This window comes from Cryptomeria japonica, unplaced genomic scaffold, assembly GCF_030272615.1.
Source record: "Cryptomeria japonica unplaced genomic scaffold, Sugi_1.0 HiC_scaffold_102, whole genome shotgun sequence".
NCBI lineage: Eukaryota > Viridiplantae > Streptophyta > Pinopsida > Cupressales > Cupressaceae > Cryptomeria > Cryptomeria japonica.
This window is the reverse complement of record NW_026728924.1, coordinates 232,071-304,159: the sequence shown is the minus strand read 5'-3', so window position 1 is coordinate 304,159 and position 72,089 is coordinate 232,071. Positions and strand designations below refer to the sequence as shown.

At 36.0% G+C, this 72,089-nt stretch overlaps 1 protein-coding gene across 1 annotated transcript; it reads left to right on the top strand.

The window, feature by feature from the left end:
* Nucleotides 1–16,499: 16,499 nt before the first annotated feature.
* Nucleotides 16,500–64,056, top strand: LOC131865142 (peroxidase 51-like; the record flags this gene model as incomplete). Its single annotated transcript, XM_059215314.1, has 4 exons — nt 16,500–16,697; nt 19,343–19,502; nt 19,661–19,825; nt 63,854–64,056. Coding segments are annotated over 4 exons (726 nt in total), but the record flags the coding sequence as incomplete, so codon positions are not given.
* Between the last annotated feature and the right edge of the window lie 8,033 nt (nt 64,057–72,089).

Sequence of the window (72,089 nt, the reverse complement as noted above, 5' to 3'; positions counted from 1 at the left end):
CAAAGTTGCATTGTCATTCTTTAGGATTTCATCTTGTCATTCCTTAATCCAGTTTGTCAAAAAAATAAAAAACATAAGTTGCATTTGTCATCCTCAATTGCATTTGTCCATTTTCAAAATTCTAAAAGTCCAAAAAAATAGGGTTTTACTTTCATCCCTTAGTTGCATTGCATTTCATCCCTAAACTTAAAAGATCTATAAAAGAAAAGGCATATGGTGCAATGGTTGAAATAGTCTATCACACTTCTAGAAGATAACATTACCCTTATCAAACTTCCAACTTTCGTGGGACCATGTCATTGCAATCAAACAATCAATCATCTCAGTCCAACATATACATGTCCCAAAATGTGCATCAAACTTATCAGGAACAAATAAATGTCATACCTATTTCTCCACCACTTGAAGAGAAACTAGCTCAAGAAATAGAGATCTTGGAACAAAATGATAAAAAAAGTGAAGAGAGTAGATCCTAGATGTTCAAACTATTTCAAAAATTTAGATATACCAATATAAACTTAGATACAATTGAAGTACAAGCTCTTATTATGAAATCAAACATATGAGATATTCTCACACAAATAACCATGAGAAACCAATATGAACAACAAACACATCCAACGATGCAATTCCAACAACCAATACAACAAACAACACAACTCTCAGCACCACAAATTGTGCAAACAAGTCAACCACTACCAAGGTCACACACAATCACACAGTCAATTTTCCCTTCAATCACATCACATGTCTGCGAATATCCTCCTATGTCTTCAAATACACCACCAAGGGTGTCCCAAATGAATGCAAGTGTTTTTACAAACATGCCACCCTTTGGACATCAATCGAACATTGTCAATGTGTCACTATCATGCAACAAAGTCATCTGCCCATGTCTAGCAATGGCTCTTCCGATCAAGACTTTGCACCTCAAGTAGCTTTCATCTCTTCCACCATTTCCTCATACTCTGAAGTCACACAAGAGTCATCCACACCATCTTTATCCAATAATGCAACCTCCCAAGGGCTATCCATAATACAAATCCAATCTAATCCAAGTTATGATGCTAGTCCTTTCCATACTTCAGAAATTCAAGATCCAATGCCATCATATATTCCATTTCCAAGAAAACCCACTTCAAAGTCTCATTAAAAATCCTTTCTCATCAGGACAAAGTGTTGAAACCTTCAAATTATCTCCCATGCATATCGAAACTCCTTCCTCGTGTCAAGAGGGTGATCCAAAATCAGAAGAAATGAGTCCTGAAACAAATAATGATCAAGAACAAACCCTTCCATCCTACCCAATTTTTGATCAAGATCCCACTGACCAAGAATCTTATGATGATCCCCTTGCTCTTTTCTATTCCATTCATAATTATACCCTTTTGTCTCAAGAACAAAGTGTCCTTTCAAGTACCATCCAACATCCACCTCCTAAACAAGAACAGGACATCCCTTCCATCCTTCCTAATAATTCATTTCCGAGTCAAGATCAAAGTATTACTTCACCTTCATGTCCTAAGCAAGATCCCATTATTTCTCCAAATCCTGATCAAGATCCCTCCATCCCTTCATCTCCATGTCATAATCCTCAATGTTCCTCACAAGATTTCCTCTCAAATGAACTTACTATTTCTCCTAGTCCTCCTCATGATCCCAATGCTACAGAGAACAATTTATCAATGATTGTATGTGTGCCATTTTTACATGCCAATGTGGTCATAACTTTGGAACAAAATCTATTTTCCTCATACACCCACACTTGATAGGTTGGGGACAAGAGGATCTACCACAGTTGGATTGCTTTAAAAATGATAAGGCTATAGTTGAATTCATGGGTACAAAAGATGGATTTCCTTCCGATGATCCACAAAATCCAAAAACTAAAGAAATCAACATTGGATATGTTGAACATGTACACTTAGCCGAGTCCTTATATCCTATTGGAAAAGACATCTTTATCCGACTCTTCAAACAAAGACCAATGAACTACCTACACAAAATTCCCTAGCCCTATGAACAACATGCACCTTAAATGATATTATATCTAAGGGCTGGGTTAGTTTAATTTTTTCTTTCCACATTGCATCTCATTTTATTCAAAGTACTGCATCACATATAGTTTCTTTCCAAGCACATCACATTCATAAATTTCATGGCATATAGTTTCTGCATTTACATATAGAAGCATTAATAAAACAAGGCAACGGTCCAAGTTTATCATTTGTTTGCATTCAAGAGAAAAAGGGTCATCTCTTTTCTTATAAATTTGGACATGAAGTCTTTGAGGTTCTAAGGTCACTCATTTTGAACATGACCCTATGACAATGCTTTACTTATGGTTGGGTAGTGATTTCACTATTTGAAAGTTTTTAACCTAAAATCTATCAATTTCTATATCTCAAACACATTAATAAAATCTCTAATTCACTCGAGACACCTAGTTGATCATATGACTAGTGAAAAATCTAAAATTCTACTTCAGGGCCACTGTAATTGTCACACCCAAGTAGGTTTCATTACTTACAAGTCAAGTCAAGAAAATAAAAAAGAAAAAGTGCTATGCCAAATATTCATCTCAAGGCAAAAGAGCAATGATATATAACTGAAATATCATGCACACAAGTGCGACAAAAATCTTGACCATGGGAACATGTGAGTAACTCCATAGGGGCTATGGATGCCTACTCGCAATGAAGCAATATTCTATAAATTACATCTATAACCTCGTTGGAGCTCTAAAAGCTTGTTGGTAGCGAAGCTCTATTCGGGATGCTTTTAAAGTTAGGATAATCCATGTAGATAGTCATATAGGATGCTAAGGATCTTTAGTGAACACAAGAGAGGGAATTAACTCATTTGCACACACATGGGCAAAAGAAGATCAAAGTTTGAAGAACCAATGGGAAAAAATTTCGCGTCTTCATTTGTAAATCCTAGTCACTAAGTGTGTTAATTTGGATATTCCAAGGGACCTTAAGGATCAATTGACCTCTTATCTATGAAATATTTTGTACCTCCAATTCAATTAGTGTATTAAAAAATGCTAAACAAACACAATCATCCTTGTTCGAATAGGAAATGTATCTTCATCATGCATGTTACATTAACATAGGTCATGCCAAATATTCATTGTCTCCACATGCATTTTGCAGATCATCATGTCATATAGGTCTTCATACTAGGGGCATAGTTGAAAAAATAATAAGAATCATATAAAGTCCTAAAAAAATACCAAAAATAGTGAAAATCACAAAATTCAAAAATAGTGAAAAACACAAAAATCATAAAAATCATAAAATGTCCTAAAAAAATCTAGAAACTGTGAAAAACATAAAATCCAAAAACATTCAAAATCAATCCTGAAAAAAATCCAAAAACATTCATATATCAATCCTGAAAAAATCAACCAAAAAACAATCAAAAATCAATCAAAAAACTTGCAATAAAATGTTTCCAAAGAATCAAACACCCTAGGGGATATCTAGCAAACGCTCGGCACAAAGTTAACAAAGGATACAACTATCTAGTCAAATATCTGCAATCAACAGATCAAACTGTCTTATCAATCGTATCAATATCCATATCAAGTGATCATTATCTTGTCTTAAATAGAGATGGATACACTCAAAATTAGATAGATCAGTCTTAAATAAGGTCTGCAACTTCCTGAGATCACACATTATCAACCATCATATCAAACAACTAAGAACGAAGGCACATATCGGTATAGTTGCTAAATTTTTTTTGGGTCAGTCTTTATTTTTTATCATTTGGTGACAGATTATGTTCCTATGCTACTCAAGGATGTCCACATGTGACTAGAGGAGCCATGATGGGCATTGAATTTTTCTTTGTTTGATGTTTGTGGTGTGAACCAATGAAGTTCTAGGACAATGGTGCCTAGGGTGTCTATGTTGGTACGTTCATTCGACAAATATCTCATGCAAAATATCATGGATAGTTATGCTTGTGACTATTGCACATACCTTGAGCCCTGACATTTTTCCCAGAATGAAGGGTTCACTCCTTGTTTGCTATGTGTTTGTTTCTTCAATGAGATATCTTTACATCTTGGTTCCTTATACCCTGATGTGCAAATCTCCATTTTTACATAATAAGGCTCAGTGATGAATATATATTGCGCTATGAATAAAGGCACAAAAGGTCATGTAACCATCATTATCAATTGTTTCCATTTTTCATTTTAGTTTTTCTAATTCATTCTCCTAATCATTCACTCATCAAGCATTTTTTCCTCTTATTAATCTTATCAATCCAATCAATCTTATCAATCAATTCAATCAGTCTACAAATCACTCTAATCATTGCTTCTACTCAATCAAACCCATTCATATCATCAACTAACTATTATTCTATCTCACATTCTTCTTCTTTTGAGAGATCATTCATACCTTTAATGAATAAACAATCTCTCAACGGGGCATTACACCCCAAGCATCATTGAGGCATACCGGGGCATAATTTTTGCATTTTCTTTGAAACAACATCGTTCCAACATTGTCTCGAAGAGAGGCAAATGTAGAGACCTAAAAATGTCTCATTGATCATGTACTAATTATTTGTCTAACTGATTAAATAATTCTTTAATTATTAAATTAAATTAATTAATCCTATTCTTCTAAATTCACATTTCCTCATAATCTTACTAATTATTCTATTTCAATTCTATCATCGTTTAATCATTTAAACCGATTTCTATTATTTTTTATAATAAAGCAGCCAAAACAAGGGGGATGACCTGAAATACATAGTAAGCCTCGAAGAGAGCATAACCAACACAAACACAACTTCCAAACAACAGTCAGCCAATCCCTATCTTAATCATCAAAAACCAAAACCACCTACAACTATAGAATAACCCAAGATTGATAACAATCTTGTCCATATAGTAGTTTAAACAACACGTAATCAAAACGATACTAACCTTAAACCAACTATCTTTAGAGATAAGCATATTGTTCAAATTATAAAAACTAAAAAAAGTAGCAAGAGTCTTGGAAAGCCTCATATGGTTGATAAATAAATTAAACTTAACAGTGATCCAGTCGATCCTAAAATTAAAACTATAACAAAAAAGAAAAGCATCCATCATTAATCATATTTTCCAAATCCCATGTGTTGGGAGAGCAAACACCCAGTCCAATCTTCAGCTAGTAACTCAAATAGTTTCTTCATGGTGTCACCTTCCAGTCCACCCTGTTTCACTTTTTCCTGGTGCATCAACCACATTGAATTGGCTAAGGAGTGAATGACTTTAATGCAAAATTTTGTAAATTTGCTGACATGGGAATCCAGATAGTCCACCTTCTTCTTCAATCCATTTAGGCCCTCTAAGATAGCATTACAACCCACACAATGCACCACCTCCTCCTTCTCTCTACCTTTAGCAGCAGTCTGCCTACCCTCAGAGTTTCTCCTGTCCTCCTCAAAGATATGCGAGGGGGAAGTGGCAGAATAAGGGGAGGTGTTCCTATTTTCATCCTTAATAGTCTCATAGTCAGAGGCATTCGTATCTAGCATGGAGGACTCTGAGCCCTCTGTGGCCTCCATATCATCCTCAACCTTGTCACTTTCTGCCTTCTCGGAATCTTCCTCACCCTCATTGATATAGTTCTTCATCTCAAAAATTTGTTTCATGTGGGGTTTTACAGCAAATTTGTTGGACCTCCGTGGGGTCACACTGTCCTCCACGTTAGAATCAACTAACAGGATCTTAGGTTCTTTCCTGGCTTTCTTGGAGGTAGGTTTAGCAGCAGAAGGGTTGAGAGGGCATGGTCTGGGGATTGACAAGGCGTAATAGGATTTTTTGAGGTCTTTTTGTTGCATTTTTTAGTACCAATAGGGGGGCCATGGAGGGAGGGAGCAGGTTGAACAGAGATGGGTTTAGGGGCACAGAGCCCTGTGGAAATTGTAGAGCTGAAACATCAACCCTGGTGGAGGATGGTGAAATTTTTGTCTTGACTCATGCAATGGCCAACTTCTTTAACAATAGACTCTAAGGCGTGCAATAAAAAGAATGGAAAAGAAATAGTATCATGGTTGCGAAAATGATTGAGCAATGGGAAATGGTAATAATAGAAAACACCATACCTTCCCTCAAGTGTAAAATATTTCATAATAATTTTGCACACCTGGTCCCACGGGTAAGGTAGGAATTCTTTGTTGAAACCCCCACACATTTTAACTAGTTCCTCACCCTTTTTGTAGAAGTAGTTCATAGTGGTCTCATCCATGACCCTCCTGGTTTTCTTCCACTTCCTTCCCTCAGTTGAAGACTCATAGCCTAGGAGATGACATCCCCATTGATTCCAAATGAAATATCCCCCATAACAACTCTCCTGTCATTCCAGTTGATGATAAACTTCATGGAGAGGTTATTGTCAAACCTAGTCGTGGCTTTCATGAACAGAAAAATGCCCCCTTCCTTGGCATACATCCAAACGCATGGGCCATTGTGGAAGTAGTCGTCAATAATGTCCAGCTCAACTTGGACTAAATCCCCCCCATAACAGCTTGCAAGTGCGTAGGGGGCATATGCTTGGGAAATGGATGTCTCTGAGTGGCCCTACAATTGAGGTGGTCGCGTGCACGATGCATTTTGCACAGATCTATCATTCGTGAGTTGGTTCGGCTCTAAGATCGAGGGTAAAGGGATCCATACAGGATGTTCTTCCCAGGTGCCTGTGAACTCTAATTCTAATTGACCAAATGAAAAGAAAGCATGCATTCCTCCAGAGTGAAGTTGGTAAGTAGTGCGGAAATGAAAATGGTTATGTAGAGGAAAAACCAAAGCAAAAGATAAGAAAAATTGACAGAGAATTATCTAAAGTGTGGTGAGAGCTACAATAATTATCTTTTATGGTATTTCCCAAGGCATGCATCCACCAGCTCCGGTAAGAATCCGAAGGGACACCTCTTAATTCATCTGCCAACTTGCAAAGATCTTTATTATGGAGAATCTTAAGTTACATTTATAGAAATAAGTGATGTACTTCCTATGGTCTATCAAGTTAATGATTAAAAGTTGACGCTTCAATCCTTCGATAACACAATTATCGATGGTCAGACACGTCATCATCGGACCAATGCAATGGAGAAAATGGGGACCATCGGAACCCACCTTGGCATAGTCCACCCAATTTAAATTTGAATTTCCCTCCTACAGCTTAACATCGCAGACGGGCCAAAATATCCACCCGTAAAAAAGGACATAGCAAATCATTGGCGAGTAGAGAAATTTTGGTCTCTCCCAATTAGGGACTTCTGTCTGTCAGAAAGTGAATCTAGGTGTCTCCAGCACCTCATACCTTTTATCTTAAGGCCTACCGCAGCTAGAGAGTCCGCCACCGAATTTCCTTCACTATAAATGTGTTGAATTTGAAATTCCTCAAGTGAGACTATCATAGACCATATATCCTTGATTATGTTGCTAATCATCTAGCTAATCCCTGAAACTCCTTTAGTCACTTCAATAATCATCTTAGAGTCCCCTTCAATGATTAGTCTTTTAGCATTGATATCGAGAGCCAACTTAAGCCCCTAGAAGAGAGCAAGGGCTTCAGCCATGTTGCTCGAGATAGAGCCAAAATTCCCTGCATAGGCTAGAATCAGGTTGCCTAAGTTATCACTAATAATTCCACCTCTCGCCGCAACTCCACTGCGAGCAGCACCATCAAAGTTAAGTTTGAGCCATGAGGGGGGCGAGGCTAACCATCTAGTGTTCAGCCTCTCCAATTTTTTTGAGTTGTTATATTGGAGGAAGTTGTCAGGCAGATTCCATGTCCTAATCCAATTGCAACTCATCACTAGAGGGGTAGATTTGCGGTTATTTCCATTTGTAGACCAAAGCATTCTCCCTGAGGAGCTTTTTTGTTATGCCAACCACCGTGTCAACAGAGTTATTAGTCTCACGAAAGATTTGGTTGTTCCTTTCCTTCCAGATATGCCAACAGATATGGGGACGGATGAGTTTCCAAAGCTGTATAATCAGAGGGTGGGCAAAGGGGTACTTTCAATTGATGATAAACTATTGCAAGTCTTCCAAGAAGGTCCACGCAATATTAAATTTCTATAAAACTTTGTGCCAGACCATAGAGGTGAAGGGGCAACGGATAAAAAGATGATTTATGCTTTCCTTAGCACAATTACACATAACACACTGATTGGCTAATAGGAAGCCTCTCCTTTTAAGGTTATCAATAGTAAGGACCTTCCCATGTAGAGTCATCCACCAGAAGAAGTTTATTTTAAGGATAAATTGAGAATTCCAAACTTCTCTCCAGCTGTAGCAATCATTGATAGGGGCAAATAGGAGATTGTAGGCTGACTTAACACTAAAAGACCTTGAGCGATTCATAGTCGAAACAAACTTATTAGCATGAGGGAATCAGGGGATCCTAACCTCCTCAAGAAGAGATTGTGACTCTCCCACCAAATGGCCCGAATAAGTATTATCTCCCAGACCATCAACAAGCCTCAACTAGTAGCAAGAGGGAGAAATGTAATTCATCACAAGAGGACCCAGCGAGTCCTTGAGAGTTCCCATGATGCAACTAAAGTGGAAAGAGGCCAGGGGTCTATTTCCAATCTAGTTGTCCTCCCAGAATCTAATTATCTCACCATTGCCCACCTGCCATTTTAGGCCCTGTTTAAGCAACTTCCTGTTTTTGACAATGTTGTTCCATATCTTAGAACTAGGTGGAAGCTCATTAGAAGAAAGAAGGGAAGAGAAGGGGGTGTGATTAAAATACTTTTCCCGCATAATCTTGCTCAAATAAACTTTGTCCTTAATAATATTCCAACAACTTTTCGTCAGCAAAGCCTTGTTTAGGTCTGAAATTTTTCTAATCCCTAGGCCTCCCATGTACTTAGGTTTGCACACCACCTCCCAATTGACTAAGTTGAGTCTGGACTTTTCCTCCATCCCCGTCCACAGAAATCTTCTTTGGATTTTCTCAAGTTTCTCAACCTTAGCAATGGATATCTTGAATAGAAAAAGAAAATAGACTGACACACCTTGAAGAGAGGCCGACAGATTTTGGGGTTTACCAGCACTACTCAGAGTTTTTCCAATCCAGCTAGCAAGTTTCTTCTGCATTCTTTCTAATATAGACTCCCAGAATTGGGGGGTGACCTCCTTAATCATGAGGGGAAGACCCAAGTAGGAATAGATAAGATCAGCAACACAACATCCAAGGATTTGCATAAGTTTACCTTGGAGATTTCTATTAGTGTTGAAAAAATAAATTTTTCTCTTGTTATAGTTGATAAGTTGTCCTGAGGCAAGGATGTAATCCTCCAACAAGTGTTTCCATTCTTTTGCTTCTATAACAGATGACTGGCCAAACAGGAAGGTGTCGTCAACAAATTGTTGCATAACCATTGGAGGAAGGGTAGAAGCAACTTTCACCCTTGAGATTTTTCTAGTCCTGATTAATTGGGAGAAGTTCCTACTCAAATTTTCTGCCACCATAATAAACAAATAAGGTGAGAGAGGGTCCCCTTGCCTTAGTCCCTTTCGAGCCTTAAAGAACCCCCAAGGGGTGTCGTTGACAATCACCGAATAGTGAACACTTTCCACTGCCACCTTGATAATATTGAAGAATATTCTCTGGAATCCCATCTTGGAAAGAACAACATACAGGAACTTCTAGTTCTTTATCATAAGCCTTAGAGATGTCAAGTTTAAGAGCCATACCTGGGTTGCAACTTTTCTCCACGGAGTGGATGACCTCATGGGTAGTTATGACCACATTGAAAATATTCCTGCCCAGAATAAAACCCCTCTGAGTGGGGCTGATGCATCTTTCAAGAAGGGGTTTAATTTTGTTGACAAAAACTTTAGAGAAGATCTTATAGACCGAATTAGACAGGCTAATAGGGCAATAATCAGTCATAAACTTCGGGTTAGGAATTTTGGGAGCCAAAATAATGAAAGTGTTATTCAATTTCTTTAGAAGGTTCCTAGTGTGAATGAAGTCCCTGGTAGCTTTGATTAGGTCATACTTCATAGTTTCCCAGAATACCTAAAAGAAAGTTGGACAGAAGTCGTCAGGTCTAGGGGCCTTGAAGGCAGCCATTGAAAAAATTTCCTCTTTAACTTCATCTTGAAACACACGGCTCATCAGCAGCTCATTGTCATCATCATTTAGAACTTGGGGGATAAGATTGAGAAGCTTATCACTAACCTTAGTAGGTTCACTGGCCTTGTCATTCATGTAAGCATTAGCAAAGTATAGAGAAGCCCATTGACCAATCTCTCTATTCCCCATAAATTCCTCATTTTTATTATTGAATATGGATCAGATAGTGTTCCTCCTTTTGTGCTTTGAAGCAGATCTATGAAAGAAGGAGGTGTTCCTATCCCCCTCAGTTAACCACTAGATTCTGGATCTTTGCTTCCAGTATATTTCTTCAAGGCTCATGATTTCTTTCCATTTTTCTCTCCAACATTCCTCCTCTTTGTGGATATCCATTGAGGTGATCCCCTCTGTAATGGTTCTCTGGAGGCGGTCCAAATTGGTTTCAGCCTACTTTTTTCTCTTGAAGATATCACCAAAGGAAGATTTACTCTAGGCTCTGACCTCCCTTTTGATTATCTCTAGATTTTTAGTGATTCTAAACATAGCAAAACCTTGAACATGGGAGTTCCACCAATTTTGGATACACTGTTTGAAGTTTGGGTGAGAGTGCCACATTATCTCATACCTAAAGGGTATGGGGCCTGAGGCCGGCTTGTCAACCCAAGAAAGGAGGATCAGGGAATGGTCAAATATAGTGTGCGATAGAGACGAGAGCGAGGAATTGTTACCAAGGTCCCACTTGGCAGAGATCAGAAACCTATCCAGCCTAACCTGAATCAGATTAGAGCCTTTTATGTTATTAGACCAGGTGAAAGGATTCCCTTGAAGGTCAACATCAAGTAACTCATTATTTCTAATGAAGTCTGCAAAGTCAAGCATGTTATCACTGTAATCCGTTAAACCTCCTAGCTTATTTGCGGGAAAAAGGGGGTGTTAAAGTCACCGGCTAACATGAACATTGCCTCCCTATTATTAGTCCAGAAGGTAGTGATTTCCTCCCAGACCAGAGCCCGACTATATCTAGTATTAGGTGCATAAATGTTGAAGAAGTACCATGATAATTTGTTCATAGTGAACCTGGTAGTAAGAAAGTTTTGAGAAAGGTCAACAACGTGCCCATCCAACTTGCTCATATTCCAAAGAGTAGAAATTACCCCTAAAGCGCCTTTCACCTCACTATAATACAAGGCAACACCTGGCCATATACTATCCACAAGAGTAGCAAAATTTTGATAGGTCATTTTCACCTCCTGGATTAGAATAATATCAACCTTATTGGTCACTATGAATTGCTTAAGAGCATACTACTTCTGGGGGTTGTTTAAACCCCTTAAGTTCCATGAAAGGAACTTCATTTCTTGCCTTTCTGAGATGTCTCCAGAGTTAATTGTCATCCACTGGCAATTTATCTGGCCATTACCTTAGTTATGAGGGTCCTCTCAGAGGGTCTACCTTTTTAGAGTCATTTTCAACATCCGCCTTCTTATTTCCTCTAGTTTTTCTTTTAGGTTATTGCCATTCCTCTTTCTCTCTATCCACAGGCGATGATAGGCCAGAATGACTTCCATGAGAGAGAACAATGATCTCCTCAGTAGATCTAGTAGAAGGAGAAGAGGAGGTTGGATCCAGGATATTCCCTTTGGAAGGCACGGGCCCAACCCCCATGCACCATATGCTTCTCTCATTGTCTCCCATAGTGTTGGGATTCAGTTCCTTGAGCACAGACGGAGTGGTCTCATTTTTCCCTTTCTTCTCTCTGAAGCACTCTTATGCTTTTAGTCCTTCTTGTTCTACCTTCGTCTGGGATATCTCTCCCTCTTCTAAGTCTAGGCCCAAGCATCTCCTTGAAGAGGGAGGTATCGCCTTGGGGTCAGGGGTTTTCATCATATTAAGTATGCCTTCCAAGAAGGGGTAGCCCTCAATAGGATCTTGAGGACCCTCCCTTTCCTTCAAGTCCTTGATCTGATCCTCAATATTGTCAGTAACTAGGGGATTGGGGGGTGGGTAACATTTTGAGTTGCCTCCACATTGACAATGCCTGATGACGATAACTTCTCCTTCAATTTTTCCTCTGGAGGCGGAGGGACTGGGCAGTCAGCTATTACATGGCCATGTTTTCCACACCTTTGACAATAAAGGGAGGTGTTCTCCTAGACAATAGCATGTGTGCATTTACCCCATTTGGATTTAAGATCTATGAAGTTAGGGAGGGGGTTGTTAACATCCACATTCACACATAGGCGAGCATAAACTAGTCTAGACTTCTGCATCATCACATTGTTAGAAGCAACGAACTAACCAAAAGAGTTACCAATCCATCTGAAAATGGTGTCATCCCAAAACTCTAAAGGGAGGCTAGGGAGTCTGATCCAAACTGGTTCCAGTTTGAGGTCTGCACTAGGGTCAAACCCCGACTTCCATTTAGAGAGAGTTAAGCAGTGTTTGTTGTAAGTCCATGAACCAGACATGATGTAAATGAAGTATTCTTCAGTAGTGAATCAGAATAAAAAGAGCCCCTCAAGCATAGCAGAGATAAAGACACTACCTTTAAGTTTCCATCTGGAACTAGCCCATCTTCTGACCATATCTATTGTGGGTCTAAAGGCTAAGAATCTCCCCACCAAGTAGAGGTGTAGGGAGGAAGCGATATTATCCATAATACTGTTAGTGAGACAAATCTCGGGAACATCCTCACCAGCAGTAACCTTTGGTAGCAGAGTCTACGATCCTAACTTTGTATTTCCAACAAGGAAACGTTTCCAAGTACTTGCTTGACCTTCCCCTAGCAAAGGCCCCACAACATCAGTCCTGGGAACCTTATTAGGAGAATCCAAGCTGGAGGTCTAATGCAGAATCTTCACCTACGAGGGAGGCTTGTGCAACTCCGTATTACAACTGTCAACGACACCAACCAAGGGAGCCCTCCTCGCACTCTGGGAGCGCAACATAAGACCCAGATCTGGACACAGCTGCAGGTTAGCAAGGGGGGTCAGGTTCCATGGAGGATGGGCCCTCCTCTGCAAAAATGACAATCATTGTAGAAATTCAAAAATCAGGAGAGTAGGAAAGTTGCAGAGCCCAATTGTGTTTCAATTCATTGTTAATTAAATATTTATTATTTAATTAATTATGGTTATTAATCCTTCAATTTAAATAATCTTTATTATTTAAATAAATTCATTTTTCAAGTTATATATATCAATTAATCATTAGCCCTCTTCTAAATATTAATTATTTAATTAATTGTGATTTAATTCCTTTAATTTAAATAATCCTTATTATTTAATTGAATTCAATTTCTAAATAATTAAATAATTTCTTTAAATTATTTAATTAACTAATTTATTCTTCTAATTCAAATTCCAAATCCCCAAATTCTAATTTTATTTAATTTCATTTATTCTTCTAATTTCATTTAACTCTCCAAATTCTTCTATTTTTTTCTAGTTCAAATACATGTGCATGATTTTTAAAAATCAAAATGAAATTCAAAGTCAAGTTCTAAATATATTGAAATAACAAATTGAATTTAAAATAAATTCAATATTTGAAGTAAATCTCATGCAAAGATTAAATTGAAAATCAAAGTCAAAGTGCAAGCACATACTAAATTAATTCATTCAATCAATTAATTAATTAAATTCATTATCGTTTCAATCTCTATTTCTATCTTCCAATTTGCTTTTTCCATAAAGCATTCAATCAGTCATCTCAGTTAACTATTCAATCTATTTTAATTGATTAATTACATCATTCTTTAATTCTCCTGCAATCATTTTTTTTCTATTTTCCAATCAACTTTTTTCTCAATTAGTTAACTCAATTAACTATTCAATCTATTTTGTTCCACCTCCAAATCAGTAATTCAACTATCGATCAACATGTGAGCTCACCTAAGTTCCACCTCTTGATCATTATGTTCCACCTCTCATTCAATCCTCTCCAATAATCTATAAATTGAGCATTCAATCTCCATTTTCAATAATCACGAACTTCGAATCTTTGTGTCACTTGTAGGTTACTAGCGTGATATTTGAGAGCCATCATACCACAGAGAATAGAAGAACAATGGAAGTCATATGCGATCATGGAATAGGGAGTTTTAATTGAATATTTATATTCCTATTACTTTGTTTTGCATTATTTTATTGGTTTATTTAGGATTCCTTGGGTAGATAGGGATTCATTATTTCCCTTTATTTATAATTGAATAATGATGAATTTTACATACAGCAGTTTTCCTATTCGTTACCAAGTGCGAATTGGGTTTTCTTTAAGGAATTTCATATGATAGAGATGGAGTAAGATAAATTCAAGGCATTCCATATGCACTAGAAAGGTTATGAAAGAGCGGTATGGTATTTCAAGCACAATTAACTAGGGCATTTGATCCCTTTTTTGGCCACTGCAAGCATTAAATGATGTGCTACACATGGATTTATTTATGAAATAGGCTTAACAAAGTGATAAAATTCATAGATCATACAATGATATCAGCTCAATAATTATTTTATTTTGCTAGGTTTTGCTCATTTTTGGTAGAGTCACGTTTTTCATATTTTTCTTTTGAGAGATTTTAAATAAAATTTTATATTAAGTGGATAGTTACCAAGTCCAAAGCTATGATGACTCATTTTTATCTCAACATGTTGGTACTTAGTTACAAATCCGCATAATTGCACTTGTAATATCTTTAAACCTTAGATCCATGTCCCACATGCACTTTCACTATTATTTCTATGAGGGTAATATCTTGGACCTCTATCGATACATGATCACTCTAGAGGGTCAACCATTTTTTTTATGTTTCTCAACTTCAAGATTCTTAGCATCACCACTACAAATAGAACACTAGTTCTCACACAACTAGGGGATCATGAATCAAAACCTAACTTCACTAGCACATAATAGGAAATAGGTTGTACATTTCTACAGTTACTCTCAAGTAATTAAGTAAATCGAGGAGGGGAAAAATGTTATAAAAATCACATTGACATTATCAAGGCTCTTACAAACATTATGAGAAATTTTTGGTTATTGAGGAGAATACTCAAGCCTAGTTTATTTCTCTACACTAATACCCTATATTAGTTCGTTGTTAGGTCTTGAATTCCTAGATTGCTGTTTATAAATAACTTCGCACCAAAGATGGTTTTTGGGAGGTTATTTTCTCTATGTTTGGTATGTAATTCTTTTGGTACTAAATATTCCTTTGTCAAATTTATAAATGTTTTTGGGACACTATAGATGGTGGCTCTCATAAGTTTTATCTTCACCCTTCCAAGTCTCTAGGATATTTAACTAAGAAGAGAAGCATTAAATTCAGATAGAAAAAGTTGGAGATTAATAAGATATCTACAATTGGAGGCATATTACCCATTGTCTCTTATAAAATTACAGGAAAAATACCAACTTTTAAACACCAACCTATGCTTCCATAGTTAACTTGTCTTGGAATAAATAGCTTCATCAAATCAAAATATTTTTTCAATAATATTGTTGTTCCTTGGTAATTATGGGATAGGCCCAACTTTCACAACTTTACATATTGAATAAGATTGATCTTGCCAAATCCTACAAGTTTGTGTTGGGTTGAACATTCCTCAAACTAAGTTGGCTCATTTTATATTGTGTATTCTCTATTAAGGTGTCCCTAACAGTTCCCTTTTGGCCCTATTTGGGGTTCCCAGTGCTTTGGTCCATTTTGTGGGGAGTTCGAGAATCTTAAGCACCTTTTCTAGCTCTTTTATAGAGCTCATGTTGATTAATATTGGATTCATGATTTTTTAGACCTTTTCAGTTTCCTACATTTTTTTGGAATATAGTTTTACTAGGATACTAGCATCGTCTCCTATTTAAGTGTAAAGATATCTGTAATTCTTTTGAGATTAAAATTCTCTTCAATAATTGGAATGATAGAAATGCAACTATTTTATAGTTTGTTGTACAATTTGATATTTTTATATGTACACTAAGGCTATGTAATGGTGAAATATTATGGTTTCTCCATAAAATATAATAAACCACTAATTTTACTCAATGACCATCACATTAGGGAAAGACATGATTTTGATAGATCCTAGCCTAATAGACCAAGATTCTAATCAAATTCTAGGCCCCCTAAATGGGGCTCTTCTTTCCCTTTGAATTGAATTGTAATTATTAAAATATTAGGGTACAAAAGTGAATTATTCAAGTAATTATGCATAAAAAGTGAGATACAGTCGTCGTATGAAGCCACAAACCTAGATCCAAGCAAAATAATGAACAACATTATCGATCATTGAAACTTGATATCTCTAAATGATCTCACCATGTCTAACATCTTGTGCCACGGTATGCATCTCAGGAATTTAGTAATGCGAAATTATCTGTTACTTTTTTGTGTGACAGGGATGTGATGCCTCTGTGATGATCCAATCTACTACAAATAATTCGGTGGAGAAAGACTTTCAGGACAACTTGTCCCTGGTTGGTGACGGATTTGATACTATAGTCAAAGCAAAGCAAGTTGTAGAGAATATGTGTCCCAAAACCATGTCTAGTGTTGATATACTAGCAATCGCTACAAGAGATGTTATACAATTGGTGGGTAATCCTCGAAAATTTATAAAATAGAATCCTAAAGAGTTTTGAGGGCTAGGGCCATAACTTGATTACTAATACAACCATGTTTATTTTGTGTTTATAGAGTTATGGAAATGGAACGTGACAATTGATGCATGGTTATTCACATAAGATGGATTTGAATGAACATCAATATACAAACCATCACTATATTATATAGTGTTTAACTGATCTTCCTAGCCAAAGACTACCTAGAAATGGTTTATGTGTCTGGATGAAAATTGGGATTGTTGTTTTTTTTTGTAGCTAGGTAGGATCCCTTCTGGGGGCCGACCTAGTACACAAATGTCAAAGTGGCCTGTCGGCCTTGATATTTAGAAATCTCAGCTCGATATCCGATTAAGGGCAGGCCCTAAATAGAGCGAATTGGTTAATACATAACTTGTAATTATGAATAGGTCAAGACCTATTTATACATAACTTGTACAAATAAAAGATTTGATTTAATTGTAATTTGGCGCCAAAATCTAAGGTGGTCGACCAAGGTTTAGTATAGGATGAATGCTAGATAGTTTAGATAACTGGAAGACAACTGAGAAGGGGGGGGGGGGTGTGAACTAGTTGTCACAGATTACAAGAACCATTAGCAATTTAAACTTTAATACCGAAACCCAAAACATTAATACCAGAATAACAGATAAACCAATTAAGCATAAACTGTAATCACAGAATAAAGGCCATCCACATAACACCAAGATTTGTACATGGAAAACCTGGTAAAGGGAAAAGCCATGGTGGGAAGCCTACCCACAGTCAGATAATACTTCTACAGTAAGTATGTGAATTACAATGAAGGGGCTTGCACTTGCAAAAAGGCCAACAACCTAGCACGCACTACTCATCACAAAAGGAGCCTCACTGACTACATACAAATCCATACTACAATCCGGAGAAGTGTTGAACTGCAAAAGATAGCATCTCCTATGCCTGAGTACAGATCTAGTTAAGCTCAATACCGGAGGATTAAATCCTCTTACATAAACCCAATTCGATCTCCAATGATTGACCAACTCCTCTACCTGAATGATTTTACATTATTCGCACATTACATTCCTTGACCATGACCTCTTACATTAACCATGATGATCTACAATGAGATCTTACATCAATTTATACAAACCCTCAACCATAGACAATCAGGTCGGCCACCAGATAATAAACCGATTACATAATTACAAACCATGTTGGCCTTAGACAAAACAAATAATATCAACACATAAAACATCCCAGAAATACATCCATAGGTCCTATCCACATGTTACATTAAAGCCGATCCATAACTTAGATCAACAAGGACCAAGTATAGGTCCATACACTTCAGAAATGATCTCCAACCAGCAAGTCTTGAACATGATCACCAACAACATCCTAAAAATCCATCAGAAGCTGTGCCAATACCACTTATGCAATTCACCAAAAGATCTCCATCAAAAGCTCTATCGGTGAAACCCTCGTCGGAACCAGAAACCAATCTTCTAAGCAAGCACGGTAGCATCCAATCATGAGCCCAAAACCAACTAACCAAATATGAGTATAAGCATCATGAACAAGTCAATTTCATCACTAGACGATACCGGAGCCTACCGGATCATGTCGGATCCAAGTTAACTAGAAACCACTCAACCTACCGAGACAAGAAGGGTGCCAATAAAGCATCCAAACAATTAGTGTTGACATCAATGCAACACATAATCAATTCCACTAAATGGCCAACAATGAATTCATATATATGTAAGATGACTTGTGAATCACAAGTCATCAAAAATCAATCAATGAGCGAATCCTATCTCTGCTATGTGCGAACTTCTGCAATCATCATCCTCAAGTTGATCTATGACAGCGAATTAGTCAATGAATTATCTTCTAGTTGGGCGAACATATTCCTAGGCGTGTCGAACCTGCTCCTAGGTCTGGTGAGCCTGCTCCAAGGGTGTCGAACCTAATCCAAGGTTGTCGAATCTACTTCAGGCTGAGCGACATCCATTCTAGGGAAAGCGAACTTCAGTATATGATCTGTAATCTATATTCTGGGCAATTGTTCAAGTCTGATTTGAACTATGAATCAGATAAGTTATTTGTATGCCCTAGAAGGGCAATGTTGTAGTTTATCCGATTTGAGATTTCTTGCTGGGTTTTTTCACCTCCAAGAGGGAGGTTTTCCCAGGGTATCTTTGTGTTTTGTGTTTGTGTTTTCTTTTTATCATTGTCAATTTGATTGCTAAAATTAACACCCTGGTTTTCATGTAACTACATATATCTGCTTAAGGCCTCACACACTTTGCCTTAATTTATCCCTTGCTTCACCCACATTACCTTCTGGATTTAAGCATCCTTTCTTGCCTAGGCACTTGACTTAAAATTGATGCTACCAAAAGCAATTGTTGTGGCATTATGCTTAACATTATGGATCAACGAACTTTTATTGTCTTCAATTGCTGCTACCATAGAAATTTTAAGAAAAACATGACTGAAGTTGTAAATGCATGTATACTTAAAGAATCAAACCTATTTCTCTTAAAACATTTAATTATCTGTTTTGGATTTTCAAGAATGCTTTCAATTGCTGATTACTTAAGGAGTTATATTTTTTTCCTTGTTATATCCAGGTTGGAGGTCCAAGGAATAGTGTGGAGTTAGGGAGAAGAAATGGACTCATATCTCAAGCATCCAGAGTCAATGGAAACCTGCCAAAGGGTTCATTCAATCTCGTTCAGTTGGTCTCTCTCTTCAGAAGCAAGGGATTATCTCCGACAGATATGATTGCTCTATCTACTAACAAATTATTCTACCTAATAATTGTAATCACCTAAATTAGTTAGTATACTTTATATCTTAAAACGTAATAAGTGGGTTTATGTTTTAGATATAGAATTCTATAAATACATTTTTTTAAAAATCTTTTACTATTCCGTGTTTTCTTCTATTTTCAGGGGTGCACACAGTGGGGTTTTCTCACTGCAGCCAATTTTCAAACAGAATTTACGGCAACCCAGTAGACCCCACTCTGAATCCTACATATGTCAGCCAACTACAGAGCATGTGTCCCAGAATTGTGGATCCCACCATTGCTATTAGATACTTATTAGAAGGTTAATGACAATGACCAAGTCTTAAAACATAATTATTACGAGAAGCCACATTTAAAGAAGATTGATTATCAACCAAAGTTGCCAGCGATCACTAAGGGTGTTATTGGTATAATGAACTAATGCGAATGAGGAAGATGTGACTTATCAAAGAGGTGTGACCTTTAAGAGATGATGAATAAATGAAGAATCAAATACCTTCAATGGGGGATAGGAGGTAGGATTGAAAAGAAAAGAAGGAAAAATATATATTATCTGCAGCACCGATCAGAGCAGATCAGAACTGTTATTAAGTACAAGCAGCAACATCCCTGTTGTGGGTGGTATGGTATGCATAAGGGATGTGTTATAATAAAGACAGCTTAATATATGTAGCCCGATAATGTTTGTATGCCAAATTTGATAATAATAATATTAACATAGACTACAGTATGTATAATAATACTAATATAAAGGAATTCCTACCTAATTTCACATACTATGGCAGACCAGAAAAAAAAGATAATATAGCTATTGGTTTTATAGGATCACACTCCCAAGAAAACACTTTTACAAATGGCATAATGACTACATTCCATATGTATAGAAATTTTATAAGATATTTTATATAAATGTTAGAAACTACTCAGAATGAACAGAATCAATCAAGCAGAATGTAGCTATAATACTATAATGGATGAGTTAAAACGTGAAGACCAAGAGACTAAAGCAAATGCCTTAACATATAAAAGTGATGGAGTGTCTATGTTAACTTCATCTTACAAAATATTGGAGGAGATGCAACAACACAAACAAGCATCTTACAGTGAGGGGCAGATTGAATACCAAGTTGGCTAGAGTCATAAGAGAAGTTTTGATCTACCTCATCACAAATCTGAATGTGATTCTGAAAATAACATTAAAGAAAAAGAAGCTAAAGAATATGATCAAGTGATGGAGGACAACTATAAATGCATAAAAAATGAGTGTTTAGGAATCCACACAGGAAAACAAAGTTAAGTCTTCCTGATTTCGGGAGAGATAGTCTGTTTCAATCATTTGCAACAGATTCAAGTATGGCCGATGAGTGAAGAAAGGAAATTATCTAAGCTCTTGAAGATTCTACAGAACATGATTTTTCTCACAGTGAAAGCACTGCTCAGAACCCTCTCTTGTGTGACTCCGAGATCAAACCTAGAGCCAATGCAGAAGTATTAGAAGCTAATAATCAACATACCATGAAAACAAGGAAAGGGGAACATGAAAAACAAAAATAAAAAATAAATGTTCCATCAAGCATAACCTCCACAAATCGGTGACTAGTTATAACTGTCCCACTAACAAATAGATTACTTAATCTCAGCAAATAAAGAAGTTATAACTGCTTCAGTTGTAACTAACCATAAGACTTATTTTAATATGATGCAGATATCTGATTATTCATTTATTTGATACACAGGCTTAGCTCAACTTTAGACATCAATAGGTTGATTACAAACAAGTGTATATATGCATATTCAAGATTTGCTTGTGGGAAGAGAAGTTCGAACCCAACACAGAGAACAAATACATAAAAATTCTTCAATCTCATTAATCTCATACAGATCTTATAAGTTAATAAATCTTTGCATTTATTTCAATTTTCTGCATTCCAATATTTAATTGTCTATCTTGAGGTTGATGAATAATATTTTGTGTCCTATCAGGAATCATTTGTAATTGTCTACTTAGATGATATCCTCTTTTTTAAATGCACCTGTGAGAGCGGTTGCATCATTTAAATTATCCAAGGCTTTGTAAAAAAATGAACACTTGTTAATTTGAAAGTTTTTTTTTCCAACAATTACTCATATATCTAGATTTTGTGGTAGGAGGTGCATCGAGAATTCCAACCAAGATAGAGGCCATATTGAAGTGGACAATGCTGGCCATTGTTATGGAAATAAGGCATTTTATATGTGTTGTTGTATCTATGAAATGGCAACATTTCTTTATGCCTTGCAACCAAGCATTAGGCCGTTTGTTTGGGGTTAAGCGTAAAAATGTTTTAGAAGAACTGATGAGGAAGATATGCAACGCACCACTGTTAGCAACACCTAATTTGCCGTTTACATTTCAGATTGAAACAAAGTTATCATGGTCATAGGAGCCATGTTGATGCAAGGAGGAAGATCCATACCTTACGGCTTTGGTCAAGAACAACACTGAGCTATTACCCCTATGATAAAATGAGGTATTTCCAGATTGTAGTGGAAACTGCATGCAAACATGGAGCAAGTTGCAATAGGTATGGACTATGAGTGGATAGTTTTCCTACTGTAGTTATATGTTGATTAAATACAAATAAAGGACAGACCAATGTTTTTTGTGTTGGAGCAAATCACCATTGATGAAGGGCAACAAACACTGCTGTGAAATTGGAGCCCTATAGGCATAGGAGGATATAAGAAACAAAATGCAAAAGGTCTAGAGATTAAGGAGGTGTATCCTACATTTGAATGGTTGGCAGATTATTTCCTTAAAGAGTGGTTATAGATGATGAAGATGCAATGCATACAATGCCACAAGGACATGGTGGGGGTTTGTCTCCTTATGGTATGGAGTCCCACAAAACAAAGAAAACCAAATACCCTACAGTAGTAGAACTCTTGCTAATATGGAGAGAAATATGTACTGGCTGAAGGTGCATTTATTATATCAAGAGGTGGAAATACAATGGCAGCAAAGGCATGGAATATAATAACATGAATGTGTTAACAAAAACTTTCAAAGAGCTGATATATATTTATGAAAAAACACTATAAAGTAAATAAAATAAAAATAACTATAAAGTAAATAAAATAAAATAAAATATAAAGAAAATAATCCCTAAATAATTCTACAATAGCTTAATATAACTATTAAGTAAATAAAATAATTTGAATATAACTTGTAATTTAAATAGAGGAAAATCGTTTCTCAAATTTGAAGTTGAATGCTTAATCAACGTCCTAACCCTGAAGAAGAGAAAGAAAGTCTATATTTTCTATGACCTTGCCTAGGTAATAATTCCTAGAATGAACATCTCGATTGTGGAGTGTGTCTCGCTGTAGTGTGCCTCCCTAATTTTGAAGAGAATGAAAAATTTAGGGTTTTGCCCAACTGTAATCGCAGCATTCATATACAGTGCATAAATATGTGGTTGCAATCCCACAGTAGTTGTCCTATTTGCAGAAAAAGGGTGTCATCGAGTCGATCGCCCACTGTAATGAGTTCAAACAGAGGGAGAGAAGCCACTTCCATGTCAGAGTGTGAATCCAATTGAAGGAAATGGACAAAGTAATAGAGTGGTAACGTTTTGTAAAAGACAACCATAACTGATGAAGAAGGCAGCGGAGCTCTCCTGTTGTGCGATGTGCAGTGGGTGCCTTTCTTTCTTCGCCCATCTGATGAGAAAGAAGAAAGTGAGGCCCATTGGACATCCCACAACACGCTATTCTCGCCTTTTACAAAACGTTACGCCCTTTTATTTTGTCCGCAAGCATTTTCTCTTAAATCTTTTCTACGCCTGATCCAATTTTTTTTTCAGATCACCAAAAAAAGCCCTAACAAGCTCACTAGAACAATCATCGTAATATAATAGTTGAAGTTTTAATAAGTGGTACAATAGTTGTTCAAGTTTTAATAAGTGGTACAATAGTTATTGTTATTGGTGCGCTTTAACAAGATATTCAACAATTTATTATGAAATAGATATTTATTAATCAACAATTTATTATGAAATAGATATTTATTAATCAATAATTTAAGGTTAAGGTTAAGGGTGTAACTTGAATCATGTACTTTTTCACAATACCATTTCTAGTGAGAAGTGTTCTTAGAATGTTAAGCTAAATTTTATATGGACCACTTAGGACCATCCATTTGTTAGTTGGTGGTAGTTGAAGTTTGAATGAGCATGATAGGACAACAAGCTAACTATATAGCGCACTTTAGCAATTGGCTCCATGATGCAATGCTTTCTAAATGAAGTAGATATTTATAATAAATCATGAAAGATTCTTGTTACGAAATATTTTTATTATTATAGAATATGAATTTTGAACATGAAATAATTATAATATTTTTTTATAATTTAATATGTTTAAAACTAGCAATTGCATCTTGGTGTGTAATGGGTACACCAAAGATGTATGGAAGGTCAAACAACAAAAAAATTGTGCAATCATCTTGCACGCCTTTCCATGAACAAGAGTCATCAATTTGGAAGTCATCTAATACATTTCGAATAAAGAAACAACTTTGGCATAAATATTATTTGTATAAAAAATATGTAGAAATAAAATAAGTTTTTATGAAGTTGAATAATTTGAATGACTTCTATAAGGGTTTAAATTTGATGAGTGTGGGGATGACCCCACAATGTAGCAGTTAGTTGCAAGCCTCCTACATGAGAGGTATTGGGTTCGAGTCTACTCAGCTGGTTTTTAGCTCCAAGGAAAAGATAAAAATATCGCTTCAACCGTGACTCATAAACAAAAAAAAAATGATGTGTGAGATTTTTACCCAAAGGCGTTCCCTTATTTGAAGTGGACAACCTATTGCTTATCATCGACAATGTGTACCAATATTTTCAGGATGATCTAATTTGTTTATTCTCCATCATCTAATTTTTGTAGTTTTCCTATTACCCTCTTTTAAGTGTCGACATTTTCTCTGGTAGCCTTTCTTCCCAGAGAGTAACGAGATATTTTTGCCTCGGTTTCTACATGTGGATATACCAACAATCCTCTCCCCATACCAAATTGCATAGATAGTAGTGCGATCCTCCACCTACACCAATTACATGTGAAGATTTATAATGTATGACTTGTTATTAAATAAAAATATATATTATACGACTTGTTTTTTGTCTAAATAAATTAATGTTACACTTTCGTTTCCACTTATTTTTTCATCATTTAGATCTAAATGTATTAGATTGAAGGGATTATCTTTGTTTTGGCATGATTTTCAATATAGGCATTGCTTTAAAAATCAATACAAAATGTCACATTGATAATGTTGTTTATATTAACCCATGCAAAAGGTATGTGTTTTTCAAATGTAATTTTGGATGGAGACAAATCTATTAGAAACAATGGATACTGAGGATCAAATAAATAATAAAAATTATTATAGACATTTTATTATATAAAATAAATATATAATTTTATAATGTTCTGATTAATATAAAATCAGGATAGGCCCATAACAATACAAATTTTTACATAAACACCAAAGGTGTCACCTAGGGTGCATAAGAGAGGCGCACCTAGCCAAAAAATGGACCTAACAAATCAAAACCAACAAAAAACCACTAACTAAACCAGAGATAGAGTCAGCAACATAGACCATAGAAAAAATAGCAAAAAATAGCCAACCACTAAAGGCACAAAGAGATGGCCTGCTATGCAGAGGCATTGCCTTCCTTCCAATCCTTACATAAACTAAGGATTTTGTCATACGAGAAAAATTTCTTATTTGAATCTTTAACAAAGTTAGGGTTACCAGAATTTGGGGTGTCTATTCCATTGTCGTAGAAGGAGATAGCACATGTCACTTGTGCTGGGCTCTCCTTCAATCAATGTCATCTTGTATGTCTTTGAGGGAGGCAGAGTTTTTCACCACCACTTCTTGACTTTTGTAATGCCCCACTAGGAAACCTCGAAGGGATAAAGCTAAAACACACACAATGGAGTGCAATATATATATTTTTATAAATAAGACACAACATGATGATACAATGAGTTATCAAAAGCTTAGATAACACAACGGAAGACTAAACAAAACCTAAGGAGTTTCCCAACGTGATTACGTAACTTAACATCTAACTCAACTCACGTCATTTGATCCAATTAAGCAGGTTAACTTAATTACATGTTATTACTTAAAACATGGATATAATTTGCTCAATAATTAAAATTTATAAATAATAGGATGCATTCATCCATTATGGTTGAAGATGAGTCTATCATGAGGATATTTACCCATTAAAGTTAAAACATAGATAACATATGAATTCATCCATTAAGGTTAAAATATGGATATATTGATGAGTTCATCCAATTTAGTTAAAACATAGCTAATAAAATAAAGTTCATTTATTAAGGTTAAAATGTAAATAACCAAATGAGTTCATCCATTATAGTTAAAATATAGCTAATAAGATGAAGCTCATTTATTAAGGTTATAATGTAAATAACCAAATGAGTTCATCCATTATAGTTAAAATATAGCTAATAAAATGAAGTTCATTTATTAAGGTTAAAATGTAAACAACCAAATGAGTTCATCCATTATAGTTACAATATAGCTAATAAGATGAAGTTCATTTATGAAGGTTAAAATGTAAATAACCAAATGTGTTCATCCATTATAGTTAAAATATAGCTAATAAGATGAAGTTCATTTATTAAGGTTAAAAATGTAAATAACCAAATGAGTTCATCCATTATAGTTAAATTATAGCTAATAAGATGAAGTTCATTTATTGGGGTTAAAAATACAGATAACAAAATGAAGTTCATCCATTAGAATTACAATTTAGGGAATATGACGAGTTCATCCAATAATTTTTAACCATTCATTATGTTCAAATTTTACATTAAACACATGCCATACATCTTGTTCCAAAATGCACTATAATTTCATCATAATTAATGAGGTATTTTCATGCATACTTATTTTCATTATCATTAACAGAATATATTCCTTCATGACCCAATTTTTTGCATTTAAGAGACGACTGCATACATGCATATACGATAAATCTCATCTAATCCACTTATAAATTCTATCAAAATGCCATCCATATATGCTAACACTAAACATGAAACATAAGAACAAAAGCATCACATAACACCGAAATGGTATCGGAGTTCACCCTTAGTGGGGTACATCTCTGGGTTTGCTCAACTGCAAGACCCCTCTGATTATTAAATAAGTTAAGAATACATAAGGTTCACATCATTTACAATCCTACCATTTAGGTGAACATAACCAATATACAAACGACCACTTCGGTCAATAAAAACATAAATGATCCCTACATAGAAACGGATCCAACTGAACATATAAAAAGCAAATACAATAGTCCACTGCCTGACGGTACTCTAACTAGAGACCTGACCCACTATGGTCAACCACAAATCAATACTCGACACCCACATAAAGAACAAGACTAGTTATAACACTATCACAAACAACAGTCAAACACGAGACCGAGGGAAAAAGCAAGTACCCCAATTCAATCAGATGACAGGGTCCAACCAAACATATCATGGCCTTGCCATTACTTTAAACAAAAGTCAATACAAAAATTAAAACTTGCAAATGCAATAACCAGAAAATACAATCTTTTTCCATATTGATTTAAACATTTAAAGGTTGATCAAGTTTTCTAAATGATCTAAGTTGTTTTTGGTTATCTACCTCATCCAAGTACTGGTCATTCTTGGTTTTCTAACTCACTACACTCATATGCATCAAGACATAACATAAATACATCATTACGAGTTTTTCAACCAAGTTCACATGAATGTAAAGCATTAATCGTCTAAATATGTTATTTAATCTTTAGATAAACATCATTGACATACTGGTTTGGAACAATAATCTAGTCCCCTCTCTAGCAACACAAATTTACCCTTTCCAAAAATGGAAATCTACATTAAAAGGAAATATCAAAATGGGTAAACATTTCCCAATGACATAAAATTCCCTTGCATGTATTTAAAACAAATACACCATCCGAAAATATTAAATAGCATATATATATATATATATATATATATACCTAACTTAATAAAATTAACGACTGAACAATAATTGTTATTCATTGAAAATATACGCTATAAAGGGATCAACAATTAATATATAATTAATAATATATATTAATATAGAAATTATCTAAATTAATATATATTTAAAATATACATTAATCAATAATTAATAATTAATATATATTAATTAAAGTTTACTAATAATAAAATATATTAATTTAAAATTTAATATATTTTTTTTAAACTAAAAAAAAAATTAATTTAAAAAAAAACGAAGGGTGACAAACACAAGGGCGGCCGCGAGCCCACCTCCCATCCACGGGAGTGGGGCGGTTGTGCCCTTGTCTTCGAGCCTACGCCCACCACGGTGGATGCAGACCCTTGGCCTCCACACAGTAGAGTTGGGGTCTCTGCGGCCACCATGGTGGTCGCAGACTTTTCGGCCTCCACCTTGTGGAGCAGGGTCTCTGCGGCCACTTACGTGGACACAGCCCCTCTGCCTCCACACAGCGGACGTAGGGGCTCTGCGGCCACCGCGGTGGGCACAAAGGCTTCCACTGCGGCTCTGCGGGAGGTGGAAAGGGGAGGGGCGAGGGTTGAGCTTCGACTCCCCCCCCCCCCCCCCCCCCCTTCAAAAACCCCAAAATTTTTGTTTTTTAATTAAATTTCAATTTAAATTTTATTTAATAAAATAAAATGAATTTCAAAGACGTAAACCCCCAATTTCTTTCATTCACAGTTTCTAAAATGTTATTTTTATTTTTTTTCCAGAATGACCAAGAATTCCAAAATTGATTTTAAGACTAAATCAACAAACCCATAAAATAAAAATAACTAAAAACCCCCAATCTGTAGTCTCAGACTCATAAATCTCTGAGAAATAAATCTCATTATCAAGCCCTCAGACATATGAATGCATTCCGATAATCTGAAACAAAACCCCCAAAAAATAGACTCAAAAATTTTCTAAGACAAATAGAGAATGGATTCAACCAATCTTAAACAAACATTTTCATTCCCAGGCAACCCATTCTGGCAAAATTTTGCCAGCATAACCCCCTCTCGGGGTAGAATTAGTGAATCTACTTAATCTACAAGCATGAAATCCAACTAATTTAACAATCTTTTCACAATACAAAAGAATGCAAACCAATTTTTTTCCAAAGCTAAAACTCAAATCTGAGAACATTCATGGATTTTTAAACCAGAATTTTATGAAGAACAACCAAACACAATTTTTTTGATTTAACAACGAAATAAAAAGGTAAACAAGATTCCTACCTCTTTTAGCATTCCTGGCAAGATTTTGAAGAAGAACCCAACCTGCAGCTGTAGAAATCCTTCCTTCCCAAAATCCCCAATTTTCTCCATCCAAAAATATTTTCCCCCCCAAAAAAATCAACAACCCTAAAAATATTTTCCAACCTAGGTTAAATGGAATGAAATTTGACCTAATCTCCTATTTTTGAATTTAAACACTTTTTAAATAAAAAAATGAAAAATCATTCTTTTCAACTATTCAAATAATCTAACTTGCTTTTTTAATTAAAATTAAAATGCTTCTCTCTCATTTAATTTTAATTTTCTCAATATTAACAAAGCTAACATTTATATTTCACAATATTAAAGGGTAAAATATTTTAATTAAATTAAATTCTCAAAATCAATCTTTCACACTATATCAAAAATATATATATTAAACTTGCTTTTTTAATAAAAAATGATTTTCTTAAATAATTAAAATTAACCTTTCTATTCCAAAAATCAAAAAGGGATTAAATTATTTCTATTTCGAATAACTTTAAATCTTTACTTTTCAAAATGCATAAACTAAATAAATTCACGATTTTAATTTAACCATTAAATTAAACTTGCTACAAACATAAATAGAGCGATCTTTTTAATTAATGATTAATCACATAAAAGAAACCTATTTATTTTAAATTCCTCAATTACTAATGCGTAAATGAACACATTAAATCAAATTAAACACTTAGGATAAAATACTCAGTTTTTACCACATGCAAGGCACGCAACCTAAGAAAGCCAACCAAATACACAACCCGCAAACCCAAACGAAAAGGGAAATTGAAAGACTAGAGGTGACACTCACTTGAGCATGACTAGGGTAAAATGAGGGTTTTACGACCACCTAACCCAAATTCTAAGGGCGGAAGAGGTATACTCAACCCTACGAATCCAGGTGAAGACGAACCTTGCACCACGACGGTATTGTACCTGCAATCTCCTGCAACCAAGAGTCACACAAGCACACACACACACACACACACACACACACACACACACACACACACACACACACACACACACACACACACATATATATATATATATATATTTAATGAAGGTGTTAGCTCAAGATCAATAACAAGAATTAGGGAAAATATTAAACTTACATAAGAATCGATGCGAAAGCACATTAACAGGTACGCACAATAATCATAATATCTGACAACAACATTACATCACCGTAAATCAACCATTCAAGAATGCCACATAAAAAGTCAACCAAGGTCAAACTGGTTTTACAAGCTGACTAGGGTAGGGGCACTACATTCTCCCCCATAGGCTTCGACTTACTCCTAGAAGTCGTAAGGCTAAGTGGAAATCATGCAACATGTATTAGCCCTGAAACTCAATTAACAATTATCAATTTGCACATATGAATCCTTCCATAAATAAATGAAACATTATTGCTAAAACCTTTACGAATGTCATTATCCATTGGCAAGCTACATCTAAAACCATACACTTCTTAAAATATTCTAGGAATTATCCACAATCATAGCAGAAAAACAAGAATTTTCTTCTTTTCATTACACCAAATTAAAGCATTAAAAGAGGTAAACAACAATTACCATACTCATCTACCAAACAAGACAAGAAAACATGCCATCATGATCAAATTATTTTACCAATTCATCTTTTTTTTCACAAAACTTTATTGCATAGAACTAGCTTCAAATATCAATTTCTACAACCAAGTTAACTTTCAATAAATAAGAGCAATGTAAATAACTCAATTGTTTACACTTTCCAGGCATATAACAACTTCTCCAATGAGGGAGGCAGAGTTTTTCACCACCATTTCTTGACTTTGTTTGTCCATTTCCTTAACCTTGCCCAATAGGAGCTCATGTTTCTCTTTCACCTCTTGAACTATCTTATTCTCTTTTTCTTGTGTCACCTTCTTAGACAACTTGTTCAATCTCCCCTCCATTTTCTCCCAATTCTCTAGCTTCCTGATCATATCACTTGCCACTTCCAATAGCTATTCATCTTTGAAGTCCATGACCCACTTGTCCTCCACTGCCTCTACCTTAGCTAGCACTTCCAATCTGTTTATTTTTTTGATTGCCACATCAAACTGAGAGAGGAGTCATCTAATAATCATTTCTTGTCTCTCTACATTCTCCTCCAATTTAATAATTGTAGACTCAACCTTAAATTAGGGTTTTTGAGGATCTGAGGTCTCTTGATTCTATGGAATTGGGGTTACTTCCTCAAAGGTAGTGGGAGACCATTCAGAATCTAAATCAAAAGAGGAATCAAATTCCTCCCCCTCCTCCTCTTCATTAGGCTCCATCAGCTCCACTTTCTTGGGGGGTGAGGTAGAAGGCCTTTGCTTCACCTCTTTGCTAGGGTTAAAATAGGTAGGGATGAATTTGGGCTTATAGGAGGACCAAATAGATGAGGATGTTTTAGCCATAGGGGTCCCATAGATTTCAATAAACAAATTTGGGTCTGGTAGGGGAACAAAGAGTAATAGAAGGGGACTCACTCGAAGGGGTTAAAGCAAGATTAAAATTATAAAGCTTTAGGATTAAACTTTGATGAAGGGGTAGGCATTTTTTGGCCTTAGCCCTAGCTATAAAATGGGATACAGACGAGCAAACCCAATAAGAAAAGTTCATGTAGGTACCATACCTCGGGTGGCTAAGCATGGGGAAGACCTATGTGTGATTTTTTTTGTAATGGTCATCAGGAGGAAAGGATTCCATTAAAAGAAGGGTCATGTCCTTCCATTTACTAGGGAGCTCTTCTCTATTGTAAGCGCTCTGCAATTTGGACACATCTTCACCATCCTTGAAGAGCTCCTTGAGTTATTTCTTGTATGAACCCTTTGGCTTCTTGGGAAAAGTAATGTCCTACAAGAGCCCAGTAATAGCCACAATCAACTCTAGTGATACTTTTAAGGTGACTTTGTCAATCTGCAACTCACCCTTTTGTTAGGCCTCCACGAAGCATTTTGAAAGCCTTGGGTTTGAAAGCATGTGTACACTCCACATAACTATCTAAATTCCCCTTGATCACATTCTGCCAAAGCCTTGGCTTGCATTTGAATTCCTCACAAATATCAAATTCAACTTGGATTAAGTCCCCCCCATGTTCACCACTGTGAGCTTCGTAATAGAAACTAGGTGGGTGAAATCAAAACCGGCAATTTGGGTATCACAACACGTACGAGAAGTGACCCTTCTTTTCAAAAAGGACGTCCATCGATCTAGCAAAAAGTGACTTGCCAAAAGAGTGGCTAGAATAAAAAAGGTGATTTTTAAATTATATCCCATCATTAAACTTTATTTCTGCATAGATCACCAGTCGAACCAAATCTAAGAGATCACAAGGATTCATCTAAATTTTTAAATTCTCAAACAATGGACCTAAGGACACCACCCTATCCATGGACCTTATTACCTTCTCTCCTTGTGTGGTTTAGGTCGACGTGGCTAAACCACGAAACAGGTATTTGTATTTTTCCACCAAACCTTCATATTTCCAATCTAGGGTTGCTTCATTTTTAAGAAAAAGGATTTTATTTTTGGAGTCACCCTCAACAAATATTTTGTAGTACTCTCTCTCTCATTAATGATAGATAGTCCATAGTAAATGGCGACCACCTTGGCAACTCTTAAGGTTTTATTTGCCTAGTTGGCCATGTAAGCCAGCAAGACATTGCCTCTATGGTCATGAACAACAACACCCACACCCACCCGACTTGGGTTGCCTTTAGATGAGCCATCAAAATTTAGCTTCAACCAACCAAGTTCGTGAGGGGGGGTGGGGGGCATTTGATTGAATTTAATAATCCAATAGGAGGGACTGTGAATCTAGCCAAACATTCAATTAAGCCCTAAAATTTGGCAATTTGTTAATCTAGTTTAGAGGGGGAGGGGCGGGGGGGGGGGGGGGGGGCAATGTGTGCTTTTACCAAAGCTAAACAGGTTTATCTTGACATTGGAGTTAATGGTAACTTGACAAGAACCTCCCAACAACACTTTCTATCCCTAAAAATTTGTTATACCTTTCTTTCCACAAGCACCATCTTGAGTGGAAAAGAGCCTTCCACCAAAGCTCTTTAATAAGGAGGTGATTTGAGTGGGCAAACCATCTTGAACGCAATACACGAGTTCTTCAAGAAAAATCCAATTAGTAAAAAAGAGATTGGAAATCCTTTCTCTAATAGTCCAAGAGAAATCACAGTGGAACATGATGTAATTAATTCTCTCTTCGTCCTTCTCACACAACACACAACTATTAACAAACTGGAAGCCACATTTTCTTAGATTATAAATAGTAAGGATTCTACCATGACATGTAGTCCACCAAAAGAAACACACTTTGGGGATCATACTGGATTTCCATAGGATCATCAGGTTAAATTAGGAAAGGGGGCAAGGAGAAACTATTTCAAAACTGATCGAACCTTGTACTTCCCATCCTTGGAAGGAGTCCAAACTAGTCTATCACCTTACTCCAATCTAGAAAACATAACATTATTGATAGTCTTGAGGAGTTATAAATTTGCATTTCTCAATAGAGGGTCGAAGTCAATCGAATCTAGGCTTCATTGGGGAAGGGAGGAGCTAGGAAACCAATAATCACACACTAGGACACCAAATCTAGTCATCAAAATATCCTCAATAGAATCGTAGATCTTATGAAATTCCAATAGGGAAGAGGAATCCCAAGTGTCTTTCCATGGTCTCACCCTTCTACCATTACCAATTTGCCACAAGACACCTTTCAAATGAATATCTTTAGATTTTAATAAATTGTTCCAAATATGTGATCCCTTTGAAAAATCCAGAGGGGATAGAAAGGAGTATTATCCCTTCTATGAAGGTACTTGGAATTCATGATAGAAGACCAGTCACCATCTTAAAAAATGAGCCTCCAACCAATTTTAGTCGTGAGTGCAGTGTTAAAGGAGGAGGAGTCACAAATATCAAGGCCACCAGATCTCTTATTATGACACACCTTTTCCCAATCAATCAGAGACATTCTATTCTTTTTCTCATCTCCTGACAAGAGGAATCTTCTTTGGATTTGGTCCAATTTCTTAGCCCAAGACACTGAAATGTGGAATAGAGATATAAATAATAGAGCTTTGAAGAGAAGCCTTTAGTAGCTAAAGCTTGCTTGCACTATTGAGAAGAACACCTTTCCATCCTGCCAATTTTCTTTCAATTCTTTCAAGAAGGCTAGTCTAGATGAGTTTTAATTTTGATAGTTATATGAAATCCAAAATTATCAGATATCAGATTGCCACAACAAATTCTAATAACTTATCACCCTCAAGTATGATTTTTTTTGTATTTCTTTGTTTTTTATCATTCATTTGTATTTTTTATTTGTTTTTCCATTTTTTAGTTATAAATTAGGTTTTTTTATTGGAAATACACTTTGTTGTTTAAATTTTGTTAATTATATAAATTTTCAACTTTAATCAGGTAATATGGTTGATAATAATGAAAACCTAGAACTGCCAAAACTACCAAACTCTACACTACCAAATCCCCCCTCAATTCATGATTTAACTGGTCAAAATTTTGATTAGTTGAGGAGCTTTTTTGAGGTGTATAGTATGATCCCTCATTTATCCTTGATGATATCTACATTACATTCAATAACGTCTAATATCATAACCCTTACCACTGAGCACAATGTAGTTCTTTTGTGGTGAGATTCCATGAGGGAACAATATCCATATGGGTTGTCCTATGACGAGGTGAAGAACCTCAAAATATGAAAAGACGAAATAGTCATCCTATTTGTTAATCTATGCACTGGATAGACCATTGATGTTAAGAAACCAAAGCTTTTCATAAAATGGTGTGTGAATGATGATATCCAAAATAACTTCTAGGATCATTGGTGGATGGTTTTTGATAGATCACCCAACAACAATCTTGATGTGCCCTTTTATTTAATTAAAAAATTATATCTTGAGTTTGTTTTAGGTAAGTATGTCAACTACTTCAACGTGAAACATTTCCAAGGCGTGGGTGGAGGTATGCTCCATGATAGACCTATGGCAGTTCGAGTAGTACAACCTCCAAATATTATTACAAAGGCAATGTCACATACTATATCAGCTATTCACTCTTTGAGTGGCCTTTGGTTTCTTAGACCGTGAGACTAGCTAAACCACATGAACTTGATGCTAGTAGAGGATTAGGTGGCACTAACACATCCTCCTCAGTTCCATATTTTTGTGTGCCACATACTTATACTATGTGCAAACACATATGCCTAGGTCCTCTTGGATAGATTGTTGATCATATCATTGACACATGTGATTATGAGGTCCATGATATGACCGATGTCCCACATGAGATGATAGAGACTAGAGCACACCCTAGAAATTCCTTGCATGGTAGAGACGAGGAGGTTCATGGATCATACACTGACAATATATTCGTAAGACTCAACTTGTAAGTTCATAGTGCATTTTATTTTAAATGAATATTTATTAGAGATAGTATTAAGTAGTCATGTTTACATACATGGTCTATTTAACTATTGATTGTTGGCATTTCAATAGAAAGAAAGATTGTTGATATTCAGTAAGGATATTGAGAAGGTTGTTGAAGATTATTGATATAACTGAAGAAGGGTGATAACTATCTTTATAACATTATTTTGTCATTGATTTCAAGAAATTGATTATCTGATTCAGTATGATGTTGCCATATCTTGAGAAGATTGATTTGAAGAGAATTAAGATGTCAGTAAAAGACACAGAAAGAATGTGATGAATAAGAGGAGGAATAAGTTATTCAATGGGAAACTATTACCAAGTTAGACAATGATGAGATCATGATGTTTATATTGTTTTGATATCCTACATATGTTGTTGATTGTAAGGTTAATACTATACTATGTCATCGAGCAAAGAACCTAGTCGGTAAACCCTAAGGTTATTGATATCGGTTAATGAAGGCGGAATATCTACCGAGTAAAGTTTAGTATTTACTGAGTTGAAACCGAGTTATGACAGATCGCATTGGATGGATAAAAGCATTATTTAATGAAGGACAATGATTAATTGGAGATATATAAATGATTGGTATGTCGCGCATGAAGTTTGTTAAGGATCTATGGCAAAGGAAAATCAGCAGGAAGATCTACAGCTCAGATTGAACTGCAATAACCTTGTGCAAGTTCCAAGAAAGGAATGCAAGTCCCTAGGTGAGGTAAAACATTTTCATATCGAAGGATACATTGAACCTAGTCAAGATTGAAGATCTGATGGCTAAGATTGATCATGGGAAATGTGATCAAGGAGATCAAGCGGTTAGCAATTATTTATAAATAAGGAATTGTTGATAAACAATGTATGCGGGCAAGTGTAAGCACAGGGATGCTACATAGTGATTACCGAGCACAGAAGCTTGAAGACCTATTTGAATAACAAAGTAGAGAGCCCAGTAGAGGGATAGGATAAGTCCTATGACTAGATTGTTTTGAGCAAATAAGAATCTGCTTTAGCATTTTAGATGTGAAGTTGCAGATATATTTTTATTACTGTTATTTTGTAAGTGACAGAAAATCTCTTAACCGAATGGACTTAACAGTCTTATTTGTAAACCCTCTAGCAAGGTAACATTCTAAATGAGTGTTTGAAATCCTTTGACAAGGTCACTTCTAACAAAGTGAAGACCCTAATAGATCTGAGGGAAATCCCTTAACTGGGTCACATCTAGCAATGTGTTTGTAATCTTTAATAGGATTTGCTTTTAATCAAGCATACTCTAGAAGAGTATATTTCTTAGTGGGTCCGAAATTTGGTGTTATATGTGTTATGATGATTATGTGTTCATGAGTTAGCATGTTTAGCAGTTTTGGTTATATTGCTGAAGTATAAGTTACTGAGGTTGAATTTGTTGATTTTATGGAATATTAAGTTTGTATGATTCACCCCCCCCTCTCATCTTGTTAGCTATTGGCATATGTAGTTTACTTTTAGTATCAAAACTTACAATTGGTATCAGAGCTTTGGACTCCAAAAGAAATGTTTAAAAGTACTTGAGGTAAAGATCCAAAGATGTATAAAAGGGATGCATCGAAGCAGAACAAGTCAAGTTTCTCCACATGGCAGAAATAGATGAAGTTGCATTTATCAGGAATTAGAGAATATGCAACATATTATCTGGAGAATGATTATATTGCACCGAGCACCAATCCAATGACCTTGGAAGAGATAAAATAAAAGAAAGAACATATTCAAGCTATGATTGAAAAAACATCACCATTGACCGACTCAGAGTTTAATGATCTAGAAGGCTGTAATGATGCAAAAGCAATGTGGACTAAGCTCATATCTGTGTATGGCGGTGATGAACATGTTCAAAGAGAAAAAGTAGATAGTCTAAGAGGACAACTTGAATCCATGAGAATGAATGAAGGTGAGAACATAACCCCATACAATACAAGGCTAAAGGAGATTGTCAATCAAATTAAAGAAGCAGGAGGAACTGTTGAAGAAAAGGATATAACAAGTAAGTTGTTGAGAACCCTTCTACCTGCTTATGCTATTCGAGTCTCTGCAATCAATGAATTGAGGTTTGTACCTAACATGTCAGTTTCTTTGGATGCTACTATTGGTAAGCTACATGCATTTGAGTTAAGTAATTTTGATAACAGTGGGTCTTCGGTAAATAAAGTAAAATCTGCATTCTGTTCTTTTCATATTGGTGAATCTGATGATTACAATGATAGAATGAGTAAGTACTCTGAAGGAAATCACAGTGGAGCAAGTGAAATATTTTGTAAGAACATAGAAGAAGTGGACAAACTTTATGAGGAAATCAAGAAGCAAGAAGAGTTTGAAGCATTATTAGCTAGAAGGTTACCAAGAGGAAAAGGTAAGTATAAAGGAAAGCTACCTTTAAAATGTTAAAATTGTGATAAGATAGGACATATGGCTTCTAACTGCCCTGAAAAAGAATCTAATGAAAAGAGAGAATACCAAGATAACAGGCAGAAAGACAACCAATACAGAGGACACTAAGACTTCAGAAGGAGAGATAGAAAGACATGTCTAGTAGCTGATGAGGAATCCAATGATGACAAATGTGATGAAACTGATACAAAGGAAGTTGTTTATGTGGCTATTAAAGATGGATCTGATGAAGAAAGGTATGAAGAAAAATCCCTAATATCTCACATAAATAATAATGATTCTTGGATCATAGATAGTGGATGCTCACATCATATGACAGGTGATAAACACAAATTTGTTAAATTAGAAGGCTATGATGGAGGCTATGTAAGATTTGGTAATGATGCACCATGTTCGGTGAAAGGTAAAGGATCTATAACACTTCCTGACAATGCTAAATGTGATGATGTATACTAGGTTGAAGGTTTGAAATACAATGTGTTGAGTGTAGCATAGCTAAACAATATAGGATATCGAATAGAATTTCAGAAAGGAATTGTCAAAGTTCATGACAAGCATGGAAAGTTAGTTGCTAACGGGACACAAACAAAAAGTAATACATTTCATCTTGACTCAACTCGGAACAAGTGTCTTTATGCAAAGATGGATGATACCTGGTTATGGCATAAAAGATTTTGTCATCTAAATTTTGATAATCTGACCAAAATAAGTAAGAAGCACCGAGTAAGAGGTCTACCGAGTCTGGAAAAGCCTGAGAATGCTATGTGTCGAGGATATCAAATGGGTAAGATGACAAGATCAAGCTTTACAAGTAAGTCCTACACTTCTAAAGGAATTTTAGATCTAGTACACACTGATCTTTGTGGTCCCATGAAAGTTCAAAGTTATTATGGTGATAAATGTTTCATATTATTTGTGGATGATTACTCAAGAATGATGTCAATTATGTTTTTAAAAGAAAAATTAGAAGCTTTTCAAATGTTTAAATGGTACAAGGCAAGAGTTGAAAATGAAACAGGAAGACAGCTGAAATGTCTTAGTTCTGATAGAGGAGGAGAATTCACTTCTACTGAATTTAACTTATTCTGCAATGATCATGGTATAAAAGGCAAGTGTCTACATCGAGAACACCTCAGTAAAATGTGATAGCTGAGAGAAGAAACAAATCAATTGTAGATTGTGCCCGAACCCTGATGATAGAACAAAGGGTACCTCAAATATTTTGGAGAGAAGCAATCAACATTGCAGTTTACACCCTGAACCGAGTTCAACTGAAGAAAGGAACTATGAAGACACCATATGAGATCTGGTATGACAAGAAACCTAATGTAAGTTATTTTAAAATCTGTGGAAGTAGATGCTATGTTCACAAAGATGACAGAAATGGAAAGTTTGATTAGAAAAGTGAAGAAGGAACATTTCTTGGTTATTCTTCTAGAAGTAAAGCATTTAAATGTCTGATCAAATCATCTAATAAAATAGTGGAAAGTGCAAATGTGAAAATTGATGAATTTGCAGAAAGAAATGATGAAGGAAATTCCAAAGAACCAAAAGATTATGAAGAATTTGTTTATGTTCAACCGAGAAGTCCTACCGAGAAAGTTGCTGAAAAAAATGAAGATAATGTCCAGTTATCGAGTGATGAAGAAGATCATACAGAACCTACTGAGCCTATATTAGCCAAATATGTCAGAAGACATCATGCATCAAGTCAGATTATAGGAGATAAGGATGATCCAGTGATGACAAGGAACAAACTGAGACAAAACACATGTCTAATATCTGAATTTGAACCGAGAATAGTGAAAGAGGCATTTAACAGTGAAGATATGGTAAATGTTATGATAGAAGAGATTGATCAAATCAAGAAGAATGACACATGGACACTGATCCCAAGACCGAAGGACAAAAAAGTAATCGGTACAAAGTGGATTTTCATAAACAAGTTAAATGAAAAAGGTGAGGTCATTCACAACAAAGCAAGACTAGTTTGCAAAGGTTATGCTCAAGAAGAAGGAATAGATTATGGTGAGACCTTTGCACCCATGACTAGACTTGAGGGAGTAAGAACATTGTTGGCATATGCTGCTTTCAAAAATTTCAAGGTATATCAAATGGATGTTAAATCTGCATTTTTGAATGGTATACTAGAAGAAGAAGTTTATATAGAACAACCTGAAGGATTTGTTGAAGACAGGAGTAAAGATCAGGTATGTAAACTAAACAAAGCTTTATATGGTCTGAAACAAGCACCTAGAGCATTGTATGAGAGACAACACTCTTACTTAATCAAGATTGGTTTTATAAGAACAAGTGAAAACAACAATATGTACATGAAGAATGATGAGAACAATGGAATACTGATCTCAGCCATATTTGTTGATGATATTATTTTTTGTGGAAATGACTCTCTATGCAAGAACTTTGGTAATGAAATGTGCAAAGAATTTGAGATGTCACTAATCGGTGAGATAAAGTATTTTATAGGTTTACAGATACTGCAAATGAAAGATGAGATTTTCATTACTCAATTCAAGTACATAAAGGAAATCTTGAAGAAATTTGGAATGGAGGATTCTAAACCAATAAGTACTCCTATGACTACTAACTATAATCTATCAAAGAATGATGAATTTGCATCTGTTGATGAGACACTTTAATGATCTATGATTGGAAAGTTGCAATATGTTGTGCATAGTAGACCGGATATAGCACATGTAGTAGGTATTGTTGCAAGATTCTCTACAGATCCCAAAGAAACACATATGACAACAATCAAGAGAATTTTCAGATACCCGAGAGGCACTGAAGATTATGGCTTAGTATATGAAAAGAGAAATGATTTTTATTTAAAAGTTTATACTGATGCTGATTGGGCAGACAACATTGATGACAGGAAAAGCACAAGTGGTGGAGCTTTCTTTTTAGGAGAAAGACTAGTAAGTTGGCTTAGCAAGAAATAAGGATGTATCTCACAGTCAACAGCACAAGCTAAATATGTTGTTGCAGCATTGAATTGTACCAATATAGCATGGATCAAACAACTGTTAGAAGGTATAAATGAGAAAGGTACTGAGCTAGTAACTATATTCTGTGATAATACTAGTGCCATTAACATTTCAAAGAATCCAGTAATGCACTCTAAGACAAAGCATATATCTATAAAGTATCATTATCTCAAAGATGAAGTTCAAGAGAAGAAAGTTGTGCAGGAATATATCAGTTCAAAGGAGCAATTAGCAGACATCTTCACAAAGCCATTGCCAAGGAACACTTTTGAGTATCTCAGAAGAAAGTTAGGGGTCCTACCCCTATCTTCTACTCACTGGCAGAGTTCGGTGAAAGCATCAAATCGATAAATCTACAGAATATTATGTGTGGATTGATGTTGATTTACGCACTTTAGAAGGTTTTCTAAAGTTGTGCAAGAAATAGTGAATAAAGACAAGTTGCTCTGACCAAGACTGAGATGATACATAGCAAGGCAAATCACTTCACAGAGGAAGAAATCATGATTTAGTTCTTTTACTTTTTTTGGTATTGTTGTCAAAGGGGGAGAAGACTAAATGGTAAAATCCCAAATGATGAAGATAACAGAAGACTAATGATAGGGGGAGGAGATTGCAAAAATGGAGAAGACTAAATGCAAGACAACAGCTCAGAAGCCTAATGAAAAAGGGAGAAGACTCCAGAAGATTTTAACAACAAAAGGATAACAGGAGAAGTCTAACAACAATCTGAATCTGAATCAATTTGAATATCTTGTTGGTATTACCATTTAAAAGTTCATTTTTCCATCAATGCCAAAGGGAGAGATTGTTGACATTTCAATAGAAAGAAAGATTATTGATATTCAGTAAGGATATTGAGAAGGTTGTTGAAGATTATTGATATAACTGAAGAAGGATGATAACTATCTTTATAACATTATTTTGTCATTGACGTCAAGAAATTGATTATCTGATTCAGTATGATGTTGCCATATCTTGAGAAGATTGATTTGAAGAGAATTAAGATGTCGGTAAAAGACACAGAAAGAATGTGATGAATAAGAGGAGGAATAAGTTATTCAAAGAACCTAGTCGGTAAACCCTAAGGTTATCGATATCGGTTAATGAAGGCAGAATGTCTACCGAGTAAAGTTTAGTATTTACCGAGTTGCAACTGAGTTATGACAGATCATAGTGGATGGATAAAAGAATTAATTAATGAAGGACAATGATTAGCTGGAGATATATAAATGATTGGTATGCCACGCATGAAGTTTGTTAAGGATCTATGGCAAAGGAAAATCGGCAGGAAGATCTACAACTCAGATTGAACCGCAATAACCTTGTGCAAGTTCCAAGAAAGGAATGCAAGTCCCTAGGCGAGGTAAAACATTTTCAGATCAAAGGATACATTGAACCTAGTCAAGATTGAAGATCAGATGGCTAAGATTGATCATGGGAAATGTGATCAAGGAGATTAAGTGGTTAGCAATTGTTTATAAATAAGGAATTATTGATAAACAATGTATGCGGGCAAGTGTAAGCACAAGGATGCTACATAGTGATTACCGAGCACAGAAGCTTGAAGACCTATTTGAATAACAAAGTAGAGAGCCCAGTAGAGGGACAAAATAAGTCCTATGACTAGATTGTTTTGAGCAAATAAGAATCTGCTTTAGCATTTTAGATGTGAAGTTGCAGATATATTTTTATTACTGTTATTTTGTAAGTGACAGAAAATCTCTTAACCGAGTGGACTTAGCAGTCTTATTTATAAACCCTCTAGCAAGGTAACATTCTAAATGAGTGATTGAAATCCTTTGACAAGGTCACTTCTAACAAAGTGAAGATCCTAACAGATCTGAGGGAAATCCCTTAACCAGGTCACATCTACTAATATGTTTGTAATGTTTAATAGGATTTGCTTTTAACCAAGCATACTCTAGAAGAGTATATTTCTTAGTGGGTCTGAAATCCCATACTGGTGTTTCCCTATTTGGGTTTCCACGTTAAATCTGGTGTTATATGTGTTATGATGATTATGTGTTCATGAGTTAGTATGTTTAGCAGTTTTGGTTATATTGCTGAAGTATAAGTTACCGAGGTTGAATTTGTTGATTTTATGGAAGATTAAGTTTGTATGATTCACCCCCCCCCCCTCTCATCTTGTTAGATATTGGCATCTGTACTTTGCTTTTAGTATCAAAACTTACTTTGATGTTTGAGGAGGACATGACAGGTCCAAGAGACCACCCTCTCGGCCATTTCAATTGGCCTTCACAACTACATGGTATATATTTTTTTCACTTATTTGTTTATATTTTTATTGTATACATGTTTGTCATTTAAATTTTCATTAATTAAATTATATATTAACTTACATGTTTAGCTTATTTTACTCTTGTAGGATACACCTAGTGCAAGGGAAGTGTGGTGCTATCTACACTCTAGAAGCGCAATGATAGACAAGGAAAAGGTAATTTAATGCAAATTTGATTGAATTAAGAGTTTATAGAACTTATAATGATTATGCACGTGTACATAGATTGATAGTTTAACATAGTTGTCATTTTTTTCTGTATAGAAAATTATTGGTTTCACATCCTTATTGGTTTATGATAGTTCTGATACTTAAAGATAAGTATAGATGCCAAGCTAATAAGATGAGAGGGGGGGTGAATCATACAAACTTAATCTTCCATAAAAACATCAGATTCAACCTCGGTAACATATACTTTAGTAATATAACCAAAACTGCTAAACATGCAAACTCAAAAGCATATAAACATCGTAACACTCATAACACTAGATTTAACGTGGAAACCCAAATAGGGAAAAACCACTGCGGGATTTCGGACCCACTAAGAAATATACTCTTCTAGAGTATGCTCAGTTAAAAGCAAATCCTGTTAAAGATTACAAACACATTACTAGATGTGACCCGGTTAAGGGATTTCCCACATATATGTTAGGATCTTCACCTTGTTAGAAATGACCTTGTCAAAGGATTTCAAACACTCCATCAGAATGTCACCTTGCTAGAGGGTTTTACAAATAAGACTGTTAAGTCCACTCAATTAAGAGATTTTCTGTCACTTCACAAAATAACAGTAATAAAAATCTATTTGCAACTTCACATCTAAAATGCTAAAGCAGATTCTTATTTGCTCAATACAATATAGACATAGAACTAATCTTGTCCATCTGCTGGGCTCTATACTCTGTTATTCAAAATAGGTCTTCAAGCTTTTGTGCTCGGTAATCACTATGTAGCATCCTTGTGCATACACTTGCCCGCATGCATTGTTTATCAACAGTTCCCTATTTATAAACAATTTGTCAATCGCTTAATCTCCTTGATCACATTTCCCATGATCAATCATAGCCATCAGATCTTCAAACTTTGTCCAAGTTCAATGTATCCTTTGATCTGAAAATGTTTTACCTTGCCTTGGAACTTGCATACATTTCTTGGAACTTGTGCTAGGGTATTGTGGTTCAATCTAAGTTGTAGATCTTCCTGTTGATTTTCCGTTACCATAGATTCTTTAACAAAATTCATTCACGACATACCAATCATTTAATCATAGCCAGCTCATCAACTTCCTTCATTAAATAATGCATGTAATCATTTAATGTATTCTAGTTGCAACTCGATAAATATGAAACTTCACTCGACAGACATTCTGCCTTCGTTAACTGATAGCGATAACCTTAGGGTTTACCGACTAGGTTCCTTAGGGTTTATCGACTAGGTTCTTTTCTCAATAACATAGTATAGTATTAACCTTTCAATCAATAACATATGTAGGATATCAAAACAATCTAATCATCATGATCTCATCATTGTCTAACTTGGTAATAGTTGGCCATTGAATAACTTATTTCTCCCCTTATCCATCATATTTTATCTATGTATTTTACCGACATCTTTATACTCATCAAATCATACTTCTCAAGATATGGTAACATCATACTGAATTAGAAAATCAATTTCTTGACATCAATGACAAAATAATAATATTAAGACAGTAAGCATCCTTAATCAATTTTACCCATAATCATCAACAACCTTCTCAATATCCTTATTGAAATGCCAACAATCTCCCCTTATCTGTTATAATGCCAAATGCCGACAATCTCCCCCTTTGGCATTGATGGCAAAACCAATTGATTTGACCTACTTGATTCGGATTGCTATGAGATTCTGAAATGCTGAAATGCTCTCCCCATGTCATCAGAATTCTCCCCCATACATTAGTCTTCTCCTCTTCTTCAGTCTTCTCCCTCTTTGACAACAATGCCAAAAAGTAAAGAACTAAAACATAATTTCTTCCTGTATGAAGTGATTTCCTGCTGTTATGTGTCAACTTAGTCTCGGTCAGAGCATTTATGTCTTCAATTCCTGTTCCCTATATTATTTCCTGTATTGTTTCCTGCACACCTTTAGAAAACATCCTAAAGTGTGTAAATCAGCATCAACTCCTAAAAAGATATTCTGTAGAGTCATCGAATTGATGCTTTCACTCAACTCGATCAGTGAGTAGAAGTTAGGGGTAAGACCCCTAACTTACTTCTGAGATACTCAAAAGTGTCCCTTGGCAGTGGCTTGGTGAAGATATCTTCTATTTGTTCCTTTGTACTAACATACTCCAACACCACTTTCTTCTCTTGAGCTTCTTCTCTAAGATAATGATATTTGATAGAGATGTGCTTTGTCTTAGAGTGCATAATAGGATTCTTTGAAATGTTAATGGCACTAGTATTGGCACAAAATATAGTTACTGGCTCGATAACTTTCTCATTTATACCTTCCAATAGTTGTTTGATCCATGCTATGTTGGTACAGTTCAATGCTGCAACAACGTATTCAGCTTCTGCTATTGACTATGAAACACATCCTTGTTTCTTGTTAAGCGAACTCACTAGTCTTTCTCCTAAAAAGAAAGCTCCTCCACTTGTGCTTTTTCTGTCACCAATGTTGCCTGCCCAATCAGCATCAATATAAACTTTTAAATCAAAGTCATTTCTTTTCTGATATACTAAGCCATAATCTTCAGTGCCTTTCAAGTATCTAAAAATTCTCTTGATTGTTGTCATGTGTGTTTCCTTAGGATCTACAGAGAATCTTGCAACTATACCTACCACATGTGCTATGTCTGGCCTATTGTGAACAACATATTGCAACTTTCCAATCATGGATTGGTAAAGTGTCTCATCAACAGATGCAAATTCATCATTTTTTGATAATTTATAGTTGGTGGTCATAGGAGTACTTACTGGTTTTGAATCCTCCATTCCAAATTTCTTCAATATTTCCTTTATGTACTTGGATTGAGTAATCAAAATCTCATCTTTCATTTGCAGTATTTGTAAACCTATAAAATACTTTATCTCACCGATTAATGACATCTCAAATTCTTTGCTCATTTCATTTCCAAAGTTCTTATATAGAGAGTCATTTCCACAAAATATAATATCATCAACAAATATAGCTGAGATCAGTATTCCATTTTCATCATTCTTCATGTAAATATTGTTGTTTTCACTTGTTCTTATAAAACCAATCTTGATTAAATAAGAGTGCAATCTTTCATACCATGCTCTAGGTGCTTGTTTCAGACCATATAAAGCTTTGTTCAATTTACATACCTGATCTTTATTATTGTCTTCAACAAATCCTTCAGGTTGTTCAATAAAAACTTCTTCTTCTCATACTCCATTTAGAAATGCAGATTTGACATCCATTTGATATACCTTGAAATTCTTGTAAGCAGCATATGCCAACAATGTTCTTACTCCTTCAAGTCTTTCTATAGGTGTAGAAGTCTCACCATAATCAATTCCTTCTTATTGGGCATATCCTTTGCAAACTAGTCTTGCTTTATTTCGAATGACCTCTCCTTTTTCATTCAGCTTGTTTCTAAAAATCCATTTTGTACCAATTACATTTTTGTCCTTCAGTCTTGGGACCAGTGTCCATGTGTCATTCTTCTTGATTTGATTAATCTCTTCCATCATAACATTTATCCAATCTTCACTATTAAATGCCTCTTTCACTATTCTTGATTCAAATTCAGATATCAGACATGTGTTCTGTCTCATTTTGTTCCTTGTCATCACTGGATCATCCTTATCTCCTATAATCTGACTTGGTGCATGATGTCTTCTGACATATTTGGCTAATACAGGCTCGGTAGGCTCTGTATGTTCTTCTTCATCACTCGGTAACTGGATATTCTCTTCATTTCCTTCTGCAGTTTTCTCGGTAGGACTTGTCTGTTGAACATAGACAAATTCATCATAATCTTCTGGTTCCTTGGAATTTTCTTCATCATTTCTTTCTGTAAATTCATCAATTTTCACATTTACACTTTCTAGTATTTTGTTAGATGATTTCATCAGACATTTAAATGCTTTACTTCTATAAGAATAACCAAGAAATGTTCCTTCTTCACTTTTCTGATCAAACTTGCCATTTCTATCATCCTTGTGTACATAGCATCTACTTCCAAAGATTTTAAAATAACTTACATTAGTTTTCTTATCATACTAGATTTCATATGGTGTCTTCAAAGTACCTTTCTTCAGTTGTACTCTGTTCAAGGTGTAAACTGCAGTGCTTATTGCTTCTCTCCAAAATGTTTGTGGCACTTTCTTTTCAATCATTAGGGTTCTGGCACAATCCACAATAGATCTGTTTCTTCTCTCAGCAATTCCATTTTGTTGTGGAGTTCTCGGTGCAGAGACTAGTCTTTTTATACCATGATCATTGCAGAATAAGTTGAACTCATCAGATGTGAACTCTCCTCCTCTATCTGATCTAAGACACTTCAGTTGTCTTCCTGTTTCATTTTCAACTCTTGCCTTATACCATTTAAACATTTGAAAAGTTTCTGATTTTTCTTTTAAAAACATTACTGACATCATCCTTGAGTAATCATCCACAAATAATATGAAATATTTATCACCATAATAACTTTGAACTTTCATAGGACCACAAAGATCAGTGTGCACAAGATCTAAAATTCTCTTGGAGGTGTAGGACTTACTTGTAAATCTTGATCTTGTCATTTTACCCATCTGGCATCCTCGGCACATAGCATTCTTAGGTTTTTCAAGACTCGGTAGATCTCTTACTCGATGCTTCTTTCTTAAATTGATCAGATTATCAAAATTTACATGACAAAACCTTTTATGCCATAACCAGGTATCATCTATCTTTGCATACAAACATTTATTCTGAGTTGAGTCAAGGTGAAATGTGTTACCTTTTGTTTGTGTCTCAGTAGCAGCTAACTTTCCATGCTTGTCATGAACTTTGACAATTCCTTTCTGAAATTCTATTTGGTATCCTGTATTGTTTAGTTGTGCTACACTCAACAAATTGTATTTCAAACCTTCAACCCAATAAACATCATTGCATCTTGCATTGTCAAGAAGTGTTATGGATCCTTTACCTCTTACCGGACATGGTGCATCATTACTAAATCTTACATAGCCTCTATCATAGTCTTCTAACATAACAAACTTGTGTTTATCACCTATCATGTGATGTGAGCATCCACTATCTATGATCCAAGAGTCATTAGTATTTATGTGAGATATAAGGGCTTTTTCTTCATACCTTTCTTGATCCGATCCATCTTTGATGGCCACATAAACTACTTCCTCTGTATCAGTTTCATCTGATTTATCATCATTGGATTCCTCATCGGCTATTAAGCATGACTTTCTATGTCTTCTTCTAAAGTCTCGGTATCCTCTGTAATGATTATCTTTTTGTCTATCATCTCAGTAATCTCTCTTTTTAGTAGAATCTTTGTGAGGACAATTAGAGGCCATATGTCCTATCTTATCACAATTGAAAAATTTCAAAAGTAGTTTTCCTTTATACTTACCTTTGCCTCTCAGTAACCTTTTGGCTAATAGTGCTTCAAACTCTTCTTGCTTTTTGATTTCCTCATACAATTTGTGTACTTCCTCCATGTTCTTACGAAATCTTTCACTTGCTCCACTGTGATCCCCTTTAGTGTACTTACTCATTCTATCATTGTAATCATCAGATTCACCAATATGAAAATAACTAAATGCAGATTCAACTTTATTTACCGATGACCCACTGTTATCAAAGTTACTTAACTCAAATACATGTAGCTTACCAATAGTAGCATCTAAAGAAACTGGCATATTAGGTACATACCTCAATTCATTGATTGCAAAGACTCGGATTGCATAGGCCGGTAGAAGGATTCTTAATAACTTACTTGTTATATCCTTTTCTTCAATAGTTCCACTTGCTCCTTTGATTTGATTGACAATCTCCTTTAGTCTTGTATTGTACTGGGTTATGTTCTCACCTTCATTCATCCTCATAGATTCAAGTTTTCCTCTTAGAATATCTACTCTTTCTCTTTGAACATGTTCATATCCTCCATACACAGATATGAGCTTGTCCCACATTGCCTTTGCATCATTGTAGCCTTCTAGATCATTAAACTCTGAATCGGTCAATGCAGATGTTATTTCAATCATTGCTTGGATATGTTCTTTCTTTGCCTTTATCTCTTCCATTGTCAATGGATAGGTACTCGGTGTGATGAAATCATTCTCCAGATAATATACATCATATTCTCCAACTCCTGATAGGTGCAGCTTCATCCTTTTCTGCCATGTAGAGAAACTTGACTTATTCAGCTTCGGTGCATCCCTCTTATACATCTTTGGATCTTTTCCTAAAGTACCTTTAAACTTTTCCTTCCGGATTCCAAAGCTCTAATACCAATTGATAGTTCTGATACTTAAAGATAAGTACAAATGCCAAGCTAATAAGATGAGAGGGGGGGGTGAATCATACAAACTTAATCTTCCATAAAAATATCAGATTCAACCTCGGTAACATATACTTCAGTAATATAACCAAAACTACTAAACATGCAAACTCAAAAGCATATAAACATCATAACACTCATAACACCGGATTTAACATGAAACCCAAATAGGGAAAAAACCACTGTGGGATTTTGAACCCACTAAGAAATATACTCTTCTAGATTATGCTCGGTTAAAAGCAAATCCTGTTAAAGAATACAAACACATTGCTAGATGTGACCGGGTTAAGGGATTTCCCACATATCTGTTAGGATCTTCACCTTGTTAGAAGTGACCTTGTTAAAGGATTTCAAACACTCAATCAGAATGTCACCTTGCTAGAGGGTTTTACAAATAAGATTTTTAAGTCCACTCGGTTAAGAGATTTTCTATCACTTCAGAAAATAACAGTAATAAAAATCTATCTGCAACTTCACATCTAAAATGTTAAAGCAGATTCTTATTTGCTCAATACAATATTGACATATAACTAATCTTGTCCATCTACAGGGCTCTATACTCTGTTATTCAAAACAGGTCTTCAAGCTTCTATGCTTGGTAATCACTATGTAGCATCCCTGTGCATACACTTGCCCGCATGCATTGTTTATCAACAGTTCCCTATTTATAAACAATTTTCCAACCACTTAATCTCTTTGATCACATTTCCCATGATCAATCATAGTCATTAGATCTTCAAACTTTGTCTAGGTTCAATGTATCCTTTGATCTCAAAACGTTTTACCCTGCCTTGGAACTTGCATACATTTCTTGGAACTTGTGCTAGGGTATTGTAGTTCAATCTAAGCTGTAGATCTTCCTATCGATTTTCCTTTGCCATAGATTCTTTAATAAACTTCATTCACGACATACCAATCATTTAATCATAGCCATCTCATCAGCTTCCTTCATTAAATAATGCATGTAATCATTTAATGTATTTTGGTTGCAACTCGATAAATACTAAACTTCACTCGGTAGACATTCTACCTTCATTAACTGATAGCGATAACCTTAGGGTTTACCGACTAGGTTCCTTAGAGTTTACTGACTAAGTTCTTTGCTTGGTAACATAGTATATTATTAACCTTTCAATCAATAACATATGTAGGATATCAAAACAATCTAATCATCATGATCTCATTATTGCCTAACTCAGTAATAGTTGTCCATTGAATAACTTATTTCTCCCCTTATCCATCATATTTTATCTGTGTCTTTTACTGACATCTTTATAATCTTCAAATCATACTTCTCAAGATATGGCAATATCATACTAAATTAGAAAAACAATTTCTTGACATCAATGACAAAATAATAATATTAAGATAGTAAACATCCTTAATCAGTTTTATGTATAATCATCAACAACCTTCTAAATATCCTTATTGAAATGCCAACAATCTCCCCTTGTCTATTATAATGCCAAATGCCAACAGTTTAGTCCATTTTTGTATATCGACATACACAATTATTCGACAATTTGATATATAGAAGTTGAGATTCGATATAATATTTTGCTCATGTGCATGTCTTCATTCTTTGAAACTTTAATCTTGAAAGTAATAATGAATAATAGCTTGTTATACTGTATAATCTTGAGGTTCGATATAATTTGTTCTATCTAAATCTTAAGTGATAAATTTGGTTGCCTTGGGCAACTTCACCAAATTTAATGACCATATTGGTATTGTTATTAATCATAACATGGATGATTAGTAATGAAAAATCACAAATAAACAAAATTGGATTTGATTTAATGTTCTACCTCCTATACACTTTGACATATTCGATCCAAAAAAAATTATTGTTTAGGTGGATGTAATAAGTATGGTTAATCATGCTTAGTAATGACGGAGGACAAGTCATTGCGAAATTTGGTGACACAGTTTTACCCTAAGGATACTCTTGTTTTGCCTCCCAACTCACCTGAATGCTCAATGCCATATCCTAGCAGCATTGTCTGTTAAGTACAAAAATATGTCAAACTTTGAAAGGCTATTTCTTAGAATCTATGGTACTTGTGAATTATTTGTATAAACCTACAGGGTCACGTAAGGCCTCTCTACAATAACCTATCTCAAATTTTAGATATTCAGAGTCGTTTTCCTAGGGCAGTAGTTTTTTTGTTGACACAAAAATCATCAGAGGCATTCAATTAAAAGTCAGAACAAGCCCTATTTATCATTTTGTTCATTGTGGGCATGAATTCTCAGTGCTAACACATCTAATTACATAATTTTACCCTTTTCATGGCCTTGTTTTTCCCCCAAACTCACTCTAATTCTTAGCACTATACCCTAACGACGATATCCCTTACATGACCTAAGTGCAAAAAACTATCAAACTTTGACAGGTTGTTTCTAAAAATATGAGGTACACCCCTCTCTGCATGCATTATACTTAGCCAATAAAACATACAAGCACTCTTAAATTGACCTGTGCAGTTTGTTGGTTCCCAAATCAATAGATCCTAGATCCTATAGAAATAGCCACTGACTCATAGACAAACTTAGGATCCTAGAGAAATAGCCACTGACTCATAGACATTCCAACTTTACATGGACAGACATTAAAGTGTTTAGCAGATGCTTTCAATGAAAATATACCAAGGAAAAGTAAGATATACTATGTGATGCGTTGCGAAATGGGGCAAAGTTAGACTAAAGCCTGTGGTGGAATAACATACAAAAACACAAGAAACTGCTAGTGTTAATCAACCAAAAACTATTCTAAGCAGGCATATCAAAAGAGACACCAAAAACAAAGTAAATCATTTAACTACGAATGTAAATGCAAGAAGACATCTCCAGATGCCTTCTACCATGCTCTTAGCTCCTTCTCCTTTGTTCCTCTCCTCTCCAAGTTCCAAACTAGTGTAGCTCTCAGCAGCTTTTTGCACTATGGATGCTTATGGAGGTTCAAGATTGAAATGTTTACTCTAAAATGCTATGTAAATGTGAATAAAAGCTAATATTAGATGCTATGATGCTAAAATGATTTATTTTAGGCCAAAATAACAACATATTAGTGGTTTATTCTAAATGCTCTCAAAAAATTTCTATAATTTAGATGCATACAAGTTTTCAGGATTATGACTATGAATGCTAAATGCTTGAGGATTTTAAAAATAAGAAATGTGAGCTCTATTTATAGGTAAAATGGAGCAATGGATGGTTGAGATTGAGTAATCTCGACAAGGGTTGGGATTGAATGATATTCAATCCATGTGAGAGCTTTCAACCCAATCCCAGGATGACAAGTGTCAATGTGAGATAGGTTGAGAGGAGAGGGAATAAGCATTAAATGCTTGATATGACCTGAGAGTTAACTTGGGAGTCAAGGTCAAGGCTAGGTTGAGGGAATAAATTATTTATTCAAAGAATAAAGCTTTTATCCAATGGATAAACTCTTTTGCAAAGGCAAAAGGGATAACCATGGTCAAAGCAATAAATACTTGAGGAGACACATGAGTACAAGTTGAATTAACCATAAATGGTTATGTAAGAGCCATTAATGGTCATGTAAGAGCCATTAGTGGTTTTGGAAGACTTTAGAGGTTAGATTGTTGAACACACAAAACATTAAATGCTTTTCAAAGACTTTGAAGTCTTTGAGAAGTGACTTCAAGTTGCTTAGGAATGTGACAATAATTAGGGGATGGATTAAGTTAATTGATTAGGATTAGATAGGTTCTAGAAGAATTTAGGAAGGGCAAGTGGGAGATGGTGGGTGAGAGAAAAATAGTATTTTATTTAAAATAAAATTAATTTATTTCAATAAATGTGTGCAAGTTGTATTTGTAGGAAAATGAAAGTGGGGGTATAAATGATTTAAATAAATGTTTTATTTAATTTATTTAAAAGAGGAAAAGGGGGATTTAATTAAATAAATAAAATTTATTCATTTAAATTGATTGTGAATTTGGTATAATGAATGAATTAAAATAAATTGAATAATTTATTTAATTAATAGGAGAATGTTTGAAGATGAATTAATTAAATATTAATTTAATTAACTAATGGCTAGTAGATTTTTAATCAAATAAATAGCAAATATTTATTTAATTAAAGTCGACAGATTTATGTGACTACATTTGCCCCTCTTTGAGACGATGTGGTTTATCCCATTGTTTCAAAGAAAGAAAAATAAGTGTGAAGAAATGCCCCATAAAATGTTGGTTTAATGGGTGGTATACCCCCTTGAGAGATGGGCCGAAAAATTTCAAAAAATCGGGCAATCTCTCGAAAAAGAATGAAAATTGGCAGAGTGATAGAAGAGAAGAAGTTAGCAATGCTAGTGAAAAATAGAAGAAATCAGAGATAAAATGAAGAAATGGAAGGCTCGGGAAGTTCACGGGGACCACGGCGGTGAGCGGGGGAAAATTACGGTTATGATAAAAGGTTTATATGGGGAGAAAGGGGTAGAACCAGGCTCATTCGCATTCGCGTCCATAGTGAAACTTTAGCTCTGATAGTGATTTTTTGGAAGAGCAAGGAGCAGTCAGGATGCCGGTACCAGTAGCAGAGCATCGACTTGAGCGAGTCTGACGATTCCAGTGGCCAGATGACAACGGACGAGCTGTATGTGAATTTGAGTTTTTGAATTTTTCACTTTTTTTGATGCATTTTTAGCTAGGTCCAAGTTGAGTCGAGACAATAGCGTTGAAACTGTGTTTTGGCGCTTTTGTCGATTTAACTAGCGCTTTTATGCCGCAATGGCGCTATTGTGCAGTCATTTGGGTGCTTTTGCAAATATTAGTGCTATTGTATAGATGTTTGAGCGCTATTGGTTGTTCAGCACTATTGAGTAGTTGATTGAATGCTAGTGATGTAAAGCAATGCTATTGCATAGCTAATGTAGCGCTTTTGTAGTTTGAGCACTTTTGAATAGTTCTTTAAGCGCTTTTGTTAGGGAAGTGGGGCTATTGTTAGCAGATAGCGCTTTTGTGTGCAAAGTAGCACTTTTGTGCGAAAAAATAGATGCCACAGTGTTTGAACAAATAATCTCTAGATGCCAATGATGGATGGATGGAGATGTGAAGTGAGAGTTGTTTTGAACCATAGCAGCCCTGATGAGACTTAGGTCATTAGGATAAATGTTTGTTGAAGTCTAGGTGTGCCATGATTTCTTACCTGTTGAGACCTGAAGATACTTGATCAAAGTATCTGTTGATAGTCTAGGTTTAAACTTAAGAAAGTTTGAAACAAAACAATTGATGATAATGGTTGATGCACTTGTGTAAGAGGATCTACGCATCTTACAGTTGCACGAAAGACATCCCGCCACATAGGGGCTGCGTGATCAGCTGACAGAGGCCGAAGTGGATTGCATTGCAGTGACTGACCTGTATGATGTGATGCATATGCCTGTGATTCGGATGAATCACGGTCTGATGATAGCATTGGCAGAGCGTTGGCATAGTGAGACATGTACGTTTCAATTGGCGCAGGGGGAGATGACTGTGACACTAGAGGATGTATGGCGCATCCTGCATATACCTATTCGAGGTGAGCTGATGACATACGATAGAGCATGGGGTACCCTAGCGGTGCAGAGATTCTTTGATGAGGACGTGTATATTGATGATGGCTCTATAGCCTAGGAGGATATTGCTGCATTGTACGAGCCATTACCAACAGTGCTATCAGGGATCGTTGGGGGGCTATTGTGTCTGGATAAGCAATCACATGGTCTGGCCATTGGTTGGGGGCAGGTTATTGAGAAAATGATTACAAAGGGGACCCGGTTTGCATGGGGACTGTGCGTGATAACGCACCTATATCAGGAGCTTCATGAGGTAGTATACCGCAGGAGGGGCTCATTGGCAGTGGGAGTGACATTGCTACATATTTTGGCGTGGGAGCACCTACCAGTTACTCGACCAGTGAGTCTAAGATTTCGGGTAGTCGACCAACCGTATATGTATATATATAGTGGTATGATGAGTCAGGCCCACTTGGGGAAGTTAGAGTGGTGGCAACGGGCACTGGATGATTTGGATGTAGTGATCTGGAGACCCTATATTGAGTGTGAGCCTTGGGAGGATGATGCGGAGGCATTGCCATATGTATTCATGACCTGATTCCTCATTGGGAGGACAACCTACCATGTGGAGAGACAGTTGCCGAGCAGAGCTATGAGACAGTTTGGACAGCAGCAGGGATTGCCTAGGAGATCAGGAGAGTATGCCAGAGTGGTTCATGAGAGGTACACATGGGGTCTAGTACTACCTTATGATCAGGCATTGGCAGAGTTTTAGATGCTACAGGCGAGACCATGGGATATACGGCCGAGGGTGGTAGATGTAGGGGTGTTGGAAGAGTATACGCAGTATATGGCAGCTCATCCGATACTTCAGATATCATATCCAATAGAGCCAATTCTTTATTTTGAGGAGGAGACGGGATAGAGACAAAGGAGGAGAGGAGGTTGAGGACCTATAGTAGATGGAGGAGCAAGAGGGGATGGTGGTGATGGAGGAGGAGGAGGGGGGATGGTGGAGGTGGTGGGCGAGTGTAGCGGAGAGGGAGAGGCAGTTTTCCATTGCGGATATCATAGGGACCTTTGATGTCGGGAGGAGCTAGATTGGGTGGGAAAGGTATGGGGGACAGAGAGGTACTAATGGATAGAGGGGAGGGAGCCACTAGAGAGGGAGCTACAGGTGAGGTACCTATGGATATAGGGGAGGGAGCCATAGGGGGTGGTGATCTTCGGGATCATATGATATTATATTTGTAGACTCGACTTACATCAGCCAAGACATAGGTGGAGGATCTGGAGGTGGAGGTTACAGCTTGAGATGTGCAGTTATTTGCACAAGAGTCAGAGCTGACTGTAGTGTTGTGGGAGAGGGATGGTGCAGTGGAGAGAGTGACTCAGTTGCAGGAGAGAGTGCGGGCCTTGGAGGGAGTATCGGGACAAGGGTCGGCTATGGAGGCTTTAGTGAGGGAGGTCCGGTGAGCACAGGCTAAGATAGAGTATTGGCGAGGTTTATATGAGCAAGTGGTGCCAGCTAGTCAGCGAGCACTGAGCTATTCACAAATGTGGCAGGCCAGATCAAAGTGGTCTTAGAGGATGCAGAGAAGTGGGGGTGTGATGGGTCCTCTACGGAGAGATAGGTCAGGTGGCGCAGGAGCTAGTGGGGGTTTGATGGGGCCTCCATGGAGAGATAGATCAAATGGTGCAGGGACTAGTGGGGGAGTAGGTGGTCATGGTGGTGCAGCATCTGGTCAGAGTGGCATTTGAGAGAGAATTTTTGCATGCATGTATTTATATTGTTAACTTGGACTATGTCTTGGATGGCTCTTAGTAGCCGATTTTGTAGACTTCATTGTACTCTGATACATGAGATGATATATATGAGGAGATCCCATAGTTTTGTGATGATATGCATTTTGATTATGTATGCAGTTTATGCTTAGATGGATACTTGTACTTTGCTATATGTATGCGTTTATGAGATGATTCCTATATGCATGTTTTATGATGATTTATTTTTACATGATGTCTATATGCATGTTGTATGATGTTGGATGCTAACATGTGGATGTAGGTTGATATATGTGTGCATTTTGATTTTTTTGGGACAGAATGTCGGATGTATGCAATGTCATGATGGTCATGTATGCAGAATAAAATGATGATTTATGATGGTATAGATAGTATTTTGTACTTTATATTAACACAATGATGGGATAATGATATGCAATGATGTTAATGCAAATGATTTTGAATGAATGATTTATTTATGTATATGCATCTAGATGGTTAAAAATAAATGTAACATGGATAAACAAATGTAAAGTACAAATGTTTAAATGATGATTTCTAAATGAATGCATATGCTATAATGTATGAACCAATGTTTGAGACAAATGGTTTTATGATTCTAAATGCCCAAATATGATGAAGTAAAATGATAATGTACTGATAATGCAACTCATGCTTAATAACCGCACCTTCATGCAATTAAAAGGGATAATGAATGCAATCTAATGAATCCTAAGTGAGATAAAATGGATGAATGAATGTACTTTAACTAATGAATAGATAAATGAATGTATGCAATTATGGAAACCTAAACAAATCTATGATACATAAGTGTGGAAATGATGATAAATGATGATCACTAACGGATGTTTAAATGAATGTATAGTAATGAGTAATCATGGTAGGAAATGCAATTAAGGATAATTATCTATGTAAGTGAATCTAAATGTTATGAGTAATCATGGTAGGAAATGCAAATAAGGATAATTATCTATGTAAGTGAATCTAAATGTTATGAGGGTAATAATGAAAGGATACAATGATACTAATGCAAGAAAATGAGAATGAACTATATGTGGTAAGTGCAACTAAATGATAATAAATACATGCTAATGAATGGCTAAAGAATAATGCAAATGCGACTGAAATGTAATGAAATGATGATGGGATGAATGCAAGGTTGTTTAGACTCTGCATGATGCACGTGATAATGTATCAGAGTGCTCTGTCGTGATTGGTATCCAAAACCAACTCAATTTTCGAATAACTGCTCATATTAACTTTGTTCACATTTTGCATTCAAAAATCATGTAAATAAATGAGTAAATGGGTGGACGGTATGCAACAGAATGCAATATAAACAGATGAGATGAAATGACGATCCATAGTGCTTTATTTTTCATCATCAAGCTTTAAAATGTTGTAAGAAAATTAAAGCATCTTGACATAATGATTCAAGATGACCTGAGTATTCCTTACATGGATTTTGATATAGCAAGTTAATACAAACAACTTGATATAATGGGTCAAGTTGACTTGAGTATTGCTTGCAGAAGAGACAAGGATCATCTCCTTTCATGCATGACTTGGAACGTACTCCTTGATCTTTTGCCGATCATATCCTGAGACAAGTTCATACCGTAATAAGAGATAAAAATCTTTATCCAATTTGGATGAGGTAGGAGGAACCAAAGAAAGAGCATTGGACTGGTAAGTAAACAACATACATAAAGAATAAAGAATATGGATCCTTGGTAATGGTTCATGCTCATATGGTCGAGGTATACGCTGTAGTCAGCAAGTCGTAGTGATCTATGACTGCATTTTGCATAAGATCACATAGCTTAGTGAACTTCCCATGTAAACACCATTAGGACATGCCCCAGTACTTCATCGGAATAATGCGCCAAAGATACACAAACAATGTTGTAGAAACCTGATATGAATAAATACCCCATAGATCAACCAAGTATTTGATAGCTTAAACTTAATTTTCTTTGTCAAAGAAAATGTCATCTTGTCTTTGTTTTGGTAAGGGAGGATGCATCCTTTTTGAAGATAGTTTGAGTGTTGATGTTGATTGTTTGGTCGATTGGATAAGTGGTCATCATTTGGAGTATTTCACAATGCTTGTTTGGTATCTGCTCGGATGAGTATGTACAATGTGTTGCCATGTTTTTGTGTGATTTTTGATGTTTTCGGATGTTTTTGGATTTTGTGATTTTTTGTGAATGTTTTTGGTATTTTGTGAGATAGTTTTGAATGTTTTTGGAATTTGAGAGATAGTTTTGAATGTTTTTGGTATTTTGTGAGATAGTTTTGAATGTTTTTGGTATTTTGTGATATAGTTTTGCAATGAAGAACTTAGTGAATCACAAAAAAATGTAGAATCCCCTTCCATCAATAGGTTAAGGGCATTGCCCCTAGTTTAGACTTGACTATGAAAAAGCGGGATGCAAGATGCATGAAGTACTATATTGGATTGGAGATCAATAAGAAGCCACAGTTTGGAATGATGGATGTGTGTATAAAATAAATATGATCGCAACAAGTCTGAAAGACAATAGAGTCATAGCCTTTATGAGTGGCGCCTGTTTGCCAGGTTTTCACCATCGTACTTACCCAAGGTGCCACCGGAGTGGTTGTTCACCATTTAGATGTTTGATTTTTCTTTACTATTTTGGTGTTTTTGTATTTTCTTCAGGTCATTTATCTGAATGTTTTTGGTTGATTTTTGTCGGTATGTATGGGAGCCTGATGTTCTATGCAGCTTATGTATAAAACCATTTGAGGTACATGTTGTTGATCGGATCTGCTAGTGGTTCTCCTTCTAAAGTAGCCAACTGATATGCCCCAGACCCAAATAAAGCAATAATAACATATGGCCCCAGCTAATTTGATTCAAACTTTCCCTAATGTTCTCTATTTGGTTGGTTACGAGGATTTTCTCGAAGAACAAGATCATCGACCTCGAATGTATGAGGTCTAACTCGATGATTATAGCTCCTTCTCATGTGCTACTGATAGGCTTTGAGGTGATTGTATGCAACTTGTCATTTCTCATCAAGTAGCTCTAAATCTTGGAGACGTGATAGTCTGTATGCTTCACAATTGATGAGATTGTGCAAGGAAACCCATAGAGATGGTATCTAAACCTTGACAGGTAAGATAGCTTCTGCGCCAGAGCCAGTGAGTAGGGAGTTGCACCTGTAGGGGTTCGAATGCTAGTGCGGTATGCCCATAGTGCTAGATTTAATTGAACATGCCAATCATGACCGACATCATTGACTGTCTTGTTTAGGATTCTTAATATGTTTTTGTTTGATGATTCAGTCTGACCATTGCCTTGTGGGTAATAGGGAGTGGAAAAGCGGTGTTGGATGTGAAATTTCTCACAGAGCTCACAAACATCCTGATTTTTGAATGGAAGTCCATTATCTGTTATGATGGACATGGGTACACCATATCGACAGATGATGTAATTGAGGATGAATGAGGCAATTTGCTTGCCGGTGACTTGGGTAAGTGGAACAACTTTGATCCACTTTGTGAAGTACTTGGTGGCGGTAATAATGAATTTGTGGCTGTTAGATGAAGATGGATGGATTTTACCCACAAGGTCAAGGCCCCATTGACAAAAATGCCATGGTGTTGTGATTGGTTGCAATTCCTGTGCCGGTGCATGTATCAGGTCTCCATGAACTTGGCATTTTTTGCATTTTCAGACAAAGTAGTAGGAGTCTTTTTCCATAGATGGCCAATAGTATCCCGTGCAAAGGAGTTTCTTGGCGAGTGACAGACCACTTGCATGAGTTCCACAAATTCCTTCATGTACCTCTTCCAAGGCCTTTGTTATCTCATCCTATTCCAGACATCGAAGGAGAGTACCATCAAGACTGCGTCGATATAGGGTTTCAGCAATAATGGTATATCGAGCGGTTTGGCAAATGAAGGTTTTACGTTGGTTATTCAATTGGTTAGGAGGAAGGATGTGATCGTGCAGGTAGGTGTAGAATTCACCATACCATGGGGATTCGAAACCGATAAGGCGACATATCATCTCAGATTCAGGGATATCATAAGCGAGGATCAAAGTTTGTTTTACCAAGAACTCATAGCGTGTTGAATTTTATGGAAGATCTAGGAGAGATGCAATGGTATCCATAGCGTCAGTAGCTCGATTCTGATCTCTTGGTATTTTCTCAAAGGTGATAGTAGTAAATGATGCATTTAATTTGTCCACCATTTGTTTGTATGGCATGAGTTTGTCATCTTTAGTCTGATATTCATCAGTTGCTTATCAAATGACCAGTTGGGAGTCACCATATACTTGTAGTTCTTGTAACTTCCATTGTATGCCTAGCCTGAGTCCTGTGATCAAGGATTCATATTCAACTACATTGTTTGTGCATGGAAATGTGAGCTTGTAAGACTTCGGGATGCTATCACCTTGAGGTGTGATAAACAAAATGCTTGCCCCCGAGCCATGCCTAGTGTATGAACCATCAAAGTATAATTTCCATGGTTGTGATGTTGTGATCATGAATATCTCTTCATCTAGAAAATTGGAAATGAGAGGATGATCGCCTATGAGTGGTGCATCAGCCAATTGATATGCAATAACTTGTCCTTTGATAGCTTTATGGTCCACATACTCGATGTCAAATTCACTTAGAATCATCACCCATTTGGCCAAGCGGCTAGTCAATGCTACTTTGTTGAGTAAGTACTTCAGTGGGTCGATCTTCGCAATGAGCTGTACTTTGTGTGTTAACAGATAGTGCCTCAGTTTAGTGGTTGCCAAGATTACTGCTAGGCAAGCTCACTCAATAGGTGTGTAATTGAGTTCATAGCCAACCAGTGTGCGAGAGATATAGTAAATAGCACACTCTTTCCCTTCTGTATTGTGTTGTGCCAATAGTACACCCAATGTTGTATGTGTTGTTGATATATAGAGTAGTAAAGGCCTACTTGGATCTGGTGGGATCAACAATGGTGTATTCATGAGATAGTCTTTAAGCATCTGGAATGCTTGCTAGCATCTGGTATCCCATTGAAAGTGGATGTTTTGTGTAATAGGTGTGTAAATGGGTGACAATTATGTGCCAGTTGTGCAATGAATCTTCAGATGGATTGAAGCCGCCCTTGTAATGTCCTTAGCTGATTGATGTTATTTGGAGGTGGCATGTCCATGATTGCTTTGACCTTTGCTGGATCGACCTCAATACCTTTGCTTGAGATGATGTATCCTAGAAGCTTCCCTGACGTTACTCCAAAGACACATTTCTTTGGGTTGAATCGAACATGATATTGTTCCAATCTATCAAAGATTTTATCTAATAATTCCAGATAAACTTCTCTTATGAGTGATTTTGCAAGTAAGTCATCAACATAATCTTCCATTATAGTATGCATCATGTCATGGAAGATGGTGGTCATTTCTCATTGATAGGTCGCTCCTACATTCTTGAGACCAAAAGGCATTACATTCTAGTAGTATGTTCCCCATAGACATGTGAAGGTCATCTTATGTTGATCCTTTGGTGTGATCTTTATCTAATTGTACCCTGAAAAGCCATCCATGAGTGAAAGCATGGCATGGCCTACTATTAGGTCTACTATTATGTCGATGTTTGGTAGGGGAAGTCATCTTTAGGACATGCTTTGTTCAGATCTCTGAAGTCAGTACAGATATGGATGCCCCCATTTGGCTTTCCGACAGGCACAATATTGGATATCCAATCTGCATAATCAATTGGTCTAATGAAACCAACATATAGGAGATTCTTAAGTTCTGCTTTGACTAGTACTTCAATTTGAGGATGCATTTTATGAAGTGTCTACTTGACAGGTTTGGCTCCTTCTACTATGGTGAGGTGATGCATGATTAAATCAGGATCAAGCCTAGGCATGTCTGCATATGACCATGCGAAGTTGATCTAATGCTTCTAGAAGAACTCTACAAACTTAGCCTATTCCTCTGGAGTTAAAAGAGATGCCAGATGTATGTGGTGAGGCATTTCAAGAGTCCCCACATTGTATTCTTTTATTTCTTCGATGAGAATTGTTGATCATTCCTATTGTGTACTAGCAAGGAGAATGTCAAACCTTTCATCCTCTGGTGCCTCAGAGAGGTTTTCACTATTGGATACACTTTTTCTTTTTACTTTTGTGGGATCAAAAAGTACCACAATGTGGTTTTCACTAGAAGATCCATGTTTTATTGTTATATTTTTGCAGCTGAAAGGTTTGGCATCCGCCCCAAAGTATGATGCGCTATTAAGTTCAATGGCAAATCCAACTTTGTGATCCCCGCTCGGTATGTTATCCCATAGTTCCAAAAAGTCAATGATTGCCTCATCATTTTGGAAAAGGTCCAGACATGGGGGATTAAGCTGGTTCCATTTGATGAGTTTAGGATGGATAATGGGCATTACCTCATCGATTAGATTAAGTTCATTAGATGTGTTAGTGAGGGTTAAGATGTTGTGGTGAAGGTCGTTGATGGTACTCTCCCTATCAAAATCAGGCATAGGATGGGACGTAGGGTCTATGGAAGATGTTTTTAGCTCAGGAACCCAAGAGGTCTTTATCTGTGCTTCTCCATAAATAGGGATGTCTTTGCAAGGTGGAGGTAGTGATGTGTCTTCCTCATCTAAAGTATTAAGCTAGATGGAATCAAATTCCCATTCATGTGAGTCAGTCTCTGAGTCACTTTCCAGTATCCGATTACTATACCATACTAGGATGTCTTTTGAGTTAAATACTGCTGGTGTGATTGGTTGATGTACCATTGTAGATGAAATGATCAGTACTGCAGGAAGGATTATGGGGATCAATGAATTTGATACGGGGAGTATCGGTAGTGTTGACTCTATTGCTTCTGCTGGAACTTTTGGTGTCGTAGATACTGTCATGGGTTCTGATACAATTGCTGCTGCTAATGGTGCTATTGATGTTATTGCTATTGCGGGTGGGATCGCTGGTCTGCTTGGTGGGATGATGGGTATTGTAGGTGGTTGTGCTGAGATTTTTAGCCTTGATGGGGTACTTGCCATGGTGTTTGATGCTGCTTTTATAATCAAAGGGGACCTCTTTGTAGTAGGCTGATATAGTGGTTGGTTAGTTTTTCCTTTGAATCTGAGCTTAGGAAGGATCTCCTTTTGAAAGCCTAGTCCTGTATTATCCTTGGGCTTTAATTCCGGCTGCAGCAGTTCATGTCTTCCTTGTTTGCAAGGTCCCAAAGCACTCTAACCATCATAACCCATTCTTTGCATAATGAGAAGGCCTTTGTCATACTGATCCGTGGGAAGCTTAGCTTGCGGAGAATTGGTGGTGATGGGATCTTTATAGATCCATTCTGCTAAGTCCTCATCTCTAGTTTCTTCTTCTTGACTCTTTCCAAGGATGAAAGTCTTGTACATGCTAGCTTGATCAGTGGTTGTTGAAGTAATTGTTGAGGTTTACCATGTGTCCTAAGAGAAGTGGGCATTTGTCCAACACAAAAGAGTTGGCTTAAATTGTATTCCCCAGGACCTTCCCCTACTATTTTCATCTTAAGCTTTTCTTTCTTGGGTATAGTGGTGTTTGAACTAGAAAGAGAGGCTGGACTTATGTATGATGTGGAGGAGATGGCTTCTCTATTGTTAGGAATGGTAATCTTTGGTTGATGATTTATATTATGACAATATGCAAAGGGTTTTGCATTGCCTAGGATTGCGATCTCTACATCATTATGCGGGAACTTGATACTCTAATGGTAAGTGGATGGAACGGCTTGCATGGCATGTATCCAAGGTCTTCCCAATAGAAAATTGTATGGAAAAGGAAGGTCCAGGACTTGATAGATGATGTGTTTTACCATAGGGCCCACTCAGATTGGTAGCACCACAACTCCTTTGGATGAACACTTGACATCATCATAGGCTTTGATTGTGATCTTCTTGCGAGGATCCACTGATTCAATTGCATATCCCAATACAGTGACTAATTGTAGAGTACAGATATTCAGGCCTACTCCATTGTTGGTCAAGACTCGCTTGATCCTATGCTGGTTGATAAACCCTTCAATATGGAGTGATGCATTATGAGGTTGCTGGAAGGAGCAGTTGTCACTTTCCAAGAAAGTGAGACAAGGTGAGGATATTAGATTTCTGACCATGGCTTGGAATTGATCTGTATTTAGGTTTGTAGGGACTGACGCCTCTTGGAGAGCTTGATCCAAGATAATTTTATGAGATGGAGATAAGCGTAATAGCTCTAAGATAGATATCAATGCAGGCATTTTGTCTAACTGTTCCACAAGGTTATACTGCTTTGGGGTAGGTGGGGTGCCTTGTGGAGCTGCTTTTATGGTAATCTTATTGCGACGTGTAACAACATTGCAAGTGGAGCTGGGATTTTTGATGGTTATAGTTGTAATCTGTTCACTGGCATCATATAGGTGATTCATAGTATAATTATATGCGGCTTGCGTATAATTGGTGGTATCTGTGTTTCTCCCTGAATTGGAAGGACCCCTTTGATCTTGCGATGGAAGTGGATTTTTAAACATGAGATGATCATTGTTTGTTGTTTTAGGGTCATGTCCTTCAATTTTAATTTCACCTCAATCAATAAGATCTTTCAATCTGTGACAATTGCTTGTCTTATGTCCTTTCCCTTAATGGAAATCGCAATGCTCAGTATCCCTCCACCAGGAAGGTTTGACTTGAGGTTCATAATTTGATGTTTTGGGTAAGGTTACCAAATTTTGAGAAACCAGTTGATGTAGTACGGTTTCGATGGGTTCCCCTAAGGGAGTGTATGTTCGCTTTGGTTTTTGTTGACGCGGTCTGGTTTCATCTTGAGATGTGATGCGGCCTTGATTTGGAGGAGCAACTGTGTTAGTCTGAGGTGGGGAATTATGTCTTACAAATCAAACTACAGGTTGTACACTTTTGATAGTTCTTGCATCCACAACCTCGTCGTTGACGACATTTTTGTTTTTGTTCTAGAAATTTGGTTTGTCACTATTGAAGCATGGACGAGGGCCATCCCTTGGTTCATTGTATATTTTGATAAGTCCTTTCTTGATGAGAGCCTACTCACATTTTAAGCCTTTGGTGATCATGTCATTGAAAGAGTCTATGTCTTTTACGTCGAGGTGAAATTCCATTTCATCATTTAAGTTGGAAATAAATATTTCCACTAGCTCTTGTTCAAGTAACTGAAGAGAATGTCTGCTAGACATTTGATGCCATCGTTGTAGAAAGATTGAAAATAGCTCACCGGTTTTTGTTTAGTGTTACATAGATCAGCCATGGTGATATCACGTTCAATGTTGTGTCAGTAATGTGCCAAGAATTTCTGGACTAACTCTTCAAATATCCTAATGCCACCTAGTAATCGAGAAAACCATGATGTGGTTGTTCCTCCCAAGCTTTGGGGAAAATGTTTCATTAGGTATGTATCCTCATATGCCACTTTGAGGCAAGCTGAATGGAATTCTCTAACATAATCACGAGGATCTTCTTTTCCTCTATACTTTTCAAACTTGGGTGTTTCAAACCCTCGTAGAAAAGGTGGCATATGAAGATTCCTATCAAAGCGATAGGGACAAATGTCATTGAGTGAGAATTGATTTGTTTTTACACCACTATGAAGTTGTTGGGCAAGATTTTTGACTTGTTGCCGCAACATGTCTATTTCACTTGGAGGAGGAGGATGATTACCTTGATGAAAGTTGTATCTAATGTTCTCTCGACCTCTTTCATCCTCATTACAACTTTGATGTTCTGATGCTTGTCTCAGTTGTGCAAGGTCAAAGTCAGAGGGGAGTTTGGCTCCTTCTTGAGCAAGTTTTAAAAAGTGAGCATCAACATTACTCTTGAGTATTTCATCAAAAAGTCTATTGAAGAGAGGGTTATGTTGTGCCCTTTCTATTGCCGCAGGAGTAGGAGTACCTGGATTTTCATCATTTACATTTCCTCCAAGGGCTTCTTGGAACTCATTGATATTTTCTTCCTCTTCCTCTTCAATTTCTTGTTGTCTAGATCATGATCTGGTATGAGCCATTTTGTTTATAAGTTTTTGTTGAAGTTGGGTGAAAATGATGATGAGTTGTTGATGAAATGAGAGATTTATGGTTGGTGTGGTGTGTTTCATATGGATCTCTAGCACTTAAAGGTAGATGTGACCAAATTTTTCTTCTTGAATCGCTTGTTGTTTTGGATTGACAAATTTTGATGTGATAAGGTTTAGAGAAATATGAGATGTGTTACAGACTTAACTACCTAGTAATGAGAGGATTCACTCATAGACTAGTTTTAACCTGTGTAGAAATGTCTCTTAGGATGAGTTTATCCTAGATTTAGAGACACTCCAAAAAGTGATGTGTTTGTGTTTAATTCAAGAAATATCGAAAATAGAACTTAGGACAAAAACCTCTTTAATGTTTTGAGAGTTGGAATGGATTTGATGAGATGTGAATGTGGTAATGGATGAAATCTTTAACTTCAATAAAAGCTTTGTGTCACATATGGGAAAAATTCTTCCTCTTCTCTTTCAGGAGTTGGTGGTTCTTCCTGAGCTACGTTATATGTGATGCAAATGTCTGGAAAGAAGTCAATTTTGATCTTGCCTCCTTTGTTTTTTTGTGATAACTTACAGCTCAATATTGTGTGAAAGCTCTCTGATTTAATGACTCTTGATCAAATTCATTTGATTTCCCTTGAAGATAAAGATGCATGTGATGTAAGAAGGCTCTATGAGAGACAAAGATTTGTTTATTAAGATAGAAGAATTTCCTCCTTTTGATAAGAGCCTTTGAGCTCAATGGTCTTTTCTTCAAGTTGATGTGTTGATGAAGATTCTTCTTTCTCAAGATGTGAAGAATGGTCATATAGTTTGATACTCTCGCTCTTTGTTTTTCATCTTTTTTTGGTGTTTGGAAATGTTTATGTTGGATGAATACTTGTTCTTTGGAATTTGTTTTTTTGATTCTTTCTTTGACAAGAAAACAAAGCAAGAACACAAACACAAAAATGTTGCCTCAAAAGGCACAAATAAGTATGGGTCTAGATCAACCCAATCCTTGGACTTTTTAAGACCCTTTCTTTTAAGTTTATTTTTAGATTTTTTCCAAAGCCTGAATTCGACTCAATTTGCACTAGTCTTGACTCAAAAATGAAAACACTTCAAACACTCTTTATCCCTAAGGTCAAATGGCCAGTTGCAATAATTTCAACCCACATCTTGATATTTCTTCAACTTTGGTACTACATACCTTATTAATCCTGCCGTGGCAAGTAAGGATGTGATATACTAAGTCTTGCATGAGCATAACAAATAGATGATCCCTATGATGGGGGAATCATCACTTTCATCAAGCCACAAGTGACTTTTCAAAAAGATATGTTTCTACTCAAGGAAATATGTATGGTGAGTATCTTGGGAGCAAAACCATCTATGCTCTTGCATTGAATTATATCACAAATATCCTCAATCAATAGAATGAGTGGGCTACTACTTAAAGGTATTTAGTAATGTTCGATGTCTTTGGACATAAGTTCATTCTGTAGTGACTCACTTAAGAGCCTTGTAACTTGTGGTGGGGCCCATTTGTCCTTTCGGCAAGTTACACTGTAGGAACAACTATACCCAAGGCTACAGCTTTCGTTCTCACCTAATTTCTATAGTGGCTCGAAGGATTTATCGCACGAGGTCATTCCCAAGAGTGATGTGTCTCTTGGAAAGCCTCTCTTAAAAAGATAAAACTTGAGTGTTACTAACACTTTTCTCTTGCACCTAGGACCACGAAAGCCAAGGGAGAGGATAGTGTGTGTTAGAAGTAGGACCACTCGACCAACTCTTTTGCACAAGTGTGCCAAACAAGAAATGCACTTGTACTTTTTATCCCATCATCGCAATGTGATTTAAATATTTGGAGATGTTGGTCCAACCATCATGGTGTTATTTTTAACTTCAAAGGCAAAATGTTTGAGTAAACTAGAATTTGAAATCTTGATCAACATAATTTGAAACATGTATGCATGAAGTAAATCATTTGCAAAATAAGACAAATTGATTGTTCCTTTTATTTGCACCAAAATGGAAGTGTGGATTGTGAATTTTTAAGTTTTGATGCAAGAAATAAATTTTGCTTTGTTCAATTTTTAGAACACCAAAACAAGATTGATCCTAACTTGCAAGAAATGAAGTTTGTGTTGTTCAATTTTAGAGCACCAAAATAAGATTGATCCTAACTTGCAAGAAATGAAGTTTGTGTTGTTCAATTTTAGAGCACCAAAATAAGATTGATCCTAACTTGCAAGAAATGAAGTTGTTTGTTTTGTTCAATTTTAGAGCACCAAATGGAAATTTTAACTTTAAACAACAAAAAGGAGTCAGTTTAAAACCTGCACAAGAAACAAATGGTTAGGAAAATCCGAACCCATGGAAGGCTTCCACAAGCCTACGAAAAATTGTATTTTTGGTTATATGGTCTTTTTTACAATGTTCTGTTACAAATAGCACTACTCTGTGTGCAAACAGAAGCGCTATTTAACACAAACGCGCTAATACGAAGACAAAAACGCGAAAAGTAAAACATTGACAGCAAATACAAAAGCGCTAAAACAAACACAAATGTGTATTTAAGCCAAAAAAGTGCTAAATAATGGTCAATAGCGCCAAATTTGAGACAATACCGCTATTGTAAATACAATAGCGCTAGAATGTCAAATTGCAATAGCGCTACAACGTGATCTAAAGCGCGACCTCTATGTCAAGCTCAACATTCAAACAAGTTAGTTGTGTTAAAAAAAATGTTTTTGGGTGTTTGGATTCACGTCAGGTTCACCAAATGATGCACTGCGAAATAGGGCAAAGTTATACTAAAGCCTGTGGTGGAATAACACACAAAAACACAAGAAACCGTTAGTGTTAATCAACCAAAAACAAAGCAAAGCATTTAACTACGAATGTAAATGCAAGAAGACATCTCCAAATGCCTTCTACCATGCTCTTAGCTCCTTCTCCTTTGTTCCTCTCCTCTCCAAGTTCCAAACTAGTGTAGCTCTCAGCAGCTTTTTGCACTATGGATGCTTATGGAGGTTCAAGATTGAAATGTTTACTCTAAAATGCTATGCAAATGTGAATAAAATCTAATATTAGATGCTATGATGCTTAAATGATTTATTTTAGGCCAAAATAACAAGATATTAGTGGTTTATGCTAAATGCCCTCTAAAGTTTTCTATAATTTAGATGCATACAAGTTTTTAGGATTATGACTATGAATGCTAAATGCTTGAGGATTTTGAAAATGAGGAACGTGAGCTCTATTTATAGGTAAAATGGAGCGATGGATGGTTGAGATTGAGTAATCTCAACAAGGGTCAGGATTGAATGATATTCAATCCATGTGAGGGCTTTCAACGCAATCCCAGGATGACAAGTGTCAATGTGAGATAGGTTGAGAGGAAAGGGAATAAGCATTAAATGCTTGACATGACCTGAGAGTTAACTTGGGAGTCAAGGTCAAGGCTAAGTTGAGGGAATAAATTATTTATTCAACGAATAAATCTTTTATCCAATGGATAAACTCTTGTGCAAAGGCAAAAGGGATAACCATGGTCAAAGCAATAAATGCTTGAGGAGACACATGAGTGCAAGTTGAATTAACTATAAATGGTTATGTAAGAGCCATTAATGGTCATGTAAGAGCCATTAGTGGTTTTGGAAGACTTTAGAGGTTAGATTGGTTAACACACAAAGCATTAAATGCTTTTCAAAGACTTTGAAGTCTTTGAGAAGTGACTTCAAGTTGCTTAGGAATGTGGCAATAATTAGGGGATGGATTAGGTTAATTGATTAGGATTAGATAGGTTCTAGAAGAATTTAGGAAGGGCAAATGGGAGATGGTGGGTGAGAGAAAAATAGTATTTTATTTAAAATAAAATTAATTTATTTCAATAAATGTGTGCAAGTTGCATTTGTAGGAAAATGCAAGTGGGGGTATAAATGATTTAAATAAATGTTTTATTTAATTTATTTAAAAGAGGAAAAGGGGGATTTAATAAAATAAATAGAATTTATTCATTTAATTGATTGTGAATTTGGTATAATGAATTAATTAAAATAAATTAAATAATTTATTTAATTAATAGGAGAATGTTTGAAGATGAATTAATTAAATATTAATTTAATTAACTAATGGCTACTGGATTTTTAATCAAATAAATAGCAAATATTTATTTAATCGACAGATTTATGTGACTACACTATGAATTATGGCTTGAACCTTAGTTTGTACTACTTTGCTTCTATTGAAAATTGATTCTAATCTATTCTACTCCTAACGCAGAAAAACTAGAAAATGAAATATAAAAGGTGAAATAAGAATGTCGAAATGATCCTAAAACCCAGAAAAGTTTGACTAGTGCCTATTCAAGGGAGATATAGAGTCAAATAACATGTCTAAAGATAGACAATATCACAGTATCAGCATTAGAATCCAATACTAAACATTCAAGACTTGCTTAAAATGCTCAGACTGAGAATATATTCATAACTTCCTCACAAAACCTCGCACACAAATGTTGCAGTATTCAAGACAGAATTTAATTCATTTACTTGAAATGAAACCTATCAAGACATACACATTCTCCATTAGAGAAGACAAATTGATTATGTCATTAACATAACAATTCATACAACACCATACAACAAATTTAAGCAAGAAAATGAATGTCCTCTATTGACTTTTAGTATAAGAATGATACATTCATGATAAATTGTTGTGCTAAATAAATCTGTAAAAGACTATCTATCAATATATTACTTCAAAGCTATCCTAGTACATACTAAGAAAATTTTTCAAAATTGTTCTTCTTGGCTCTGAATTCCCTTTTATAACACAAGGGAGCAAAACAAGCTTCAGGCCAAGAAGACACATGTCAAAAGTACAATGCTTTACAATTCACCATAAAGCCCATTCTTGTCCTTGTCAATATGTGTCCAATCTTCCTAGTTTCATTAAATGCAGGCGGTTGGGAAGTCACCATCCTGGAAGTCTTGGACTGCAGGTTTGCAAGATCTGCCTCTTCATTGGTACCTCGACACATGCCTTTGTTAGGATCTGAAGTACACCTTGGCACCTGG